Source organism: Talpa occidentalis, unplaced genomic scaffold (genome assembly GCF_014898055.3).
Source record: "Talpa occidentalis isolate TD23 unplaced genomic scaffold, MPIMG_talOcc4v2.1 talOcc4.6, whole genome shotgun sequence".
NCBI lineage: Eukaryota > Metazoa > Chordata > Mammalia > Eulipotyphla > Talpidae > Talpa > Talpa occidentalis.
In genome coordinates, this window is record NW_023604972.1 from 29,883,293 (window position 1) to 29,955,072 (window position 71,780).

General features: G+C 43.4%; 1 protein-coding gene across 4 annotated transcripts; it reads left to right on the forward strand.

The window, feature by feature from the left end:
• Positions 1–1,307: 1,307 nt before the first annotated feature.
• PDGFRA (platelet derived growth factor receptor alpha) lies at positions 1,308–45,646 on the forward strand. Of its 4 annotated transcripts, none has more exons than XM_037530469.2 (23): positions 1,308–1,498; positions 11,708–11,768; positions 13,280–13,597; positions 16,104–16,370; positions 17,438–17,568; positions 19,327–19,498; positions 19,590–19,779; positions 22,464–22,579; positions 23,464–23,590; positions 25,773–25,966; positions 26,825–26,919; positions 27,136–27,268; positions 28,989–29,093; positions 29,481–29,591; positions 29,831–29,984; positions 31,459–31,625; positions 33,407–33,522; positions 33,836–33,958; positions 36,173–36,284; positions 37,737–37,836; positions 37,952–38,057; positions 40,786–41,027; positions 42,529–45,646. In XM_037530469.2, exons 2-23 carry the CDS (start codon positions 11,720–11,722, stop codon positions 42,674–42,676), a joined length of 3,276 nt encoding a protein of 1,091 aa, XP_037386366.1. In that variant the 5' UTR covers positions 1,308–1,498; positions 11,708–11,719; the 3' UTR covers positions 42,677–45,646. The 4 variants fall into 4 exon arrangements, with proteins under 4 accessions (XP_037386366.1, XP_037386369.1, XP_037386367.1 ...); XM_037530472.2 differs by lacking the exon at positions 1,308–1,498 and adding an exon at positions 2,388–2,690; XM_037530470.2 differs by lacking the exon at positions 1,308–1,498 and adding an exon at positions 4,085–4,264.
• Positions 45,647–71,780: the final 26,134 nt, after the last annotated feature.

Sequence of the window (71,780 nt, forward strand, 5' to 3'; positions counted from 1 at the left end):
AGTTTAGCACAGCACCCCCTTGGAGAACTTCTCTGTGACCTTTCCCTGCCCTCTGTCCTGTGTCCACCCTCCTAACGAGAGAGAAGGTGATGGCAGTCCAAAGGGCTAGCGTCGACCTGGCTGCCCTGGCCTTCCGAGTGTGTGTGGGGGTAGGAATTGGGGGTGGGGTTGGTGGGATGAGGGACAAACCCTCCATCTAACAAGAGAATTCAAAATTAAAGAAGGCGGGGAGGTGAACGCGTCTCCCTCCCCAGTCCTCTCTCCAAAGCCCCTCTCCGCCCAGGTCGGTTTCTGGAGCGTCAGCGCCCCCTTCCCCTTACCAGCAAAATTGCTGGCTGCTGCAGCAGCAATCTCCAGCCTGTCGCGCTGGGCACAAGGTTTGGGGTTCTGCTCTCAACCCGAAGGTACTCTTAGGGTCCGAACTCAAGGCGCGGGAGGGGGCGCGAGGGGAGAGAGCTCGGGGAGGGTAAAAATGTATCCCCTACCCCCAACGCGCTGGTGGCAGACTAGCTGTAGTGGATTCCCCAAACACCCAAGCCAGAACCTTTTTGTGTGCGTGATAGAAACCAGGGCAACCTCGCCCAGATAACCCCGAAAACAAAGGCAGGGCAAGATAAAGTGGCTCTAAGGACTAAAGGTCGTTGTGTCGCAGAATGTTCCAAACCTACGCAGACACTTGATTCTTTGTACCCCATTTCAAAAAACAAAACCAAAAACCCATCATCTTAATATTGGACTCAACAGTTTGCCTAATCCTATTAAAGGATTAGCAACTACAAGGCACTTTCCCCAAAAGACCCCTGGCTCACAACGACACAACCTCCTGGAGACTTCTCCCAAAGGCCCATGGCTAGTCGAGCTAGGAGTTTCTATAAGAGGGACATTTCTAAACTCCAGATTTTAAACACTTTTGGGCACTCACTGCAATTTTACACCTTCTTTTTCTTCCATTAGAAGAGAATACAAAACAATATAGCCGCGCAGGCAAATAGGCTCAGAATCAGGGGAAAACTCATTCTGGAAATGATGGGCAGTTTATATTTTCACGAACCTCTTTCCCGGCAGCGCATCAACACCTCCCACTTCCACCACCCCCACCCCATCTGGTCTGCTTCTCCCCGCCCCCCCCCAGTTGTTGTCGAAGTCTGGGGGTTAGGGCTGGACCCCCTGATTGCGTAAGAGCAAAAAAACGAAGGCGCAATCTGGAGGCTGGGAGATTCTGAACGTAGGGAGTCCGAGGGAAACTTTTATTTTGAAGAGGCCAAAGAAGGGGGGGGGGGCTTCATTTCCTGACAGCTATTTACTTAGAGCAAATGATTAGTTTTAGAAGGATGGACTATAACATTGAATCAATTACAAAACGCGGTTTTTGAGCCCATTACAGTGGGAGCTAGAGGGAGAGAAACAGAAGGGAACTACGGGAGAGAACTAGAGGCCGTGGACATTCTTTTTACTTCCTATGTGGGATTTTCATTTCCAGTTGACATAGGAAAAGAAGGTAAGGGAGGAGAAAATATCATTTTTTTTGTTTGTAAGCGAGGTCCCCGATCAGACCCTTTGGGCTAGAAGTGAGTAATTTTACTCAAAGTTTGGGCGATGAAAAAAAAAAAAAACAACACCAAAAAACAAACCGGAGTTGAATTCCAGTTGCGTGTCCAGAGAGTAATTTACTTTGAATAAACTTCACTTGGCGGGGAGATAGCCATAGAGTTCGAAAGTCTAGGGTTTAAAAAACCCCTACATTTTCAGACCTGTTTTTAAAGCAGCGTTTTCCTAACAACTCTATGGCCTCCTAAGGAAATTGTTTAGGCTTACATTTTTGAGGTTTCTTTTGGAGCTGGGGGTTGTGTTCATGGGTCCTGGGACGCGCCCCAAGAAATGCTGAGAGTGGGGACAAAGGTGTTTGCCCTCGTCTTGGCAGTGGGTCCTGGAAGGCGACAGGTTTTTAATGAGTATTTTCATTTCTCGCTCGCGGTTTGGCGGGGCAGCGCTGTGCCGGGTGGTGTGGAAGCTGCCGGGAAGACGCGGGAGGGGCGGAGGGAGGGGTCCCGGGTGCGGCACAGAAGGGGTTTGCGGAGTGAGGAGGCGTGAAGGGCTCGGCTGGAGGAGTCCGGACCTTGGGTGCGGGCCGGGTGCTCGCTGCGCCCACCGAGGGCGCGTTGCTGGACGGCGCTGCGCCGGGTGCAATTCCCGGCCAGACTCAGCACAACCGTGACAGCTGCGAGACCAGCAGAGGGGGCCCAGGCTTGGGCAAGGGTTTGAAGAGCCCCCCAGCGTTTGTGGGATCAGTGAAGTGCTAGGGAGAGGCTGTGCAGTCTGCCGTGCGCTCAGGTTGCGCGCCCTAGCTCTGGAGCGGCCGCGGCGCAGGCGGCGCGGGCAGGAGGTCTGGAGTAATGACAAACACATTTGGCCCCGAGTGAAGAAGTCGTCGTTGCCTCGCATTCCAGTAACTGGGATTTGAGGAATTTCGAACAGCGCTCCAAGGGGCCCTTATTGTGCGCGGTGGTCCCCACCCCCACCCGTCTCTGCGCTTCCCCATTCTCGGAGGAGCTGTAGCTGCACAGCCCCGGGCTCTGCTGCTGCAGCAGGAAAAAAAAAAAAAAAAAAAAAAGAGGAAAAGTCGTCAGAAAAGTGCGGAACTTCTTGTAGGGAAGTTAGGGACGATTCCCAACAGAGGAACTTAATTCCAGGTAAGACTGAAAGGTGGGGAGTCTAACCATCCTCAGCACATCCCTCGGGGATCCCGGGTCTGGACGCCCTCGCGTCTCCGTGCGCAGAAACGTGACACTCGCAGCCTTGCCGTCTCTGCACCGCCTCATCCTCTCCAGTCACCCCCTGGTTCTTCCCTGCGCCGGCCTCCTTTAGAGCCATCTCCTCGCACCCCTCTTTCCTACGCCGACTGTCCCCGTGGAAATCTGCCTTTATCCGTGAGGTTTACCTCTCCCTGCAGCGGCTGGGGAGCGGGCGGCGTCCACTTGGCTCAGAAACAACTGGGATCAGCGGTTCTCTTCGCGAAGGGTCGCGGCCAGCTCAGAACTGGAGTGTGACCCTATTCGAGGAAGGCCGCCCGCGGGGCTAGGAGCCGGGGCTGCCTGGCCAGGTGTGCTGGAGCGGTCAGTGGCCTGGCCTGGCGTTTCAGTCAGTGCCCTCTATCTGCTGTTCCCCCCCAGCCAGAGCGCCGGCCCCGCACTTTGCTCCTCCAGCCCTGCTAAGACTTCGGGACGTGGAGAAAAAGTGCCTGGAAGAACTTGCCACGCACTCCACCTCTGAGGGCGAAGCAAACCCGGGTTGGAGAGGGAGCGTGGACGGCCCTTGCTCAGGTCGGGACTGCCTGGCCCCTGGCTGAGCTGCCTGGAAAAGCCCGGGGCTGGGCGGTGTGGGAAACGGCGTTTTGGCTCCGCAGTCCAATTGCTCAACGTTTTGGATGGACTCGCCTTGCTGCGGTCGCTCCCGACCAGAACCAGGCAGATTTTTAGAGCAGGGAGAGACCTCTGGGGTACCCGGGGCACGGCAGTTAGCCACGCAGCTCACCGGACGAACACCCCAGAGCCCAAAGAGCTGCAGGGCCGGAGGAGTGCAGGAAGGGACCGCCGGGAGCGGACGTGTGCGCCCCCGTCGGATGCTGCGCAGAATTTGGTTTTCACCCCCACCCCCATCTGACCCACCCATCAGCCCGCGGGGGATGCTGTTTGCAACCTTCCCGCCTTCCCGCCTCTCTCGGATGAAGGGGGACCCTTCTCTAACTCCCTAATAGGCGGGGACCCGACCAGCCTTGTCAGCCACTACTTCGGGTTTTGCAAAGTCTTGCTTTTGGTTGGACCCAAGTGTAGCGGGACTCCAGGACTGGCGTCCCGAGACCCCGGGGGAAAGAAAAGGAGGGAGACACTGAGCAGGAGCGGGTAGCTGCCTCTCGGCCCTTGCACCAGCCTCGAGATAGTCTGAGAAGAATCCAAAGCAGAGCCCGGGCTCTCGGCCCCTGGTGCATTTTCCTACTGGGGCGCGGACTGGGGAGGGGTGCAGGGGAGGAGCGTGGGGCCGGGCTTTCAGCCGCTAACGCGTCTGGCGCCGAGGCGGGCCCATTTTGTGCCTCCCGGGGACTGGCCGTGGGCGGCGCGCAGCCTGGGGACGTGGTGACTAGCGCCTTCCTGCAAACCCCAGCGCCTGGGACTCCCTCCTGACTCCGGGAGCGGCGACAAGGTTACGTGTTGCTGATGGAAAAGTAGCAATTCTGGGGAGAGCTAAAAGCCAGCTTGGCAACCGAAAGGTGCGGCTCTCAGCGTGCGTCGCGTCAGACTTCGCGGGGTCCGAGCGCAGCATTCGTTGTCTGGGGTCCAGAGGGGACGGTCTTGGGGCCCGCCGCCCACGCGGGTTGTTGCGTTTGCCCACGCGCGCTAGCCGGGCTCTGCCGGTGCTGGTCTTTTGCTGAAGTGGCTCGGAGGCATTTCCTTTTGTTTTAAAACAAGCAGTGAGCCGAGGATCGGTTGGCAAAGGAGATTGAGGGGGATAAAGAAAACCTCGAACTTGGGGCGCTGCCTTCCCTGCTTCTGCAGCCACTCTCCTCTCCCCACCTTCTCTGCAAAAGGGAGCGAGAGGAACAGGCAGACATGAGTGTGCGCTGGGCAGCCGCGGCACTGGATAGCGTCGGGCAAGGTGGGCACTGGGGAGGGCCCGGTTCTTAAAAGCCAGTTCCTAAAAGCGGAGGGAGCGCAGTCTCAGCTGGCCCCGACCATCTCCGCCAGCAGCCCCCCGCCTTGTCGCGTTCGGGCCCATAGGAGGCGCTGGCGCACGACTGTAACCCTAAACCCCCTGCTCCCTCTCCACCCCACCCGGCCCCTCTCCCTCCACCCCGTCCTGCCCCCTCCCAGGTCTCAGCTGAAAACAATGCAAACGCCCAGCGTCGAGCCTGGGGCGCAGCGGCCGCTGCAGCTCTGAGCCTAGGAGCGCGGCGGGCAGGGGCGCGGAACCCCGCGGCTCGTTGCCACCAACCCTGGTGGGGCTGGGCGGCCGGGAGCGTGGGGGTGGTGGGAGGGGAGCGACCCACGCTGTAGCGGGAAGCAAGAGCGGACGGTGCCAGCGTGGAACCTCCCCGGCGAAAGCGGGCGAGCGGCGGCCGGGGCTGCGCTGCCGGCGACCGCGAGCGGAGCCTCCGCGCACTGGGGAGCTGGCGAGCCTGGTAAGATTCGCGGGCTGCTGCGCCCTCTGGCGGGGCTTGGGAGCGCGGCCCCGCGTACCACCAATCTCGGGCGGCCGGACCTCTAGCTGGAGACCGCCGGACCCCCGAAAGGCTAACCAGTCACCCGCCTACTTCTGGAGGGCTCAGATAGTCACCTCGCAGAGCTGCATGGACCCGGGCGCAGCTGCGGGGGCGCGGGGGGCGGAGATGGTGGGTGTGGGGAGATGGTAAAGTAAGAGAAACTGAGCAGGGAGGATGGAGGGTGCTCCTGGGCATTTGGGGGGAATGGTCGTGGTCCCCCTGGGCGCTTTGGGGGAATGGTCGTGGTTCCCCTGGGCGCTTTGGAGGAGTGGTCGTGGTCCCCCTGGGCGCTTTGGGGGAGGTGGGTGCTCCTAGGCGCTTTGGGGGAATGGTCGTGGTCCCCCTGGGCGCTTTGGGGGAGTTTTCGTGGTCCCCGTGGGCGCTTTGGGGGAGTGGTCGCGGTGCTCCTGTGCGCTTTGGGGGAGCAGTCGCCGACTTTTGTTTTCAAGCCCCGCGTTAAGTCCCCCCGCAGCGCAGGCGGCCTGTTGCTGTTCTGTTTTACAACTCTGCGTTATTGTGCAACGGGAACAGTCGTTTCCAATCAGCCCGCGGTTCCAGGGCGCGGGCCGTCGAGGCCCTCGCCGGGCGGGTTGACGAGGGGTGACAAGGGCGTGCAAACAGGTTGGGGAGCGCGGGCCAGGTAACGGCGTCGTGCCACAGCCCAGTTTGGCCAGGTGTTCGCCCCCCCGGCCCCCACCTGGCCAAACAAAATCCTGGACCACCCTCGCTTCTCTCGAGAGGTTTTTCCTGATGCACGTTCGCGTTCTCCTACCCTCCGAGAACCCGCTGGCCGGCAGAGCCTCTCGCAATGGTGATGGTGTCTGTCCCTCACCGAATTTTCCGGGGGCCCCGCGGAAAGTTAGTCATTTTCAGGGGTGATGTCCCTATTTGTGCTGCCATTCTGCGGGCCTCGAGCTGAGGTCACCGCGAAACCTGAAGGTGCAATCAAAGAAAGGTGGAGATTGGAGGTTAAGATTTGGGATGTTTTACTAATTTCCCCCCACCCCCTCCCGCCACCGCCTCCACCCGTCTCCCTCCTGGATTTGGGATCTTTTAGCTTAGAACCAGCAGCGGCGTCTGGTGTCCTGGAGCATCGCACCCCCGCCCCCACCCCGGGATGCACGTCCCTGGACCAACACTGCCATCTGCTGGTCCTACTTGGGAACGGCAATGACTTGAGGGGATGGGCTTTGCGGATGCCTTTTTTGAGTTCAAGATCCAGTAAAAGATGACAACTGATTTTATTTTCTTTTAAAACTCCAAGAATCACTGGGCGGACAATATTTATTTTGAGGACTTTTCGCAGGTTTTAGCATTAGTTAGTCCTTTGTATTTATGTAATGATCAAATTGCTTGCCTACCACATCTGATTGTCAGAGAGACCTTGAGAGGAAGGTAGGCATGTGCCTTTATGAGTGAAGTCTCTTTCTCTCTGTGTTGTGTGTGTGTGTGTGTGTGTGTGTGTGTGCGCGCAAGGTAGCTTGGTGATCCATCTCACGTTCAAGTGTACTACAAGATACAATGATTGTTGTCCTATTAGGGGTCATACTTATTTGATGACAATCCAAAGGAAGTGTCATTTTAGTCTCCTGTGGTTCAATATCTAGTGCAGGGTGAGCAGAAAGGTTTATGAGCTCAGATCATTCCATAAATGTTCCCATGAAAAATACTCTAGCCCCCACCTATCACTGGAATGTCTAATGGAGCTCAGGGAGACCAAAACAACAAAACTGGCTCTGGTGGAGTGCAGAAATGGTAAACACGCCCTTGGTGAAGTTGCCACCAGTGTAGACCCGCACTTAGATTGCCTGGACAGAATTTATGAGACTGAGTAGGACATTTGTCACGGGGAAAAAGCAGGATATGTAATTTTCACAGTTAGAATTAACTTAGGAGAGCTGAAATTAACTAAACCTCGGAAATCTGAATCTTGAAATCGTCAGTGGCTTGGGGACTGTGAGAGTATCTCCTGTGGCCTTTAATCATGCCAGGGTGGGGTGAAATTCAGTATCCAAAGCTCTGCACACGATGTTTTGTACAGTTGTTGATCAGGAAGCTAGCTCTCTGGCTCTATGAGAATGCAGAGCTCTTCTGGAAATGGGGCTGTGGCATTGCTAGCTTTGTTTACTCTCTAGCTTGGCTGTGGTCTTTGGGTATAAGGTCACGCTTGATGGCTCTTCACATCTGTCTGCAGAGATGGGATGGCAACCTGTTAAAAAGAAAATAGTGACTGCAAATATATGTGACTATATGTATTGATTTAATTTAAAATAATCTTGATAACTATACTACCTGGGCTGAAGGGGAATGCAGATCTGCTTTTCCACCAGGCAGGTGATTCAGGACCAGTCACATGGTTTCTGGGACCTGCTGTTCATGGTCAGGAGAAGTTGAAGTAGCCACATGACATTCCTCTCATCTAAAACTGTGGGTTCCTATGAGCTGGCTACTAGCTGGCCAATCATGGGCAACTGTGACCTATTTGCTATCTACAAATCACAGCAGAGCAGTCCTTGACTACATGGGAGTGTAGCCCGCATCATGAGGCAGGCCCAGGACGCGTTTACCTGATTACATGACTATCTCCGTGGTGGTCTCGGGATAACTTTACCTGTGATAACATCAAATATTCTGCTGACGCAAATGTCTCTTGACGCATGGTCACGATGTCCCCTTCCCTGTCCCTTGTAAAAACTTTGTCCCCTATCCCTATCCCACCCTCCGGGCTTTATTCCTTATACCATTGTCGCATGATCAGCTTTTACTAGCTTGTGTGCTTTCAATAAATGGCACAGGAACTTCTGCTCAAATAGCAGAGTCTTGCCGTGCAAACCTGCTCCACAACAGCTGTGCCCCTCATTGTGTTCCCACCGCAAAGCAGCAACAAAATTCCTGTCACAACATAAAACATCTTAGGAGTCTGCAGAAAGAGAATCAATATGAAAACCAATAGCTGCAGTTTCCAAAGTCCTTTCAATTTAGTGATATTATTTAGTTTTTATAATTATGTAGGAAGCCCAGCCAGCAAGTCAGTTTATTAGTCCCAGTTTCCAGAGGAAGAGATTAGGGTTCAGAGAGATGGATCATGTCAAATATGGAATCAGAGCCAGTCCAATGTGCTTTCCATTCTGAGAGAAGGAAGGAGAAGGACGAAAGAATGGGGGTGGGGTGGAGAGAACCCCAAGTCACTTGCCTGAAAGTGACTTTGACCATTCTCTAATGACGGCAATGCTTTTTTGGAGTTGTGATTTATAAAGAATTGCGACTGAAGTCCCAGAATAGAGTATGAAAGAAATGATTGCTTTTAAAAAAAATTTGATGAAATTCTTTGTTTCTCCTTGCAAAGCGATTTGCTCTTACTGGCTCACAATGTCTATGTTACACACTGTATGTCTATGCATGGGTATTATATAATGTTTAGTTCATATTGCATTACAACATGTAATTGCAATGTCAATTACTTATATTTGCACTTCTGACTTTTGGATGAGCTCCAGGATAGGGGTTACAGATTAAAGATGAGCTTTTACTCTCTGGGTAGAAAAGCACCGGAAATAGTAAGTGGGTCTCCTAGAGATTCTCACTACAGGGCCAGCGCCTAGGGAAGCCTCCCTTCTCTCCTGTGGTTTTCCATTACCTCCCTGTAGGACAAACATTCTGTAATTATTTAGGAGTAAATTGTCTGAGTTACAGATGAGTAATGACATGAAACTTCACAAATACTCCTGGATTTCGAGCCAAGGGGAACCACTCTTATCAGAGAAAGGAGTTGGAAATCTTAAGCAAACACATGTTGATTCTCAGTATTCGCATCATTATCACACATCACCCACTTGGTATGGCAGTCAGCAAGCCTCCCTGGCAGCAGCTCTGCCCTATCTGGACACACAAGAGGAAATCTGGTAGGGCCTGGCCTGGGCAAAACGCTGCTCAGAGCCACCCTGTAAAAGCAGCAAGCCCCTCTCTCAAGCTCGGGAATGCTTTAAAGATGCATCCTTGGCAAGCTCTGCTAGAGAAATACAGGATATAAATGTGATAAAACCCAAGACATCAAGCTGGCTCTGGAGGGCTCCTTTGAAGTGCGCTAAGTGGATTATCAGTGGGAGGTTGATATTTATATGTACAAACACACAGGCCTTTACTGCTAATTGCGGTAAATCAGGCTGGCCAGCCTGGCTCTGGGGCCTGCTGTGCCCGCTCATTGCACTGGAGTGGAAACCCTGCCTCCCCGGGCACATGCCAGGATCCTCGGAGCCCTCAGCCAGCCAACACTGTGCAAATTGCATTTGGGTTCACAGCACAGCAATTATGCTCCTGTCACTCTGGTGAACAGAGAAGGAAAGCAGGGGCAATTTGCATGAGGAAATAGTTGAAGCTTGAGGAGGGGGGTGCACACTAGGCTGATACACTGACCTTCCCTTGAGAGAGACCATATGGTAGATTGGAGAGAGCATAGCTTTTGGATCACACAGACTTTGTGTGAGAAGTGTGGCTTTCCCACCAGCTGTGTGACTTCTGATCATTTGCTAAGCTTCTCTGAGCCTCAAGGGCCACTTCTTAAAAATCAAATGTGTCACAGGGTTATTATCAACAAACACAGCATACACAGAAAAACTTTGACTTAACAACTATGGATTTCTTGCCCTCAAGAAATTGCAGAATTATGTTTTTTCTTTTCAACTTACTGCTCATTACCAGCCTACCAGCCTTCACTCTGTCCTTTTCCCTCCTTCATTGTCTTGGTGGAATTCAGTGAAGTAGAAATCTGAATTCTTGCCACCTTCAAGCAAAAATGCATCATCAGGGCACCACCCAAAACTGCTGTCTGCTGGGTCTTCTCCAGCTTTGCTTTTCCTCCCCTCCAAAGGGCAAACATCTAGGTTTATCCACAAGGACACAGTGACTTTCCCCTTTATTGTTCTGTGTTTTAGACAGTTTACTCAGGACTCATGAGCACATGACCTCAGGTTCCAAAGTCAGGGATGGAACAAGTTAAGTCCATGAGCTCATTCCATTGCATGAGCTGGGGATTTGTGCCACTGAGGGACCCAGTGTGGGTGGGCCCAGGCTTACGTGGGGCTTTATTAGGGGTCCTCTTGGGGCCTGTATCACTGCCTAGATCCTTCAGTGGGGCCTATGCTATTGGAATTCAGTTGCTCAACAGCCTCAACACCTGTAGCCCCTTTGCTGCCCCTTTTCCTGGACTTCAGTGAGTCCCGTCACCAGTGACTACATGCCGGAGGAGTGGAGGGCATGAAACACAGGTGTGGGCCTCATGACAAAAAGGATAAAGAAAAGGCTTTCTAAATTCCTGCTATGAGTGAGACCATCCAGTATTTTTCTTTTTCTTTCTGGCTTATTTCTCTGAGCATGATCCCTTCCAGCTCCATCCATGTTGCTGCAAACTGCATGAGTTTATCTTTTTTGATTGCTGAGTAATATAAGGGACCAGGAAAAAGATTAATTATAATAAAGTAAAAATCAAAATCAACCAGCAACTATAAACCAGAGACACTCTACGGGTGGGTGGGGGGGGAGAGGAATAGGATGAAAACAAGGGGGATGGGAATTATATGGGGACCATAATCATGATGAAAATGCATACATTGCCCCAAAATGAAAAATGATGTAAAAATATATATAAAATAAAAAAAAAAAAAAAGAAAAGAAAAGGCTTTGTAGCCAGTAGGCCAGAAGGGACTCCTCAGTGGTTTACCCTGGGGTGGCAGCGGCCCTTTCTGGTCATCCTCACGGTTCTTTTTCATGCTCTCCCCTCCTTTCGTCTTACCCATTGAGTACCCTGTTTGTGTTTTAGGCACCCTCAGTTTCCATCTGTCTCTCTGCTTCTCTTCTGTTCCCCAGATTTTGTTGTAGGAAATCAAGCAGTTGAGAACTTAAGCAGACAGAACTTGGGAAGGACAAGCAGAAAAAAACAAAATAAATAAAAATCTTAAAAATAAAAACAAAACTGTAAGATGCCTGTCTGCTTATTTATTTTATTTAATTTTTAAAATTTTTTCTTGCCTCTACCAAACCACCTGTGCCCATGTGCCATCTGCCTCCCTCTCCCATCCCCTCCACCTTTCCCTCCATTCTCTCTGGTAAGCTTTATCTTCTTGTTTTTCTGAGTTTAAATTTTTATTTTCTCTATTGTTTGTGTGTAATATTTTTTGGTATTTATATTCCACAGATGATTGAAACCATCCAATATCTATCTTGTGCTTTTTGGCTGATTTCACTCAACATAGGTGCCAAATGCCACTACTTCATTTTTCTTCACAGCTGTGTAATATTCCATAGGCATTTTACTGTTTTAATCGTGAATTTAATCTGAGACATTTTTGACTGAAATGATGCTACTAACATTTTCCACACTGCAAAGCATAAGAAGTACCAACCTCATAGGTTGTCATGTTGACTAACACAGTTTCTGTTTGATTTTTGTCTTTTCAGTTTTCCACAACTATGGGGACTTCCCATTGGGCATTCCTGGTCCTAGGCTGTCTCCTCGCAGGTATGGATCCTGGGTGTCTCTGCGCTCATTGTCCTAGGGGGAAGCCTGGTTGTCTAAGTTCTTTGCTTAAGGCACACACAGTCCAAAAGAGTGAATCGAAGTAGAAAACTGTGTTGTCCAGAATGATCACAAGCCCTTCTGTTCCCTTTGCTGGATGACACTAATTCCAATTCAAAAAGAATGCCTCCCCCTTTTAGTGTGTAGGTTTAATCCTAGCATTGAAATGTGAGGAATAAGAGTGTAAATGTGTCCACCATTCTCTTCCTTCTCCTGCAATATGTATTTCTAACAGAGGTGGATCAGAGAAATTAAGACTGTTCAAAGAAGATACATAATGGAAAATTTGCCCAGCAAATTATATCTGCCTTCAGTCATACCCATCTTAAGTAGAAGATATTTAAATTGCTGGAAAGTCTCAGAGCCACCGTCTCCCTTAGAATTGAATTGATCTATTATTTGACTCTTGGGGAATCTTACTAATTCCTTTCTACCAGGAGGATGCCATTGGGGCCATTTGTTGAACTATTTATTGGACTTTCTTAGTTTTCATCCAGATACTCAATGCATTGTTGATGTTCACCAGGAAGCCATTGTTTTGCTAGTCTGAGGAGTTAAGTAGTCTGAGAGTGTCTTAGGTCTTGTTCCACCTGGATAAAGTAGAAGTAAGTGAGGGCAGTGATTTAGTAGTTCTAAATGTGTCAGGATGCACCCATCCACAGGGCAATGGTGACCCAGATGTACTTATATCTCCCATCTTAAGAAGCTGCAGGACTCATGGTGGGTGCATATTGAAGTTGGTTGGGGTTCCCACATTGGGATCCAAGGGAGATTAGAGACCATTCATTGATAATTAGAGATATAATACACAATGTCTCTTCTATCAGGGCTTTAGACAGGGAAGCTAGACTGAAATTTTAGGTTCTAAGATGAACTTAAAGTTTTCACTCCCAGGACTTACTTGTTATTTATTTTTTAATTAAACCCCACCTCCCCCCCGGCTTCAGCTTCTGGAAACCATTAGAAGGAAGGCATGCCAGATTGTATGAGAAATGGGAGATGCACAATTCTTGAGCATAAATCTGCTTTGTGCTTTGTTCTGCCAGCCTCCCTGCCTCTGTTTTCTTCCCGTTTCTTACTGAAGGAAGCCTCTGCGGGGAATGTGCACCCATGTGAACGCATATGTGCCTGAGCCTATGCCTCTTGCGATATTTTATGGTCACAGATAAGAGTCTAAAATATGGAATTGAAATCAGACGCCCTCTCTCCATTGGAGTGTTTGGGAGGGTGGATCTAGGGGGGCTGGGGGCTTTTGAGGTCTTTGGAGCATTTGCTGCTCTCAGCAGATGCGGCGGCTATTACAATGGAGGGCCTTTCATGGGCATCCAGGCTAACGGATTTTTGCGTAGAAATGGTCATTGTTGATCTGAGCTGCTACTGTCGCTTCTCTCAGTTCTCTGGGTGAGACAGTCCTTTCTGGCTGCCTCCTATTCAGAGCGTGTTTCCTTTTACAGGACCGAGCCTAATCCTCTGCCAGCTTTCATTCCCCTCTATCCTTCCAAACGAAAATGAAAAGGTTGTGCAGCTGAATTCATCCTTTTCTCTGAGATGCTTTGGGGAGAGTGAAGTGAGCTGGCAGTACCCCATGTCTGAAGAAGAGAACCCCAATGTGGAAATCAGAAATGAAGAAAACAACAGTGGCCTTTTTGTGACAGTGTTGGAGGTGGTCGGCGCCTCGGCGGCCCACACGGGACTGTACACTTGCTATTACAACCACACGCAGGCAGAGGAAAGCGAGATTGAAGGCAGAAGCATCTATATCTACGTGCCAGGTGAGCCACAGGCCCCCCGGGCTGGCCTCGCGTCGTCCTGTCCTTCTCGGATGAACGTTTGGTTTTCATTCTCGGGGCTTATGTGTTCTTATATTTGAATGAAAATAACCTGTTCACTGTTAACGCATGAAAGTGTTTTTTTTTTTATTGTAAAATAATAAATATTTATTGGAGAAAAGTTTTACACATACAGGAAAACGCACAAGGTTAAATAAAGATCAGTTGTAATGTCATCAAGAAATCACTGCTAAGGTGTTGAATCTTGTTACATTTTGAAAACCATTTTTATTATGGTAGATCCTTTATGGGCATTGTGCAAACCATTGGAAGTAAACTCAATTCTATTCAGTTCACTCAAGTTCAACAGATACTTATTGTGTGTGGGGGGACTGTACTGAGTGTCAGGGGTCACAAACATCAATAAGGTGGGCCTGATCTTGGCGTTGCTGATAGTGCATGATAATAGCTTCCAAGTGACCATACTGTGCTTCAGATTCAATAATGCATATATTTACTCTTGATGACGTGCAAGGAATGGTTCTTTCCTTTTAATTAAAATTTAGGGGCAATTTCCATACTAATGATGTTGTCTCTTGTCCTTGGAGAAGGTAGATGTCAATTAAGAGTAAGATGAGCTTAGCATGAAAGGGTGATATGAGGGGAGAGCCTATGAGGGCAGGTGGAGAGGGATCCTGTAGAGCCCTTACTCTCATGGTAAGTGACAGAGAGTAACAGAGGGGGAAGGAAGGCGCTGTAGATGAGTCCTAGACCTCTGTATAAGGAAGGTCCAGGAGTGCTCCATTTGCACATTGTTATCTGTTGGAAGCTTCCCTGAAGGATGAGGCCTTGGGTTGTGATGGACTTCAGAGCCCAGCCTTGGACATTTATGCCCCCTATAGCCAGGGGAGTGCATGGGGCTTTCTTTCAGCAACCATCCTTATTGAGCCATGAGCTTGAGATGCATTTGGTCTACTACCCGCCTAGCATTCCCTGTGCGCTCCTTGGCGATTATCTTTATCACTTACATCATCTGTGTCTAGATCTGTGCTATGTCAGTGTCAGCTCTCCCGATGTGTATATTTACACCTGTGTATCTGTACCTAGATCTGTATCTATAGCTGTATCTGTACCTACACCTATATCTGTCTTTGTAGCTATATCATTGTACCTATGTGTCTATCTGTCCATGCATATATCTGTATAACTCTTCCTATACCTACCTATGTTATATCTGTATATATTATTGAATTCTACCGAAGACAGTTGTTAAGAAGACCATGACATTATTTAAACTCTGCATACTTATAAGTAAGACTTACATCATAAAGGAGGTCCTAGCTCATGTGGATACCAAACTGAAATTAATTTGCAGCTTTATTGGAATCTTTGCTAAAAGACTTCAAGAATTTGGAATTCTAAACACAAATTCAAGTGTTGGCATGTAGGTGGAGGAATTGAAAGGGGCTATGGCTCGAGTACAAATAAACAAACACATTTAAACCATTTACAACTCTTGCTATACTTATTACTTAGGCAGAAGTAAAGCCAAGGAGGTTTCTGAGGTATATCTTCCTACCTTTTTTGCTTTTTTATGTTCTTAAAATTGGCATCTCTTCCTGATCTGTAATCATGGGCATCCGAGTGGATCTAAACCCTTTTTACTTCTTTCACTATGTTTAATCTATGGGAACTTTCCTTCCTCATAATAAGAAAAATTGTTGCAAAAAGCGGTAGTATTTAGTCTGTCACTTCCCACTTCATTCACACATAAATGCTACACTTATATTCCTCTAAATTTGGAGGTAACCTCTGACCTGCCACGAATGGATGGTACATAAGTCCTGGAGTTTTGATTCCCTTAAAATTATCTAAAAGTTCTTCTCATTCCTCTTTCCCCCAGCACAAATATCACTGTGGTCAGACAGTTTGGGATCTTTTTATTTGCAGTTACAGAGATAAAAGGGCTCTTTCTGAAACTGATTCTCGAATCACTATAGTACTTCTTGCCATCATGGCTTAAGTAGCTTGTCTTTTAAAAAGGAAAGTCTCAAATTTTTAAATTAATAAATTTCTTTTATTATTCAAGAGACTTTTTTAATAGGTAAGTTACCTATTGGTTATAGGTAATAGAAATTCTAAAAAGCAACTCATGATTTTAAAAATTAGGACTTTTCTCTTGTTTTGAGCAGTTTATTATCCATTTTTTTTTGTTTTGTTTTAGGTAGTTGTTTACATTTTGTTTACATTTACAATTCCTGGCTAATGTTCTTATTTAACATCAGTATTTTTTATTAAGCTATAGGCAGTTTGGCCTGGTTCATACTTTAAAATCACCTTCTCTCTGTTAAGATGACTAATGTCTATGGGGTGAAGCTTCAGGGTACATGTGTGAAGGTAAAATTCACACTTAATATAAAGATTAATGCTGGTGGGGTAATTTTTCTGCAGAGAGTCATAAAAGAGGAATTAATATGAAATTTGGTTTTCTTTCTTTTTTAAATGACAGACCCAGATATAGCCTTCGTCCCTCTAGGAATGACAGATTATTTAGTCATCGTGGAGGACGATGACTCTGCCATCATACCTTGTCGCACGACTGACCCCGAGACTCCGGTCACCTTGCTCAACAGCGACGGAGAGGTGCAGGCCTCCGCCTCCTACGACAGCAGACAGGGCTTTAATGGCACATTTACCGTTGGGTCCTATACCTGTGAGGCCACTGTCAAAGGGAGGAAGTTCAAGACCATCGCGTTCAATGTTTACGCTTTAAAAGGTATTGGTACCCTCTTGGTCCTTCTTAGAGTCGGAGTTACAGACAAAATAATCAGATGCATGTAGAATTAAAGAAACAATTATACATATTCTCTGATGATGGAGATCTTGAATTCTGATTTGGGGATGTAAGAGGCCACTTTCACCATACAGTGTTTGTTAGACTGGCCCCTGTGGCTGTGATAATGTTCAACTTCATATAACTAGAGGCAAAATCTTTCTTATTCCTGTAAGATTTCATGTTTCATTAGTTGAATTTAAAATACTGTAAGGAATTCTTTTCTTGCATAAGCTTCTTACAGTTTTTCTCACATTCCTGACCACAGGAGCCTTCAAACAAACACATTCCTGTAGGGGGTTGGATGCCCAAATTAATTTTTGCAACTTAAGAAAAGTTATTTTGATTTTGAGAAAAGTTGGTGGTTGTAGACTTCATCCCTTTGATGTGAGTGGTTTAGGTGCCTGGGAAACCTTGGGGTCAATGTTATTGAGCACTTGCACATGGGTCTGGCAGCAGGTGAACATGCCCCTGGGTCCTTAGGAAGGTTATTTTAGGTCAGGCACTGTACTTGGTTCTAGAAAAGTACTGAGAATAACTGGGGAGCAGAGTGAGTCAAGAAAAACTGGGGGAAGAAGAGGGGTAAAAATGGTAAGTGATGGGATGGCAGCAAAGTGTCCACAGGAGAGCTGGTCAAGAAAGGTTGTCTGATTAAATGAAAATACCCATCAGAGATCACAGAAGAGCACCACCATGATTAACCTGGATGCTCAGGAATGTGGTGTTCTCATTTAATTGCAATTTATTCTTACCATTATTATTTAATGTGTATAGCATATGTATTTGTGTACACCCACGCACAAATATGTTATTTTGGGTTATTAACTATAAGCCAAATTATGTATGCCAACCCAGTATCAAGGCTTCTGAGATTTTCAGATGTTTGTCTTGATCAAAGTGCTTTGCAAATTATTTTTCAGAATTTCCTTAAAAAAAATCCAAACCATATGAAGATCCTAACTATACTATGGATATTTAAGCCCCTGTGTTTGTTCTTTTCTTCTTAATAGCAACATCAAACCTTGATCTGAAAATGGAAGCTCTTAAAACTGTCTATAAGTCAGGGGAAACAGTTGAGGTCACCTGTGCAGTCTTTAACAATGAGGTGGTGGACCTTCAGTGGACTTACCCTGGAGAAGTGGTAGGTATCCTCAAGGCTCCTGGTGGCAGAGTGGGGCACAGCTGGACTTCAAAGACCTATCCTTGATAAAGACCTGCTCCTGATGGAGCTCGTCATTGAGCATCTCATCTCTGAAATGGGCAATTAGCAGGTTTTAAGACCCATTTGTTTTGATAGATGACTCTATGGTTCTTTGAGAGGTAGGGGAGTTTGAGTTGACAAAAGCTGGACCAAGATTTCAGATTGCACAAAGGCTGTACACTGTACCTTCTCTTTCACAGGGTGTTTCTTTTCTTTCAGAAATATGAAGGCTCTATGGCTATAACAAACAATATTAGAAAAGAACAAAATAGGATTTTCAAGTTTGCTAGTTGCTGAGATAGTCATACATTCTCATTTCCTTGACTGCCATACCTTTGGGTTTGGAAGTGTTTGATAATGTGGATTGCCTGTTCCCCTTGCATTTCTACTTCGTTGCTACTCAGGGCACAAGTTTCTGCCTCCTATCTGCTCCATATTTGTTTGCATGGCTCGCCTTCAGTGAACAGGCATAGCTTTAATTATTCAGGAAGATTTGCTAAATCCAACCACTCTGGTAGAAGCTGGTCCATGCAAAGAAGAAGGGGGCAAGAGAGGAGTGTAGAGAGAATAGAGAAAGAGGTGCCTGTGCCATCTCTTGCCATTGGGGATATATACGCATTGTCTCATCCATCCTAATGCTCATGGTAAATGTGTAAGAGGAGTGAGTGTAAAGGGCTATGACAGCCCACTGCAGAAATGACTAGCCATGCTGAGTACGGCGGCTTCATGGAGCACAAAAATCCCATATAAATATATATTTGTCCCTTCACTCCTGACTTGCAAATTTCTGCTCCCTGCTTTGGCATCTGGGCATTTCCTCTCCTGTTCCATGCTCTTGCTGCCACTCTCCCTTTCCCTTCAGGGCATCAAATTGCAAGTTGGGCATGTCCACATATTGCCTTGTAAGCCTCGCTTACAGTCCAATATGAATACATGTTGCCTGAAATATGAAACTACTTTATTTTTATGTTCATACTTGCTTGACCTTTATCTTCAAAATAGAAATATTTTCATTTATTAGGGATAGACATTTTTTCCCAAACCAAGGTATGTGCTATTTGACCCCAAAATGCATATTAGTAGTGAAAATACTGTTTTATAAAACAAATTTTTTTATCTGATGAGAAAAGTAATGCAGGTTTTGTTGTTGAAACTTTATAAATTATAGTTGAAAAGGAAAAGCCCTTCCCAGGGTATCACCATTAGTATCCTAGGGAAATAAGTCTTGTTTATACATAGATAAATGTTTCGTAATTAATAGGTATTATAGCTTAATTTTTTTGTTTTTTTTTAATTTATTTTGATATTTGGGCATTATACTTTAAATAATACTCTGTTATATTATTTTTCTGTAGTATAACACCAATACCTTATTGTGCCATTAAGTACCCTTTTCAAACATGATTTTGTAAGGAGGTTAGCTTAAAATATTTTTTTAAACTAGACTAAATTTTTTAGAGTAGTTTTAAGTTCACAGCGAATTTGCGTGGAATGTATGTTGATTTTCCATATGCCCCCTGTCGCCACACAAGCACAACCTTCCACATTATCAACTTTCCACATTACCCCAGAGCGCTACATTTGAAAGAATCTTTGAACCTACTTGTGCGCGCATCGGTCACAGTCCACAGTTTACACGAGGGTTCACTCTTAGGAGCTGACTTTTTAAAAGTGGGTTTTCCTCCCATTCTGCTGTAGAAAGGCAAAGGCATCACAAAGCTGGAGGAAATCAAAGTCCCGTCCATCACATTGGTGTATACTCTGAAGGTCCCCGATGCCACGGTGAAAGATAGTGGAGATTATGAATGTGCTGCCCGCCAGGCCACCAAGGAGGTGAAAGAGATGAAGAAGGTCACCATTTCTGTCCATGGTACATTCTGCTTTCTAAAATGTCCATCACCCATGCTACTCGGGAGCTTCTTGCACTGATCACTATTTAATGGAAACTCTCCCCTGTACAGAGAAAGGGTTCATTGAAATCGAACCTAACTTCAGTCAGTTGGAAACTGTCAACCTGCATGAAGTCAAGCACTTTGTGGTAGATGTGCAGGCCTACCCTCCTCCCCGGATATCCTGGTTGAAGGACAATCTGACTCTGATCGAGAACCTCACCGAGATCACCACTGACGTAGAAAAGATTCAGGAAATAAGGTAAAGCAGCACCCTGCCCAAGTATCCCTTTCCTTTGATGTGTGATAGTCGGAGGTGCTGTGTCACACAACTCAAATCTAGAGTCGATTTAGAAAAATGCAGCGATCTGAATTAGGATTACCTTTAATGATAATATTGCAATGTGGAGATGGTAGACTGGTAAGTAATTAATAATAAGAGAAGAAAGAACTGAGGAGCTCTATGCGCCAATGAAAGACAGGTACCTACATCTCACACGGGGTGGAGGGAAGACCATAAAGTTGGACCCATTTGGATTGAATATATTCTTTGATGTCCATTATGCATACTGCAAGTAGACAGTTATGGTTATTCCTGTTGCAAGGCAATCATCACATAAATTTACATGAAATAAAACATCATCAACTTAATTTGAAACACATTTGCCCTAGTCACAGCCTACACAGGAAATAAGAGAGCCTGGATAACTTTGGTTAGTAGGAAGCGTACAGTGAGTGGTTTGGATGACTGCTCTCTGAAGAGAACAGAAGACTACACTCGCCTCTTAACTAGTGGTAGGGTTTTGGGTCACCTGTCAGCCTGTTTCCTCATCAAAATCCAGGGTTAATAATATCTTGTGTCCTTCCAGGCAAGGAATTGGGTCAGATGATATTTTGAAGTCTGTTGCATATTTTTAAGCTCTAAACTGGAATCCAAGAGCAGAAGGCACATCTCAAAGGCCCCAGCTAATCCAGTCCTGTACCAAGGGACAAAATTCAGTGGTGTATTTCCAGCTTTCTGGGCAGAGGAGAATAGAACCTCTCTCATCAGATTACTTAGCCCCAGGATTTGCTTTCTTCTTTTCCTATTACATCCCATATGTAATTGAGAAGCAGTGTTTGAGACAGTGAGATTGTGCAACCTCTGCTGTAGAACAGTGATGGAAAAAGAAGGGGACACTGAATCTGGAAGGCATTCAGATGATGTAAAATGAAGATATGTGAAGAGGTGGTCATGGTGAGCCATCCACTAGGCTGTGAGGTTGGAGAGGAGCGGGGTAGCCTGGCACAGCCAACACTTGCACGGGCAATCTGCAAAGGCTTCTGAGGCACCATCAATAGAGCTGACAGGAATAAACTCACCAACTGAGTGGCTCAGGGAAGCTGCCTGACTCAAGAGTTCCTCCAGCACATACTCTTCCTGCCATTATGGATGGGCTGGAGAACAGAAGGATGAACATGACAGATGGGGCATCTGGCTTCCTGGAACGTAGAACTCCATTGGCTTTCTTGGCTGAACGTGTGTACAAAATGAAGGACAGAAGATCATTTGGCTATCAGCAGCCTGGCGAGCCTGAGGGGACTCTAAGGAAATGTGGTCCTGAAGCCTGTCCAGGAGGGGGCAGCAAAGGAAAAACCAGCCAAGCATGCTCCCCAAAATACCAGAAAACTTGACATTTGCAAAGTACTTTTAAGCCTTCAAAATACTTGCACACATTTCATCGATCCAATTCATTTCATTGAACTAATTCTTGAAATGACTTTATGCTATGCATACAATTATCCCATGTTACACGTGAGGAAACTGAGGCACAGGCAATTTCAATAATGTCCAAGGTCTGCTCACTCCATGGCCAGTGATCCTGTGCTTCAGTTGCTTTTCCACTTTGTGATGTCCCGTAAAGAAAGACAGTCAGATGGATACCTACTTTATTGATGGACACAAGTGTGCCTGGCTGTCAAATGGGTTTTTGTTGTTTTGACAAGAGAAAACAAAACAATTTAATAAAACATTGATTCAAAGAAGAGACCCAGCAAACTTCAAATAAATCCCAGTCAAATGTTACTGATGTCATATATAAGAAAACTTTTAGGAGAAATTCCTTTTAATAAAGTATGAGGAGAGCATGGTAGAGTGTGGGCTGGAGGACAGTGGGCTCTTTTGTGGTGGGAAAACTATGGTGACTGCATCTGAGGGGAGACATCTTATACTGTGAAAAAATAAACAAGGGTGTTTTTAAAAAAGTATGAAGAAATACAGCAATTAAAAAAAATAAAGTAGAAAATATAGTTTCTACAAATATAACTATTCAGGTTATGGAATCTGGAACTTTAAAAACATTTAAACATAAAGATGGTGCATTGTAAGATGCCTCACTCCATTCTGGTCCCCATCTGCCCAGTCCTCTTCTTTCATCCATGGGGAAATACTTTTGTTAGTTTCATTAAGTTCTTACAAAACCTTCTAGAGCCTTTTTAAGCAAATACAAGCAAGTTATATCCCAGCAATCTCTCCATATCAGCACATACAGAGCATGCTCGTTCTTTTTCCCAGTGGTTTCCGTTGTTGAACCATCTAAATAATGGCTATTTAGGGGAAGCAGGTATTTTTTTTTAAAAAAGATACAAATCAATAGCTTATAAAAGGGAAAGTTAGTGGGGTGTGTCTATTCCCGCTCAGAAGTCAGGCTTTACCAGATGGTTGCAGTTGGAACCACACAAGTGGTTGCTCATCTCAGAATGTTTAAACGGCTTTCTGTTTGAGAATTAAGTGCCTACAACCCAGACCTTCAACATGTGGAAAGTGTATCTAGAATCCCTGAAAAGTGACAACATAAAAAGATGTTTTTGGTTTTCACAAAAACAAAATTTAAATTGCAGATGGTAATTGCTGAGACGATTAGAATTTGACTACTACTTGCTATACCAAAGTCTTTTTCTTTCAAGGTATCGAAGCAAATTAAAGCTGATCCGAGCTAAGGAGGAAGACAGTGGCCATTATACTATTGTAGTTCAAAATGAAGATGATGTGAAAAGCTATACTTTTGAACTCTTAACTCAAGGTATGTAAGGGCAGGAAAAAGATAATGCTACTCAGTGAACACTTGTTTCCCAAGGAGAGCCTGGCACTTTACTTCCAGGTCTTGGAAGGTAAAGCAGCACTTTAGGGTGAAGCAGGGACTGGAGATGTCACTTACAGAGATAGCTTTGTTAGATTTATGAATTCACATAATTCTGGGAGTTTCTAGGCTCTTCTGGAACAGTCTGGGAATTCCCAGGCTCCAACAGCTTCCTTAGCACCTGCTTCTCAATCTGGCACCTTCTAATTCTGTGAAGAGTGAAGTAATGCTTTTTAGTCCAGAGGGCCATGGATTGTTCCAGAGAGTTTTGGTATTTTTGCTTAGCTTCTCCTGTAGGTATTGCACAGTGGCCCTTATCCGAATGGAGTGTCCCAGCCTATATCCATTCATCACCTATTCATTGAGTTCCTACCATGTGCCATGTGCTGTCTTAGGTGAGCTCATTTGACCCTCACAGTAAATCTGTGAGAAGAATGAGCATATCTCTTACTCGATCCCAGATTAAAAACTAATAATATCCCACAGGTGCACTTTGATAAGTGTTGCTTTAGACTTTGCTTTAGCTAAATCCCTTAGTTGGATCCCAAGCTATAATATAATTTCAAGAGCCACCTTGCCTTTCAAGTCAAATAACCACAGGGTCTTTACACTCCCCTCGTTCCACAGGGCAGAGATCCTAAAATGCTAACACTGTGGAATTGCTCTTCACCAGGTGGGTCTGTCCACACTGGGGTGTCACTAAATAAACAACCAGGTTCAGAGTCACAGGTCACCAGGACAAACTCAGAACTTATATTCCATGTGGTCATTCCCAGAAGTTGTGGGACTTGAATCATTCACTTCCCATTTCCTTCCATCTCTTGCAGTTCCCTCATCTATTCTGGACTTGGTCGATGACCACCATGGCTCTACCGGGGGACAGACGGTGAGGTGCACAGCCGAAGGGACACCCCTTCCTGAGATCGAGTGGATGATCTGCAAGGATATTAAGAAGTATGGAAACCAGACCATCCTTTCTTTTTTTGTGGTTAGAATATTTCTCCCTTGACACAAAGGATCTCCAATGAAATTTATTTATTTATTTATTAAAAAGATTATTTATTTATTTATACAAGCACTGGGTACAGTCAGAAGTGTGGGAGGGTGAGAGAATTCACCAGAGCCAGAGCGGGCAGCAGAGCAGGCAGAAGGACCGAAGTACACTGCTGAGGGAGCAGCAGGCGGCATGAGAGGTCTGCGCACCATGTGGGACCCTCCTCCAGTGGCCGGGGAGAAGCTGGGGATCGAACCGGCGCTGCAGAGGCTGTGGGCAGCTTGGCAGCCCAGCGCTCAACCGCTGCGCCACCAGGGGAGGCCTTGAAATTTATTTCTTTTCTTTTTTTTTTTTAATGTCTTTTAGGAAATTCTTTTTTAAAAAGATTTATTTATGTGTACAAGAGCTGGGGTACAGGCCAGAGGTGTGGGGGGTAAGAGGATTCACCAGAGACAGAGTGGGGAACAGAACAGGTGGATTGACTGAAATACACTGCTGAGGGGAGCAGCAGGTGAGTCAGGAGAGGTCTGCTGTGCCATGTGGGTTGCTCCCTGGCGGGCCAGGGATCGAACTTGTGCTGCAGTAGCTGCAGATAGTTTCATAGGTTGCTTCTTAACCCCTTGCGCCACCAGGGAGGCCCCCGAATTTTACTTCTTTTGATGGCTCTTCATCTTTTTGATTCTAGTTTGACCTAAGTTTGGTGAACTACAAGTTAGGTTCTGAAGGGATACTCCATGTGTGTGTGCTGTGTGTGCGTGTACTTGTATATTCATGGATAACTGTATGAAGGCCCATGACTTTCATCAGATTCTCTAAGGTTCTCTAATCCAAAAAGAGGGGAATTTCCCCCCCAATTATGTTTATTGAGGTAACGGTGGTTTACACTGTATTGGTTTTAGGGTTTAGAGTTTCAGTTCTCTACAAATGCATATTTTAATACTGTGCCCACTACCGTGGGGCTGCCTCTCTTTCCCGCACCCACATGGCCATCCGCCCTTTCTAGTTGCCTCAGTTGGAAAAGGAAATTACAAGAACTACTGCTTTGAGGATTTTTACTCCTCTGGCCCACATTTTTACTCTTGTTCTCATTTCTTATGTGGCAAAATGCTATTTGGCGCCTAGATTTTTGTGAGTATGAATGAAATACCACCATGAGGCTGCTCACTGCCTTGTGTCCCTGCTGTTGGGTGGAGTCAAGTCATTAGCCCCCCCTTCCATCCCTACATTCCTCAACCTTTTCAAAGCAAAGTCAGCTCTGTGCTCACTCTTTCACCCTTGGTGACCCAGGAAGAAGCCTGGGTTGCTTCTTCCGAGGCTGAGATGCCTAGACCCACCCTTTTCTAGGGCCAAGGGGCAGGACTTGAATCTTTACTGGGCTAGAATCTAGGTCTCATCACTCATTAGAGGGTCACTCCTACTCAAGTGACACCCTCGGGACTCTTCACAGAGTGGGCAGAGAGAAGGCTGGGGGGCTATGTCTTTTTGAAGTGGGAAATTGGGGTCAACATTCATGAAGTCCAACTGTTTAGTTTGCTCGTAGACTCAAAACTTAGGATTGGTAGTTATGTTCTGAACAAGTTTATCACTACCTTGCCTCCTAAACAGTTAACTTTTAATTATCTACATGTAGATTATTCTTTGTTGGGCATGTGCAAACAAATGTAATGTTAATGTGCATTTAAAATAAGAAAATAGGGCCTCCCCGGTGGCGCAGCGGTTGAGCGCTGGGTTGCGAAGCTGCCCGAAGCCTCTGCAGCGCTGGTTCGATCCCTGGCTGCTCCCCGGCCACCAGAGGAGGGTCCCACATGGCGCGCAGACCTCTCCTGCCGCCCGCTGCTCCCCTCAGCAGTGTGCTTCGGTCCTTCTGCCTGCTCTGCAATCCGGTCTGGCTCTGGTGAATTCTCTCACCCTCCCGCGCTTCTGACTGTACCCAGTGCTTGTATAAATCAATCAGTCAATATTGAATAAATAAATAATTAAATCTTTAAAAAAATAGTAATAAATAAAATAAGAAAATAAACATGTAACACCTGAAATACAGACAAGGTCAGAAGTGCCCGCCATCTTAGATAATTCCCACTGCTCCACTTTCCTCCACTGCTCCCAGTCATTGGCTCTCTATTTGTATCTTTTCCTGTCCAGATGTAATAATGAAACTTCATGGACGATTTTGGCCAACAACATCTCAAACATCATCACGGAGTTCCACCCCCGAGACAGGAGTACCGTGGAAGGCCAAGTGACGTTCGCCAAGGTGGAGGAGACCATCGCAGTGCGATGCTTGGCTAAGAATCTCCTGGGGGCTGAGAACCGAGAACTGAAGCTGGTGGCGCCCAGTGAGTTGCTTGTCAGTTGGGACAACTCCAGGTCGTCAGCGTAATCCCTTTCCCCCTCGGGGAGCCCAGATGGGTTCATACAGGAATGAAGTTCACAGGGCAGAAATTCAGTGCTGAATGCTCTTAAAGGCCCTTCTGGGGCATCTGTGAGGGAGCCCTGTCTTTCAGAAGTGTATCCCCAACTGCATCTTGCAGAGGCCTCTGGGCATTTTTTGTCTGACAGGACAGTACCCCAATCTCTTTAGTCTGAGAGTGGGGATAGAGGCTGGGCAAGGAGGGTCTTCTGCCTGCTTGCTTCTTACAACAGTTGAAACAGGATAAAATTTTTTAAATGAAAAAATTAATAATACCAAAAGCAATATAAACAAAATGCAACCTTTCAAAATAAACAACTTACATGACTTGTAGTAGCTCTCAAGTTCACTACGGGAGACTTGGTGGTGGGTGCACTATGGTGGAGATACCTGAGGGGGGATCCTATACTTCCAAAATACCAACAATATTGTAATCCATTGTAATCTCAATTAAAAAAATATAATAAAAAATAAAGCAAATGTTATCAAGAAATCCCCCCCAAATATTCCAATTTTCATTTTGCCCAGAGCTTAATGTTGGAGCATTTTTGGAGAAAATACTTCATTTCTCGAATTAAATTTGTCCCTTTTTCTTCTAAGGGAAGAGTAGGAGTAGCTGCATGTGGGTAGATGATGGAGAGGTGATACTGCCCATCCTAAAATGAGCCAGACAGCCTCAGACTTCCCTACCAGCAGTGAGGCAGTTCTGGTCTAGACTCAACTACACAGGCTACCCCCTTCCTGCATGTTCCTGCAAATTCTCCATCTTGCCTCTCTCCGCCAGCTCTGCGTTCTGAACTCACGGTGGCGGCTGCTGTCCTGGTGTTGTTGGTGATTGTGATCATCTCACTTATTGTCCTGGTTGTCATTTGGAAACAGGTAGATATTGTATCAAAGAACTGAAAATCTTTGAAGCCTTAAAGAGTAAGAACAGCAAGCTAACCCAGTGCTGGGCACAGAGGAGGGGTTCAGTAACCACATGCTGAATGAATGCTGTGGAATCCTGCTTGTGTTCAGTCCCTTTGCTGCAGCGGTTAAGCTGTAATATACTTGGACATCAGTAATTCACCACATATCTGCCCTGGTCATTTCTAGAAACCAAGGTATGAAATTCGTTGGAGGGTCATTGAATCAATCAGCCCTGATGGACATGAATATATTTATGTGGACCCGATGCAGTTGCCTTATGACTCAAGATGGGAGTTTCCAAGAGATGGACTAGTGCTTGGTAAGCTCCTCCGGGGCGCTCTCCTGAGACTCCTATTTTTATTTGGATGCAATTTCACCCTGTATAGGCCTGTGGGGGAATAAGGGAACTGCACTTGTGTTTACTGAGAGCTAGGCATTCAAAACTGGAGGTCAGAAATGTTTTTCTGTCACAAGAAGGAGTTAATTGGATCACTGCAGCGATTTTTTAAAAATCTTGTTCCATAGCAAATTATGGTTAAAGCAATTTTTACAAAAAGAGAATATGAGGAAGACTGCCAAAGATACCCATCAAAAGGCTTTGCTTTGGAAATGACACAACTTGAAAATGAGATGAATTTCTGTAGCTAAAAAGGATCAGATGAGAAATGAGTGAGGAAGACCACAACATTTATTTTGATCCATTCTGCATTCTGAGGATGTATGAAATATATATAGAATAAATATATTTAGCATATAGGATATAAAAATATATAGTTTGAAGCCAAACATGTAAAAATCATCAAACTAATATATCACCAACTTTTCAAATATTTCAGTCTTGGGTTGAAACCAAGTACATGAAGCTTTAGTCCAAGAGTTTTCTTTTTTTTTTTTTAAACTACATTCTGAATGAGTGAAAAGAAGACAAAAACAAATGAAGGTTAGAGCTAAAGGATGAGTCATAGGAATATTTTAACTGTATGTGCTTTGAAGGATACCAAAGGCAGTTTTTAATTATCTACCTAACTCATTCCCAAATGTAGTAATTTTAGGTTTTCATAGAGAGTTCCTTAAGCTGAAATATAAAGACACTCTAGTTGCTCCCAATTTCAAATACTTGCTCCTGGGAACCAGTCTTTCTTTATTATATTTTCTCCCATTTTATAAAAAGGGATACAGAGCTTAGAAAAGATAAAAAGTAATATAATGTGGGGGGAAGAGCAATATCCCTAATATGCCCAGAGGCAATTCTGTGTCTCCACTCCTTGTATTTCCTAGTTGCTGGGGAGGCAGTATCTTCCATGTCTAATTTCCAGCAATTCAGACATGCAGTCAGAGGTGCTGCTGGCTGCTGGCACCTTCAGGAGCTGAGTCTGTCTCTGGGGACTCCCCGTGATAAGACGGACCATTCTGGGAAATATCCCTTGGTGACGGTGAGCTCTTTAAGAGCAGGGACAACAGTCTCCTCTTCTTGTGTCTCCCAACATGTAGCACAGTGCTGTGCTCCCAGGGCGTGGTCAGCCTTTGCTGTTCCTGTTCCTCCTGACAGTCAGCAATGAGATCAGCTCAGAGCTGACTTCTCCACTCCTGGGAATCAGTGATATCGTGCGCACTGAAGTATTTCTGGTGGATAAGGATTTATTGAACCAAAAGATGCCCTTATTTGCATGTGGAAAACAGAAGGACAGGGAGCCAGGGGGGTTGGGTGAGAGCCACAGAAAACAAATGCCAGAGGGCCCTGTCTCGCTTAGCACTTGAGCTGGTAGACGAGCACTCACACCAGGGAGACCTGCACCCTCCTTTCTCTCGACTGGGTTTTCCAATCTCTTGCCAATGTTTTTTTGACAAAAGCAATTATACTAATTTCCTTCCCTGAGGGCTCAAGCCTGGTTTTGACATGACATCTTGGAGGCATCATTATGCTTTTACTCCAGACAGGAAAAACCCCATCCTCTGTGTGCTCATGGGCACTGCCATGGTAAATAAAGCTGTGGGGGCGCCTGGCGTCTGCCTGCCTTAACGGTTCTGGGTGCCCACAGGTCGTATCCTGGGATCCGGTGCATTTGGAAAAGTGGTTGAAGGAACTGCCTATGGATTAAGCCGCTCCCAGCCCGTCATGAAAGTAGCAGTGAAGATGCTAAAACGTAAGCATCCCTTCCTGCGATTTTTCCCTTTTTCCATATGCAGCTATTAAGTGAATTGTTTAAAATCACATAGAGAGTAAATGCTGAATTTAGGACAGGACTTTTAGGACAGGTTCTTTCCACTCTAGGTTTTATGTGCACCTAGACTGTTCATTAGGTTTAGATGGTTCTTATTGCCTGTATGTTGGGAAATTAAGTTATTTTCAGTGACATCATTCTACCCTAAAGAGGAGGGATTAGTTATCAGAGTCTGAACCAAGTCACTATTTTTCTTTTAGACTCTTGGTAAATAAAATGATGTCCAATTACAGGATTCTTCATACTGTCGGCTTTCTCTGGGAAGTAAGTGGCTCACTTGAACTGATGTGTGATTTATTTTTTCAACAGCCACAGCCAGATCCAGTGAAAAGCAAGCTCTCATGTCTGAACTGAAGATAATGACTCACCTGGGGCCGCATTTAAACATTGTAAACTTGCTGGGAGCCTGTACCAAGTCAGGTAGGCTGCTGACCTGGGAGTGAGGGTTTAACGGACTCCTGTGGCCGTGAAGACTGTGCAGGCTTTTATCCCCCAACATGCCAGCAAATATCAGTTCCTTTAATGGAGTTGTCTGGATTCCATTGAATCGATGGAAGCTCTTGGCTTTTGAGCTGCATCTCCTGCCAGTGCACACATAGCAATTCGTGGTTTTCTGTTCATTTTCACGCCCACCTTCTAACTGGCTTTTGTCCCTACAGGTCCCATTTACATTATCACTGAGTACTGCTTCTATGGGGATTTGGTCAATTATTTGCATAAGAATAGGGACAGTTTCCTGAGCCACCACCCAGAGAAGCCAAAGAAAGACCTGGACATCTTTGGGTTGAACCCCACAGATGAAAGCACACGGAGGTGGGTACAAGCAAAGACATTGCTTTGAATCACTGTCTTATGAACCTCAACAGTGAAAAGAACCTATGATTCTGATGGATTTTGTGTCTACAGACTCACAGTGAGGAGGTAGCAAGGCTAACTGCTCTGACCCAACATCCCATGTCATGTTCCAGACAGATACTTAAGAATATTTTAGACTAGGCTGTCATGAAGGAAGGCCTGGCTGATAGGTTTGAATGAGAATTAGAGTTGGAATGATTCTGGGAACTTCTTTACTATTTAGATGTGGCTCACTTAGGATCTTGAAAACGCAGTTCAGTGCTTGTATCTTGTGAGAAACTGTCTGAGAATCTCCAAACTTGAGATACTAGTCCTTGCTGAACCTGGGCCTACTAGTCAAGTCCATGACAGTGATTCTCATGGCAGAAACCTATAACTTGCAGACCTCCCTGGTGGTGCAAGGGGTTAAGACGCAACCTGTGAAGCTGTCTGCAGCCTCTGCAGCATAAGTTCGATCCCTGGCCCACCAGGGAGCAACCCACAGGGCGCAGCAGACCTCTCCTGACTCACCCACTGCTCCCCTCAGCAGTGTACTTCTGTCAATCTGCCTGTTCTGTTCCCCACTCTGTCTGGTGAATCCTCTCACCCTCCACACCTCTGGCCTGAGCCCAGTTCTTGTATGCAAAAATAGATAAATCTTTAAAAAAGAAAAGTAACCTATAGGTTGCTATAACTATTGCTGTAGATAGGAAGTTCCACAAGGTCAAAAAGTACAATGAGTTCACTTCATATTTAATTTCTCAAGAGATACCAAATTGGTGCTACATTTCTTGAGTAGCAGGAATTGTTTGCCCAGGCTACATGGTTATGTGGCCCAGATACATGGCCTATGAATTGAACAACAGAAAAACCAAGACAGACTTAATGTAATGCATTTTTCAAACATTAGAGGTAATAGACTCAGAATTTTATAAGCCTATGGGAGCCCCAGTGTCTTAGATGTGGCTTTTAAAGATGTCTGTGCTCCTGCTGGAGATATGCAGAGCACTGGCACTGCCAACAAATGGGTGAATCAATGAACAGTAATAATCATGGTCACTGCCATTTGTGGAGCTCTTTCTAAGTGCCGAGTACCTTGCCAGATACCCCCCTCCTTGCCCCAGTACTTCCCAAGTTTATTAATGGGATTCAATGTACATCCTCAGGAAAGTGGACTCAGTACCAGCTTGAGTCATTGTCCTCGTAGGCTGTCAAAATCTTCCTTCCCAGGAGTTGAAATGATTGGTGTATTTCTGTGATTATTGATGAATGCTCATCTCCCCAACTACACTGCCCCCTTGAAGGGCGTGGATTGGTTTGCTCCACTCACCATACCACTTCCACGACCAACACACCATCTTGCACAGATAGGCCCCTGCTCACCATTAAGTGAATGTCGAATGACCACTCCAGAGGGACACCCTGGCTAAGGTTTCTTTTTCTGTTTTTACAGCTATGTTATTTTATCTTTTGAAAACAACGGTGACTACATGGACATGAAGCAAGCTGATACCACACAGTATGTGCCCATGCTGGAAAGGAAAGAGGTTTCTAAATACTCAGACATCCAGAGATCCCTGTATGATCGCCCAGCCTCATACAAGAAGAAGTCGATGTTAGGTAAATGTGTCTGCACTCACTCTGTGGTTACTGTGGCTTTGCTTGGGTTTAATGGGATGCTGGAAATACAGAAGGTGAGAGACCGTGGTAAACAGACCTGGCAGGCCACGTCTTGTTGAGAAGCCAGTCGGCACAGCAGGGTCTGTGATATGTTTTCACAGGTTTGTGGCCTAGGAATTGAGAAGAAGAAAGTTAACATAATGAATTTTTCAAACTTTAAATGTAATCATTTTCAAGAACTGTTGATTCTGATGTAATGATCTTCCTTTGGTGTTAGTGTATTTTTTTTAACGAAAGTTTGGAGATCACTGACGTATTTTCTCAATGCTCTTACTGGGGCAAAAGGAAAAGTTAACAATCTTATATTAGTTCCTAATACTTTTTTTTTTTTTAAATGAATCAAGCCTCTGATATTTGTGAGTTAAAACCTTCTGCTTTTGGCTTTGCCAGTGTTCAATTTGTGACAGAAACTGGAAAGTAGACAACTTGAGATTTTATTTTCTGACTACAGTGTTTTGGGTGTTTCTATTGAATGCTGTTTGAAGGAGGACTGGTCTGTTTTCAAAGCAGATGAGCATGTGGCAGGGTTGAGTTGATTTAGAAACTCCAGGGAGCCTAACTGATGCCCAGAGCAGATGGACCACCCGCCTCTGCTTGAGGGTGGTCGCTCCAGGATTCTAGTCTAATCACAGGGTGGGGGTGGGCAGGGGCTGCTGGATGGGTCTATTGTCCACTTGTGCCACCATCCTGTATTATTGGGTCTGAACCCTCCCATTGGTCAATGCAAAAAAAAGTGTTGAGTTGTTGTGGAGATCATTTTGAAAATCACTGATGTGCTCTGAATGGTTTCAGAGTTCTTAAATGAAAGGTAGAATCCACTTAGGAAAGAATGTGGTTGTTTTGCAAAGCTCAATACACAATAATATTTTCCATTGCTGTAGCTCCAAGTTCCATTCACTTCTCATTGCCAAATGGGTAAAATTCCAAGCCCTTTTTAAAGATTTACCAATGAGAGTTTTCGGAACCAGTGCTTCCTCTCCCTTCCTGAATTGTTAAAAATAGTTTACATTGCTTCCCAGGCTGGACCTGGCTCCAGATGTCAGGGGAACCTGATTCATGCTCAGCCCAAGCCCTGTTGGCAGGCAGACTGCTGCTTTCTGGCCTTCCCCTCGCTGGCTGGAAAAATGTGAATGGCTGCAGCTAGTCTCTACTTCCCTGAAATTTTTCAAAAAAACAGAACTGCTGGCCTAGATTGCCTCCTTCCTCGAAAACTCTGGGACCCTTCCAGATGGGCCGAACTGAGGAAAGTGGACAAGTTACACACAAAGGAACTAAATGCAAAGTCGTTGGTACAAAGCTTTAGGGTTTCTACCTTGAATCTGATTGGGGGTTGGTTTTATTTACAAAATAAGTCCGGTACTATGAAGGTGGCTTTAAAAAGAAAGAAAAGCAATCCCAGAAGTTACCTATTCAAAGAGGCTTCATATTTATGCATCATGAATGATGATGATGTGTGTGTATGTGAGATATATGTACATTTAAGCCAGGTATGTTTCTGCAGATATATTTCTTTTTAAGATAGAACTTTTACATGGTTTATATATACCCACCTGCCACCTGTGAGGTCTAGAAAGCCTGCAAGAAAGTAATTTCAGATAAGCTTCTGCAACCTGACACTCAGCACGGCCCTGCGGGGGGTATCTCAGCGGTGAGGTTTCACGCTGTTCACCAGCACTGCCACCCATAATTCCGTAACTCCTGTAATTCCTTTTTCTCTGCAGAATCAGAAGTCAAAAACCTTCTTTCTGATGATAACTCAGAAGGCCTTACCTTGTTGGATTTGTTGAGCTTTACTTACCAAGTTGCCCGTGGAATGGAGTTTTTGGCTTCAAAAAATGTAAGTGTATTCAGGGAACAGACCTCTTCACACCCAGGCCACAGATGGCTGAGGAAGGAAAGCGTGGAAGATAGATCTTAGCAACAGCTGCTTCTCTCCTCTCCCTGCAGAGCAGGGAATCTGATCATCACCAGGTGTCTGCGCTGCTCCAGAACTTTCTTCCTTTGGGAGTGGCTTGGGATGAGCGCCTGGGGAAGTGAGCTCTTTATGCCAGGACGGCCTCCCTGTCTCCATGCAGGGGGCGTGTTGTGGGGTGGAGGCTGTCCAGTGGCAGATGGATGCATGTGACTTTGTTTCTTTCCTCCCCTCACAGTGTGTCCACCGGGACCTGGCTGCTCGCAACGTCCTCCTGGCGCAAGGGAAAATAGTGAAAATCTGTGACTTTGGCCTTGCAAGAGACATCATGCACGATTCGAACTACGTGTCCAAAGGCAGCGTACGTGTGCTCTCCTCTCACTTGCCTTGTTCCCCCTCCCTCATTTGAATCTCAGAAATTGGGTGTTGCTGCCAATCATTCTGTGCCCTCGTTTTTTAACAGGGCGCTCCAGGGAGGTCAGTCTAAAGTGCAGAGGCTATGGCCACACCGCCTGGGTGTGAGCGCCAGTTCCAGTGCTTATGAGTGTGGGAACTGGGGCAAGTTACTGGACACTGTACCAGGGTCCCCTGTCTGTATGTCTGTAGCAGGGAAGTGATAATAGTGCTTCTCTTCTGTGCTGCATGGGGGAGTGAATCTGTGCATTCATGTAAAATGCATAGGGTGCTACAAGCACCGAATAAGGGTGAGCTCTTAGTATGCATATCATGCACGCATGTGCATGGAGAGTCTCCAACTTTCATCAAATTTTCAAAAGGCATCTTGACCCCTAAAATATTAAGACCATTTGAATTAGTATATTTTAGAGGTACAGTTCCTTAAAAATAGTCATTCTCTCTTATACTTTTTGTCCACCCTTTCCAACTCTAAGCAGATAAAGAGACTTAGGGTACATCTGCCACCTACAGGAACAATTCTAAACCCCTCCACTGTGTTTGTGAGACAGCTTATGGGGTGCTGCACCCAAAAGAGGCCCTGGCCTTGTGCTTCACATGCAGCGTGGCCTTGACCTGCAGCTTTAGGCACCTTGAACAAATCCTTGGACTATGGTGAAGTCAGTTTCTCACCTGTTTAAAAAGGTGATGGTTGGTTATCTCCCCAGTCATTGGAGAGGGCTGGAGGAGGCTAATGTGGCACCTTGATGTGCCTGCCTCAGTTTAGTATTTCCATTAAAGGGGGGTCCACCTCATAAGTCAGCAAAATGATCAGGATGTCTGTCTCTGTAGTGGAGGAAATAACTTTTTTTTTTTAAAGTGTTATTTATTTATTTATTTATTTATTTATTTTTAAATAATAAATTTTATTTTTATATTCCCCCATACAACTGCACATGCCCCATTCTGACCCCAATCCCTCCCCTCCCGGCCCCCACCCCCCAAAAAGTGTCTCTGGTTCATAGTTTTTTGTTGATTTTGATTTTCACTTTCTTATGGTTATTCATTTTCCTGATCCCTTATTTAAGTTTTCTAGATTCCTGCTATGAGTGAGACCATCCGGTATTTTTCCTTTTCTTCTTGGCTTATTTCGCTGAGCATGATCCCTTCCAGCGCCATCCATGTTGCTGCAAATTGCATGTGTTTATCTTTTTTGAATGCTGAGTAATATTCCATGGTATATATGTACCACATCTTCTTGATCCAGTCATCTATTTTTGGGCATTTGGGTTGTTTCCAAAGCTTAGCTATTGTAAATAGTGCTGCTGTAAACATAGGGGTGCAGGTGTTCTTTGGAATTGATGTTTCTGTGTCCTTTGGGTAAATACCTAGGAGTGGAATTGCTGGATCATATGGAAGCTCTATGTTTAGTAGGTCCAGAAATCTCCACACAGCTCTCCATAGTGGTTGGACCAGTTTGCATTCCCACCAACAGTGCAGGAGAGTTCCTTTTTCTCCACACCCTCGCCAACATTTGTTGTTGCTAGTTTTTTAATATGTGCCATTCTCACTGGTGTGAGATGGTATCTCATGGTAGTTTTGATTTGCATTTCCCTGATTACAAGTGATGTTGAACATTTTTTCGTATGTCTGTTGGCCATTTGCAGAGGAAATACCTTTTTTAAAAGTTCAAATATGTTATTGGCTCTTAGATCACTGGAATGGTTCTTAATTTTGTTGTTAGGAACACCTGAAAATAGGGGCAGGGCAGTTCTGGGCTCACATTTAGGGGGTCCATACTCAGGATTAAGCACTTTTAGATGTTATTCCATGGGAGGATGTAAGTGACAACACTGACCCTTTATCACTCACCCAGTATTTACTGATACCCACTACGAGCCGGGCAGGCTACTGAGAGCACAATAGTGGGCAAAAGACACAAAAGAAACATGCGTGTGGGGCAGGTTCCCAGTGCAGACTTTGTTAGCCCAAAGAAAACCCCTTTCTTGTTTCTGCTGCAGTAGAGCAGAAGACGCTGCGGGCCTGTCCATGAGTTTAATTTCTTCCCTCCTTAAATGAAAATGCATACACTGTGCAAAAATAAAAAATGATGTAAGAACTACATAAAATAAAATATTAAAAAAATAATAAAAAAAATAATTTCTTCCTTCCTTCCCTGCAGACATTTCTCCCTGTGAAGTGGATGGCTCCTGAGAGCATCTTCGACAACCTCTATACCACACTGAGCGACGTCTGGTCTTATGGCATTCTGCTCTGGGAGATCTTTTCCCTTGGTACGGCTGCTTATTTAGATTGTTCTCGCAACCACTGCAAAGGAAACACTGTTTTCCAAGCTCCAGGGTGAAACAACAATTTATATCACATGGGCCCCACCCATGTCTGGTGTGTGCCTGGAGGTGTTGGGGAGGTGTTGGGCTGCACCTCACCCCTGGCCCTAACCCCTCCTCTTTAGGGCCACGCCTCAGTGGCTCTCACTGGAAGTGCTTCTGATAATGGTTCTTCCTGGCTGCTTTTTTTTCTGGCCTTCCAACTAAGGGGCTCACCAGAGGAGTTTCCTCTTTCTCTCTTCATGGGCTGGGTGCTCAGGGCGAAAGTAGTGTGGTGAAGAATGGGCGTAGCTTCTGTTCCAGGTCATCTGTCTGGAGACCTCTTAGCCACTGGGTCAGTGCCACATCCTGAACAACACGGTGCCCATGCTGCCCAGTGAGGGACCCAAGGGAGCGGTGAGGCACCAGCCTGACCTTGGCCAGTTCCCCCACGGCGCTAGGACTTGAATACTTAGTGAGAAACTGTGGTACTGATTGAAAATTGTAATGGCAGTTTAGAGAAAGGGGTTCTGGGGTCGATTTAAAACTAAACTTGGGCCTCCCTGGTAGTGCAAGGGGTTGAGACTCAACCTATAAAGCTATCCGCAGCCACTGCAGCATGAGTTTGATCCCCAGGCAGGGAGGTGATCCACAGGGAGGAGCAGACCGCTTCTGTCTCGCCCACTGCTCCCCTCAGCAGTGTTTTCAGTCAATCTGTCTGTTCTGCTCCCCACTCTGTCACTGGTGAATCTTCTCACTCCCCACACCTCTGGCCTGTACCTCAGTTCTTGTATGTATAAATAAATAAATCTTTAAAAAAAAATGAAACTAAACTTGAGCAGGCCTTGGTTATAAAAATGTGAAATGTTTCACGAATTTACTGTTACCTGATGTGACAGTAAAGAGCATCTTCCCTGACTGGTCTCCTCCCTCTCTCTTTCCTCTGTCATTGGTTTATAACCATTGTATTTTTAGAGATATGAGATTTTCTATCCTAGTTCCTTCTCCATGGAAGTCACTGTGGATCATCCCCTATTCCACTAACAGCATAGAATTAGCTAGAAGTTTCAAACCTCAGCTTTGACTTTTGCTTTAATCACTTGAATTTCTGGTGAAAATAACCCTGGGCCTCAGTGATTCAGAATTTCTCTCTTTTTTTAAATTTTGTTTTGTATCTGGAGACCCAGTAGTCAGAAACACTGAAAAATACCTTAATGTTTTTTCTAAAGATGGAAAATGTTTGCTTAGCACATGTAGATGTGTCCAACTTAGAAATCCTGGTTAAATTTCAGTTTTTGAAGTCAAGGAGATAACATTTAGTTTCCTTGAAAAAACTAGTACTTCGAGGTGGGGTTCCCCACTAGTCCCCCCAGGTGGTCCAGCAATGTTCCACAAACTTATTAGTCCTTTGGCTTTCAGGTGGCACCCCCTACCCTGGAATGATGGTGGATTCTACTTTCTATAATAAGATCAAGAGTGGGTACCGGATGGCCAAGCCTGACCATGCCACCAGTGAAGTGTGAGTGTTCCCCGCTTCCCGTGGGTCTCTGTCATGCCCAGTGGTCTGTGGGTGCAAAGTGGTGGGATCCCTGACACTCCTCCTGGTGCTCATTGTGATTTTTGTGCTTCTCCAGCTACGAGATCATGGTGAAATGCTGGAATAGTGAGCCAGAGAAGAGACCCTCCTTTTACCACCTGAGTGAGATTGTGGAGAATCTGCTGCCTGGACAATATAAAAAGGTTGGTCTGGGCCTTTTAAGAGGGTAGCAGGTATGAGCAAAGGGAGAGGACAAATATCTGGTAGGTATGCCAGGGAGCAGCACTGTTCAACACTGTTTCAAAGCCCACTTTTCAAAGGAGGAAAGAGATTGTGGGATCCAGTGGCTGGGGCTTCTGGGATTGCTTCCCTGGCCCCTGGTAGCCATGATGAATGAAAACTCTCCCCTTCCCACATGCTCCTCTTTTATCTTAAGTGTGCAACACCTGTAAGCACTTTATTCTCCAGATGTTTGAGTATCTGAAGCTACTGTGCAGTTAGAAGTCTCAGGGCAGCCTCAGTCATTAAATAGCTAATTTGAATGCACTTAAATCCATGTGAAATTGGCTTTTACCAGCTGACTGGAAGGAAAAACTTCAGCTGTTATCTGTGGCTCCAGCTGGTTTTATGTGGAATAGGAAGCATTGTTCAAAGGAACAAATGTAATTTCATGGAACCAAGCAGGATATGTTAATGAATGAACCAACTTTCTGCTGAGATGCTGAGGAGATGAGGAAACCCCCACACACTTGTATAATGAACTCAATTTCTTAGATTCAGATTACTTGCTAGATTTTTTTTTTCATGCTTATGGCTTCTCTTTCTTCTACTCAAGAAGGAGCAGTGTTAGGAGGCCCCATGCTGGACTGGAAGTTGAACACTTTTGTCTATTGATTTATCCCACTGCCTATTACACTAATACTGTAGTGAGGCAGCTGAAGGAAATTAACTTTAGGTCACTCAGAGATGCTCTGTTTGGTGAAGATTTGTTGGTAGGAAATGATTGAAACTTGTTGAAAAGGGGGTTATTTTATTTATTTATTTTTTAATATTTTATTTTATATAATTCTTACATCATTTTTCACTTTTACACAATGTATGCATTTTCACTTTGGCTATATTCCCTATACAATTGCACCCCCCTTATTTTGACCCTAATCCTTCCTCTCCCCGCACCTCCTCTCCCGTAGTGTGTCTCTGGTTTAAAGTTGCTTGTTGATTTTGATTTTTTTCTTTATTATAGTTTTTTTCCTGGTCCCTTATTTAGGTTTTCTAAATTCCTGCTATGAGTGAGACCTTATGGTATTTTTCTTTTTCTTTCTGGCTTATTTCGCTGAGCATGATCCCTTCCAGCTCCATCCATGTTGCTACAAGCATGAGCTTATATTTTTTGATTGCTGAGTAATATTCCATATTGTGTATATGTACCACATCTTCTTGATCCAGTCATCTATTTTTGGGCATTTGGGTTATTTCCATAGCTTAGCTGTTGTAAATAGTGCTGCTATAAACATAGGGGTGCAGGTGCCCTTTTGAATTAATGTTTGTGTCCTTTGGGTAAATAGTTAGGAGTGGAATTGCTGGATCTTTTTTTTTTTTTTTTAATTTTTTTTTTAAAAGATTTATTTATTTATTTATACAAGCATTGGGTACAGTCAGAAGCGCGGGAGGGTGAGAGAATTCACCAGAGCCAGAGCGGGGAGCAGAGCAGGCAGAAGGACAGAAGTACACTGCTGAGGGGAGCAGCGGGCGGCAGGAGAGGTCTGCGCGCCATGTGGGACCCTCCTCTGGTGGCCGGGGAGCAGCTGGGAATCGAACCGGCGCTGCAGAGGCTGCAGGCAGCTTCGCAACCCAGCGCTCAACCGCTGCGCCACCGGGGAGGCCCAGGAATTGCTGGATCTTATGGAAACTCTATCTTTAGTAGGTTGAAGAATCTCCACACAGCTCTCCATAGTGTTTGGACCAGTTTGCACTCCCACCGGCAGTGCAGGAGAGTTCAAAAGGGGGTTATTTTAGACCAAACCTTCCCAAGTTTTGAATCAGATTTCTCCAGTGTCTAGAGATGAGGAAGGCTTTGGGTATGGTGCTCACAGTAGAAATCCTCACCAATTATGACTGGGACTCACCCAAGCCCAGGGGAGACAATATGATAGGTCCAGTTAGTCCCAGAGGAGGGACTGTGTGTAGGGATGGGGGTACAGTCATAGATATCAACCGGCAGAAGAGGCTCTTGGTATCTTGAGACCTACCAGCAGTGGATCTCTGCCATTGGTGGCTGTAGTACCAGCCAGGCACAGAGCAAGTTCTCTATGATCCAAGCATATGGGTAAAGGAGAGTCCTGGAGCCCTTGGCGGCTTTTCAGTCTTTTTTTGAGCACTTTTTACATCATATGTAGTGCGGCAAGCAGGTATACGGCAGGTAGGGGGCCAGGGCGCCAGGAGGCTGGCAGGCCTCCTAGCCCCCGCAAGTCTTCACTCTTTCTGGGCTCTCTGGTGTTCTCTCATGGTCTCTGCTTTGCTTTTCTCATTCTGCTGCTCTTCCTCTCTTTCTGCTGCTCCCTTCTCTCTGGCATTCCTGTGACGCCGCTCTTATAAGCCCAGTCCCTCAGCCCAGGTGCGCCTACCTGTGCATGCCCACGCCCTACTCCAGGAGCCCGCCATCAGGCATGCATGTAGGACCGCAGGGAGCCATGACTAATGCTAATGGCAGGAGGGCGGAAAATCCTGATAATTTTTCACTTCCCCTACAGTGGCCCTTTCTTCATGTCCTATCTCTCTCTGGACAGTTGACAGCTGACTCTCCAGTTGTCTGAACCCCACATCTGTGAGGTAGTTGGGAAACACAGTTAAATAACAGTAAGTTCTGAGCAGCTGATTCCCTTTAGTTTCCGCCAATAATGCTTATTTAACTGGTGAAATGAATGTTTGCAGAGTTATGAAAAGATTCACCTGGACTTCCTGAAGAGCGACCATCCGGCTGTGGCACGCATGCGCGTGGACCCCGACAATGCCTACATTGGTGTCACCTACAAAAACGAGGAAGACAAGCTGAAGGATTGGGAGGGTGGCCTGGATGAGCAGAGGCTGAGCGCGGACAGTGGCTACATCATCCCTCTGCCTGACATCGATCCTGTGCCCGAGGAGGAAGACCTGGGCAAGAGGAACCGACACAGGTGGATGTGGGCGGGGCCTCAGCCTCTTCCTTCCCCTCCACTCAGCTGAAGGAGGTGCCAGCGCCAAAGCCCTGAATGATGAGGCGCTTTCTGTGGGTGGTGGATGTGTTGCAGGGGAGCGTGTGGCCAGTCTGCACGCATGGCCATTCTGCTCCCCTCGGGGTTAGGCTGAATCAGATCTTAGACTTCATGTCGTTTCAGCCAGTGTGTATCTCTAGAAGACAAATCTCGATCTTAAAAAGTATCTACAGTTATTAAAAATACTACAACAGGGCCTCCCTGGTGGTGCAAGGGGTTAAGTCTCAGCATTATGAAGCTCTCGGTAGCCACTGCAGCAGGATTTCAATCCCCTGGCCAGGGAGCTGACCCACATGGTGCAGCAGACCTCTCCTGTCTTGCCTGCTGCCCCTCTCCCCAGTGTATTTCAGTAGATCTGCCTGTTCTGTCCCCCTTTGTCTCTGGTGAATGCTCTCACTCCCCACACCTCTCCCTGCACCCCAGCTCTTGTAAATATGAATAAATAAAAATAAATCATTAAAAAAGTTGTTAAAAAAGAGTACAATACCATTATCTCACTTCCCAAAACTGACAACAAGCTGGGCATTGTGGCTTGGGAGCCTAAAGTCAGCTCAGCTGTTAACTTTTGGACACACTGTGAAGCCTGACAGGCAGCAGGTGTGATCTGGTGCCAAGATTGGGTGGAAGTTAACTTCTGCAGACATGCCCCTGCCTTCTCTCTGTGGTTTGGATTGGCAGAGAGAGAACTATGCCAGGTGGGGTGGAGGACAAGTTCTGAGAGGACTGGCCCCGGAGGAGGGGTCCAGCTATCCAAATCACAGTGTCCAGGCAAGTGTCATAAATGTGGGTCCTAGCCGGGTTGGGCACAATATCCAAGGGTTGACACAGGCCTCCAGTGAGTGGCCGGGACCCTAGGGACAGGGATGACCTCTCAGAGAGTCACCCTTGTTCCTATCCGAACTAGCCAGTTTCAAGATTAACCAAGTGGACTCTGGTTCATAATGAGGCTCCAGACAAGGGTGTAGGTGGGGCTGGATGGACAAATACTCCATGGTTGCCCTGGTGCAGTGTGCAGCAGATTTCACCCCTTTCCTTGTCTGTCCCTGTGCGCGTGCATGGGCAACATTGTTTGCGTTCTCTTCCGTCAAGATTGAGTACCGAAGGTAGAAGTTGTCTCAGATCATTAGAAACTTTGATGATTTTAAAAGATTTGTTAGAAGAGGAGGGAAAATTAGGTGTGATGATGACCTGTGGATCTTGGAATTCCATGTGGCCCACGAGGTGGATGTGTGGTGGATGATGCGGTGTGGTGGATGATGAGTAGCTGAGCTGTCTGCTTGGTGGCAGAATCTTGCCAGAATGGGCAGCCTGAATTTGAATTACCAGGGTTCCTTCTAGGAAGAGCTCCTTTGCCTTTGGGGGCTGCCCTAGAAAAACCACTGCAGCCTGGTTGGTGACTTATCTTCTCTTCTCCCTCCTCCAGCTCGCAGACCTCTGAAGAGAGTGCCATTGAGACAGGTTCTAGCAGCTCAACTTTCATTAAGAGAGAGGATGAGACCATTGAGGACATCGACATGATGGATGACATTGGCATAGACTCCTCAGACCTGGTGGAGGACAGCTTCCTGTAACTGGTGGACTCAGGAGCTACCTTTCCACTCCTGAAGCCACTTGGGGTCCCTTTAAGAAAACCACTTTATTGCAATGCAAAATTTGAGAGGAGGACTTGGATGATATATCAAGAGAAGTTCCTGGCCAAGGGCCTTGGGGAGCTTTCTAAATATGAGCGAGTGGATTATTTTGAAATGAACTTTTTCAGCATTGCCTCTTGCAATGCTTTCGGTAGCATCTCAGTGGTGTGTGAAGATTGGATGTAGATGGACAAGGAAATGATAGGCCACGGAAGATGAACTTTGTGTTTCAAGGGCATTGGTGAGATTCGAACATACACAATTTTTACTGCGACAGAACTCCAGCATTGTAATTATGTAAATAACTCTAACCAAGGATGTGTTTAGATTTGTATTAACTATCTTCTCTGGACTTCTGGAGAGACCACTCAACCCAACCATGTACTTCCTGCTTGAAACCTGGTATCAGCTGCTGTTGAACTTTTTATGAAGTACATGCAAAACCACTTTTGAACCTTAAAAGGTACTGGTACTATAGAATTTCACTTTTTTTTTTTTTAGTGTTAAAGAGATAAAGGATAATAATTAACCAACCTTGTTTAATAGATTTGGGTCACTTAGAAACCCAACAATTCATTTTCCTATTGTAATCTACATTTATAATCATACTACTGTTATCAGTAATGCTAAATGTGTAATATCTAACACATTTTCCCTACAGAGAAAGCACAATTTTAAAAAACCCTTACTAAGTAGGTAACAAGTTTGACAATTTTTGACATTTATATTAAATAACATGTTTCTCTATTAAATATGGTAATAGCTTTAGTGGATTAAATTTAGTTGTGAACAAGAAGACAAAGTAAAAGTAGCGTCTTCCAGGAAATCGACATTTTTAACTGTACTGAATAGGTTCCCTAATCTATTGTACTGAAAACAATTAACTGCCCTCTGAAGTAATGGGATTCAAAATGAACAAACAAAGCCCCCAAATCCTCAACATTCTCACTACAGAGGAATAAGCTTATGCCTAACATGGCTTCCCATATTATTACCCCATGGAAAATACAATTATCAGCAAAAAGATAGAATTTGCAGAGGCTTTTTTCCTGCCTGGTGATAAATTTGGCAGCCCCAAACATATCTATATTTTTAACTCTACAAACTCTGAAAGTCAGAAGGATGTGCTGAACATCAGCCCCAGGCCTTTCATCATCTCTTACTGTGAAGAGAAATAGCTTGAAATGCTGAGATCCTAAAAGGCATTGTTTAAGGAAGGCTATGTGTGCCTTAGCCTGGATCCTGGGTTCCCAAATGTAACTTGGCAACCAGATCTCGGTACCCACACCAACGATTCTGACCTATTGTTTGGGGGAGCAGGAATCTGCTTTTATAAACTATCTGGACTGATCAGGTTTGGGAAACACTGGCTTAGGTTGGACTGATCAGGTTTGGCTTACGTTACAGGAAGTCGCCCTGGGAAAAAAGTAATTTGAAATTTGGAACTGGGCTAAAAGTCAACCATGCAGGAAGCCTACTAGTTAAATCTTTGGCTTCAGATCAGTGACATTTAATGCCATATTTCTAACAATTACTACTCTTAATTTAACTTTTCAGTCTTAGCTGAGGCTGAATAAGCTAAATCTTGGTTTGGCAGTTCTTCTAAAAGTAAAGACACTGCTTCCCACTTCAGGGAGGAAGGACTGAGCTTGCCTACCCCAGCCCTGCCAGCACTCGTGAAAAGACATGTACAAAAATGATGCAATTCATTGTGCCCAGACTCTGTAAAACAAGGTCAATATTTTGGTGAAAGTAATTTTAAAGTTTTACTGAAATTTTGGGGTTAGATAGAAGGACAAATTGTCACTTCCACCCAAAACTGTCAGAATGATTGGTGTGGATTCATTGGCATTCTTTGCGATACCATTTAATTGCTGACACCATATGAATGAAACATGGGCTGTGATTACGGCAATCACCGTGTGTGCTTTTGGCAGGTGATGCTTTGGAAGATGTAGCAGCAATAACGAGGTACTTGACTACCTACTGGTGTAATCTCAATGCAAGCCTTGACTTTCTTATCCACCTTTTTCATAGTAAGTGTGAAGACTGAGCCAGATTGGCCAATTAAAAGAGAAAACCTGACTTGGTTCTGTCGGGCCAATTAGACTTGAAATACATTTGTGTTTCTAGAATCACAGCTCAAGCATTCTGTTTATCACTCACTCTCCCTTGCACAATCTTCATTTGTTGGTGCTTTGCATTTTGATGTTACTGTGATGTTTTGCATGACGTCATGAAACTGGATGAAAATTCTCAGACCAGCAGGGTCCAGTCCTATCAAATGCCCTCATCTAAATTTGTGATTGTATATTTTTTTAACAGTGTTTTCAATGTATCAAAGATTTATTTCCTTTTTGGCCTCGTGCAGAGTCCCCAGATGAAAATTTCCAGTCCTTCCTCGCTTTCAATTTTTATGAAGACAATCAAAGCTGACCTGAGAAACACAATTTGTGACTTTCTAAATGATCAGTAATGTCCTTAAAATGTGGTCTGCCAATCTGTACAAAATGGTCCTATTTTTGTGAAGAGGGACGTAAGATAAAATGATGTTATACATCAATATGTATATATGTATTTCTATATAGACTTGGAGAATACTGCCAAAACATTTATGACAAGCTGTATCACTGCCTTTGTTTATATTTTTTTAACTGTGAGTTTCCCCACAGGCACATTAACTGTTGCACTTTTGAATGTCCAAAATTTATATTTTAGAAATAATAAAAAGAAAAATACATAAGTGTTCCCAAAACAGTGGTGTGGTGAATGTGTGAGAAGAGCTAACTGGATAAGAAGGGTCTACCAATACAAAATGTATTACACATGCCCCTGTTCATGTTTTTGTTTTAAAATGTGTAAATGAAGATCTTTATATTTCAATAAATGATATATATAATATAAAGTTATTTTAAGGTTTCAGTAATTTTGTTTTAAGCTTCATCCTACTAATTGAAGCAATCCTGCTTAATTTACTCTTACCTTTCAGTGGGATATTGAATTATGGTTTTGATTATTGCCAACAGAAAATTTAAGATTTAAACATTATTTGCTGGGCCTCGGGTTTAAGTCTCAGTGCTATCACTACTACCTGAGTTCTATCCCCAGCCACGGAGATACACACATGGCACAGCAGACCTCTTCTGTCTCGCCTGCTGCTCCCATCAGCAGTATATTTCAGTCAATATGCTGGTTATGCTCCCGACTCTGTCTCTGGTGAATCCTCTCACCCCTGTACCTTTGGCCTACACTCCACCCCAGTTCTTCTATGCAAAAACAAAACAAAAACAAACAAACAAACAAACAAACAAACATTATTTGAGCTAGTTAGTAGTTTTCAGACACAGCATTTAACTTAAAGATGATTCACACTTGGATCATCTTTTGCCTTATCTTTTATTTGTTGCAATAGCATTTTATTGTGCTATTTCTTTCTCCCTACAAAAGGAGTACAGGATTACATTTCTCCTGAGAGTATTCAACCATTGTCAGGGTGCAAAAGTAAAATATTAGTTTTTTTTTTTTACTGTTCACTGTTTCGTTTATTCCACTTATGTATTTTTTTAATATAATTCATTTATTTATATATATTTTACATCACTGTTCATTTTTGTGTAATGTTTGCTTTCTCCTCTCAGGTGAAGTCCCTATAGAATTCCCACCACCAGTTCACCTGTGCACCATCACCATAATCCCTTGTGCTCTTCCTTCCCCTGTTTTGATCCCTCTCCCTCCCCCTCCCCTGAAGAATGTCTGTTTTATATACCTTTCTTCTTCTCTGCCCCTGCCCCATCCCTACAGGCAGAACTGCATCACTGCGTGTGTGTTAAACCTGTTCAGCCCCTTTCTGTGTATCTGCTTATATGCTCATCTCTATTTCTTGCTTCATAAATTACCAGGATGGGATTGCATTTTATGTAATAACTTAAAATTTATTTATTTCCTTTCCTTTTTTAAAATTAGACTTTATTTTTTTCTTTTATTAATTTTTAATTTTTTTATATTGTTGTTCATATTTTTATAATGTTTTATTTCTCCCCCAGTTGTATTCCCTGTAAATCTCCCACCACCACCACACCTATGAACATCACCATGGTCCCTTGTGCCCTTCCCTCCCCTGTTTTGATTCCTTTTCTTCTCCCTCCTAGGCTTTAAGCCTCATATGTATGGTTGTCTACAAGTTTTGAAAATTGACTTTATTTTTAAGGGCAGGTTTAGGTCCATAGCAAAATTGAGTGCTAAGGTACAGAGACATCCAAGATACCACCTGCTCCCACACATGCAGAGCCTCCCCCATTATCAGCAGCCCCCACTGGAGAGGTGCATTTGTGACAGCTGATGAACCCACATTGACACATCATTATCACTGAACATCCACAGTGTTTTCTGCTTTTAATATTATGTTTTAGAGAGCTCAGAGAGAAGTAACAAGGTAGATATTCCTCATTTTTTATCAGCTTCATAGTATCCCATTCTGTAAATGTGCCATAATTTATCATATTCTATCAATTTATAATTTCTAATTCTTTTCTACTAAATGGCTTCATGAACATCCTTGCACACCATCTTTTTGCACATCTAGTAGTGTTTTGTTAGGATAGATTCCTAGAAATAAAATGAACAGCCCAAAGGATGTGCAGGAATATTGTTGAGCCCAAGGTTGCAGATAGGATTTTTACAATGAATTTTTGAATGCCTGTACATGCATACCTCCTTTTCAGATTATCTGCAATTTTCCAGGGTTTCTGCCTCATATTGCTTATATGATATGTGTGGGAGGAGATAGGTTTTTGTGTTTTGAAGCAGGCTGAATCAAATGACTTTTAGAATTAAAAAAAGGGATGTGATTAATTTTGTTTTCACCTCTTGGATAATGGAAATCAGCTATGGTGTTAATAATTGGAATATAGCACCCAATTCCAACATAGCACCTTATTAATCAAATTCAAGTAGTCTGCAGATCAAAGCAAGTGCAGCTCCTCGGAGTTAAAGCTGGAAGGAGCTTGGCTGCAGGTTGGTATTGGTTCTGCCTCTGTTCAAGCTCCAGGAAGGAGACAAATTAACTGGGTACAATGATCCTGCTGATTAAACAATAGCTGCCTAATCTAGGATCAACACAGTGCTCTGGGACTGCAGAGATCTTTTTGTTCTCCTTTTCAGTGTGTAATTCTGCCTCTTAATATAACACAGACAATTCTGCCTACTTTATCTAGTTATGATAATAAAAAATGGCTCTTAATATTGGAGGGTTTTCAAACTTTTTCAAAGATCCTTTTCACATTTAATTCTTTGATTCTTACAATAGCAGTTGCAGGCAGGGGAAGACAATTTCTAGATAAGGAGACCAGCGACTTCTAAAATTCATACAACTGAGTCACGAGAGCACTGGGTGGGAAATCCCAAAGATCCTAATTCGAGCATTGTTTACACGACAACAAACCATGGGAAAGCAGGAGATACTGGGAAATGTCAGTGATCAGAAGTATGTTGCTTTGCTTCTTGAGATATTTCAAATGACAAATGATTGACTAGTTGGCCCATAGAACTATTTTATGCATTTGTAATAACAACAATTTCTTTTCTGGCTACAACAATTCTAATAATGGATATTACGACTTTAATAGCTATGTGCTTCATAACATGCAGTTCAGGAAAACGGCTTTGAATATGTGAATCCATCATAAATGAGGCAATTTTCCTGGGGATAACAGGAGGATAGAAATGCTTCATTATCTCTGACTCCAAGTACACATAAAGATTAAATCCAAACACATTGTTACCTCAAAATTAATATACTGTGTTTATAACAGGCACTTTTTTTTCACCCACACAAAATATATGTGAAAATACTTGTGTGTGTGTATATATACACACATAAACATATATGTGTGCGCGTGTGTGTATGGCCTTAATTAGCATATTATAACATTTTATTCTACCTCGTTACATAAATAGCATGTCTGTGCTAAAGAATAATGAACATGTCCTCCAAATACACTCACACATGGGCACTGTCTCTTTCCATCACCCACATTGTAGTCTACATATAAAGCAATGGAGACATCAAGGACACATGGCCTCACATGGCAGGGGAGCATATTTGTTCCCTGTTTCTGGTTTATAGGCTAATTGGAATTTTAAAAAGATTTGCCACATTATCTTGGCAGATGGTATTTTGCTTTATCATTATTCATGGGTATTAATGACTTCCCTCTGGAGCATGTGTATCCTGTCTATTTTGAATTTCATTACATTTCATGCTGACTGCTCCAAACAGAATCAGATCCATTCTTTTTTATGTGGTGTGTAAGCGGCAGGTCATAGGCTTGGTCAATGTTTTAGACTTGATTAGGAATTCGTTGACTCTTTGAAATGAAGATAACTTTCTTCTTCTCTGTCCCAGGTATTCCGTTCCATTTCTCAGTTTGTTCAGCTTGCTATCTCACGGGGTGGTGTGTAATATCTGGTGTATACAAAGACAATTCCAGAATGGATGTAGCTTTCATTAGCCCAAGATTATTAAACTTTTTTTCTTTCTCCCTGCAAAGGTTGGTGTTTTCTACCTAAATGGATGAGAATGTGATCCAATGAAATGACCACACAAAATCATTTTTTAATGAATGCTTTCAACAAATATTTATTAGAAAACTGCCTCTTCTTTGTTTAGTTGATCTCTTGAATGTTTAATCCTAAGTGAAGCAGCTGGCATAGTTAATTCCAACCAGCTAATCACCTGAGGGGAACATTACATCACTGAGCAGAGCAGCATAGAGCAGAAAATTGAGATGGGTGGAGGCCATTGTCCCGACTTGGGAATAACAAAATGCCAAAGGAGTAAGATACAAAGCATAGCTTACTGGAGCCCTCTGATAATACAAACATTTCTGCAACCGAGGACACATTGTTTTGTTAATGGTTAATGGTTAAGAGTTGTGAAGGATGGGAAATCAGCTTCCAGCAGTCCCTGCTCTTGTTTGATTCCAAGAGCTTCTGTGACTACCTTCACATCTATCCTGCCAAATATTTATTCTTCTATTCTTCAGTATTTTTTTTAATGATTTATTTATTTATTTATACAAGCACCTGGGTACAGTCAGAAGCGCGGGAGGGTGAGAGAATTCACCAGAGCCAGAGCAGGGAGCAGAGCAGGCAGAAGGACCGAAGTACACTGCTGAGGGGAGCAGCTGGCGGCAGGAGAGGTCTGTCGCGCCATGTGGGACCCTCACCCAGCGTTTGGGGATCAAACCGGTGCTGCAGAGGCTGCGGGCAGCTTCGCAACCCAGCGCTCAACCGCTGTGCCATCGGGGAGGCCCTTCAGTATTTTTGAAGCAACATTGTTTTAGTCCCTGGCATTAAAAAATGAATACAACAGACAACACCTCCATATCAGGGAACATAGACACAGTCTCCATAGCAGAGGGCACATTTGTTTGATGGCCACTCTAGCAAGGCAATGTGTCATTCTGGGACAAGGTGGAGCAGCTTTGCTTTCACCCTTTACAAATGACTCATGTTTCCTATGTTTTGAGGGGTCTTCAGTTGTGACATAGACCCCTACATCTGTAGCATCCACTTCAGGCCATTTTGCAGAAACCCCAGAAGGTTGGAGGCACAGCGAAAACTGATGCAAATATAAAGCTCATGCTGCTAACTGCCCATGTGTAGTAACATCTTTTGCTTCTGCTTCAGGAAACTCATGTCTTCTGGCAGTATCCGTGACACTGGGCCAGGCTAACTTGTTGCCTTAAAAAGAGGTTAACCTCCTGGACTTTCACAGTTCCTGACACTAACTCGACATAGTATTTAGTCAGGTAGCATTTCTCTTATCTCCTTCTTCCCAAATGATACCCCCCTCAACCTTGGAGAGACCAGAGGTAACAAGTAAGTAGGGAAGGAATTAAAAAGCTCTAGTTGGGGAAAATAGAGGTGAAATCAACGATAGTCATCTCTTCACTACTGCAGCCTTTCTTTCTTCAACAGGTACAAAGCGGGGAAATAGAAATTAAAACTTTACAAATATTGGAAATACTTTGTGGCCGGGCAACACTTGGGCATCTTCATGAAGAGCATGAAGCCATCAGCTCCAAAAATTATAGACTTTACCATGTTTATTTTAGTATTATTTACGATAACTGAGGCCTGGAGACAAGGTAAGTGCCCACTGATAGAGGATTGGATCAGGAAGATGTAGTATGTGGAATACACTTCAGCCATAAGAAATGCAAAAACGTTGCCATTTACAACAAAGTGAAAGAAGTTCCAGGGAATTAGGTGGAGTAGAGCAAGTCAGAATAACAGAGACAAATAGTGGATGTTTACACAGTGGATGATTTGAAAAGCCAAATACTTATAAAAATTAGAGAATACTAATAAGCGAAGTGAAATTTCTGAGGACAAGAGAAAGGGAGAGAGAGAGACAAAGGGTCATCAGGGCATAAGTGATGGTGGTGGGGGAAAAAACCTTCATAAATATTTAATAATTGTGTTGTGCACCTGAAACCAATGTACTGTTATATGACAATTATATCTCAATAAAAAAATAACAAATATTCCCTAGGGAAGAAGACTGTCTCCAGTGTCAGGTCTCCAAAAGCAGTGAGCTAGAAGCCAGGTGTCTCAGGTCTCCAGCCTGGTCTTGGAGAAGTGCAATGTGGTAGGATAACTCTTGTAAGTGATGGTTTTTGTGGAAAGTGGCTAAGCTCAATCCTAATAGAGGAAGAGTTTTCCTTATTGCCACTAATAGGATAAATATGTGAATGACCTTCCTGAAGAAAGAGGACTTTTTGCTTCCTTTGGGGGAAACTGAGACCCTCAATGGAGGGAAATAAGGAGTGAAATTAAAATATATTAAAACTTTACATGAAGTTCAGAATTAATGACTGCTGTACTGGAGGAAGTAGAGAACATTTTTATTTAAACATGACAAGAAACATCATTGGGTTTATTCTAAATTTCATCCAAAGGGGCAGAAAGAATGAGCTCGACAGAACAGGTAGGTAGGGGAAGTTAAAGGGCAATAATAAAAGTGATTTCTATTGTTCAATCCATGTACATGTTCAATCCAACCATTATAGCTCAACTTGATAGAGAACAGAAAGAAACCTCTAGCAAGAATGATGTATTTTTGGTGCAGCCATCTAGCTCCCATCATAACTCCTTTTGCTCCCAGCGTGAGACTGTAGTGATGGTCGTCTCAGCAATGTGGATGGTGAGTAATATCATCAACATAGAGTAAGTTTGTGACACTGTACTTACGATTTTAGAAACAAGAATCTTTCCAGGTGGAAACATAAATGATATTTCATCATGCTTTTCTAAAAAAGACATTTAGTCATCACTGAACAACCATTTTCTATTATGTTAAATTACTACTTTCAGTGAACATTGGGGTAAACCAAATTATAAATTCAGAACCATGTCCCTCCCCCCACACACACCTTCATAGGAGAAATTGATATTTTCACCTTGCTGAGGTTGCACCTGGCCATGTGGCTCTCTTTGACTAGCAGGATGTTAACAGATATGATACAGTAGATACTTGAACTTTGCTTGTTTTTAAGAACTTCCATTCTTGACATTTTAAAAATATGCATCTTCCAATCTACAAACATAATATAGCTCTTCATTAACTTAGGTCTTTATTTTATCTCAATAAGTTTTATATTTTTAGTGCATTGTACTTGCATACATTTTGTTAGTTCATTTTTAAAAATATGACATTTTTGATGCATTTTTAAATTTCTATTCATTGCTAATATATAGAAATGCAATTGATCTTATATTCTGCAACCCTGTAGTTTCCTGAGATTTTTTTTTTTAACATGGACAATAATATTATCTGTAAGTGAAGACAATTTTACTTCTCTCTTCCAACTGTGGTTGCCTTTTATTTCTTTATTTACCTTGTTACACTGATCAGGAGTCCTAGTACAAGGTGAATGGAAATGGTGACAGCCCCACTGGGCTTTGTTCCTGGTATCAGTGGAGTATTCAGTCTGTTACTGTCAGCTATAGGTTTATACCCCTTTTCAGGCTAAGGAAGTTTTCCTCTGCTCCCAGTTTGGTGAGTGTTTTTATCCGGAATGAATGATGGATTTTCTAAAAGCTTTCTTCTAGATCTGTTGAGATTACCATATGTTTTTCTTTTTTCATTTGTTAGTATAGGGCATTAGATTGATTAATTTCCAAAAGTTAAACAGTCTTGTATTACTGGGTTAAAATTCTCTTAGCTATGATTTATTACCGCTTTTGCATGTTGCTAGGTTCAACTTGCTAATGTTTTGTTAAAGATTTTAAAATCTATGTTCACTGTGGATATTGACCTGTAATTTTCTGTTTTTGCTATGTCTTTGCTTTAGTTTAATATCAAGTTAATAGGAGTCTTATAGATGAATTAGGATGTGTTTCTTCATCTTTCATTTTCTGAAAGAGTTTGTGTAGAATTGGCATTATTTCTTTCTTAAGTGTTTGATATAATTCACTACTGAAATCACCAAAGACTGGAAAATTTCTTTGTTGGAAAGTTATAAATTATAAATTCAATAAATAGTAGTCCCAGTTATCTATTTATTCTTGAGTAAGTTGGGCAATTTGTGCTTTTGAAGGAATTTATTCACATCAAGTAAATTCAGTTACGAATTTATTAGCATAAAATCATTGATTTTTACATTTTAAGATCTGTGGTGTTCTTTCCTTATTCATACTTAATGTTGATAATTTGTGTGTTCTCTCTCTTTTTCATTGATTTTGCTTAGAGGACTATCAATTATAGTGATAGTTTCAAAGAAACATTTTTTGGTTTCATTATCTAGCTGTTTCTCTATTGCTCGCCCCATTCCCATCAATGATTTCTACTTTTACCTTTATTACCTCTGTCTCTCTGCTTACTTTAGGTTTAATTTGTTCTTTTTATATTTAAGTTTCTTAAGGTAGGAGCTAAGATAATTTATTTGAGAGCTTAGTATTTTCTCAATAATATAACGATCTTGTACTATAAGTTTCCCTATTAGTATTATTTAGCTGCATCCTACACATTTTTAAAAAGATTTATTTATTTATGCATACAAGAACTGGGGCACAGGCCAGAGATGTGGGGGGTGAGAGAATTCACCAGAGACAGAGTGGGGAACAGAACAGGGAGACTGACTGAAATACACTGCTGAGGGGAGCAGCGGGCAGGACAGGAGAGGTCTGCTGTGCCATGTGGGTTGCTCCCTGGCCGACTGGGGATCGAACTTGTGCTGCAGAGGGTGTGGATTGCTTCATAGTGCAGTGCTTAATCCCTTGCACCATCAGGGAGGCCTCTGCTTCCTACACATTTTGATAAAATGCAGTATGACAAGTAATTCAAAGTTTCAGAGTACAGAGAAACGAGACTTTAATAAGGCTGGGCTTGGTGAAGAAAAGCATTTGATCTGGGCCTTGAAAGTTTATTTTTATCAGACAGAGGAGATGGTAGTAACATTCTACGTCAAAGACAATAAGCCAGGATGCACGAGTTGATCTTTACTTTATAGAATGCTCATGAATATTCAGTACTATAGTTCACAGACAGGACAAGTCTTTGAAAGGCAGGGATAGAGTCTGTCTTTCCCATAAACTACAAGTAATGGTGGGGTTGCATGTTTGTTTCATTCTTGGAGTCATCCTTTGCTTGATGCCATTTCAAATGAGAATGGTGTTGGTACAATAGAGTAAACAACAGGACTGTAGTGTGTGAAATTCCTCTGTATTAATCAGAATAAAGGAAAAATGAGGACAAATAGAAACAATATGGCAGCAAGCTGGCTTCAACTCTTAGATATAAATACAAAGTCATTAAGATACATTTATTTATCAGAGAGCTATTATCTCTGAAATTCCAACTTCTCATCTACTTTTGTCATCATGAATCTTCATCTCTATATAATTTCTTGTCCTCTACAGTAGATATTATAGATGAACACACTCAGCTTCTTTTCTCAATTTTTTTTAAATTTTTTTCTAATGCATAAGTCCGTTGCAAGCTGAGTTAAACCAAATTGTTCTTTTTTCCCCTTTGTTCATTCCTTTTGACATTATTGCTCTTTCTAGAACACAACAAAGACATCATATTTATGGCCTTTGAGCTGACAGTTCCCTGGCCCCTTATGTGTTTCCTTAGCTGTGTTTAGGTCATTCCTCTCGCTTCCTTCACATGTCGGCTCAGTTCACCTTTTCCACCAGGCTGAGCCTGACAGCCCTTTCTAGTATTGATATTGGCCCATTTATCACCCATCCCGCATTACCTCCTGTCCCCAGCACTTCCTATCCCACTTGCCCTGTTCTGCTTACTCTTTTCCACTCCCACTCACCTAATTTCAATTTACTGTCTCTATGTGTTTATCAGTGTGCTCATAGTGATCTTCTGCCTGCCCTGCTAGAGTGTAAACTACATGGTGATAGAATTCATGTGTTTTCTTCATGGATATTTCCTTGATGCCTTGAACAGTGCTTTTCCTGGAGTAAGTGCTTGGTAAATATTTGTTGAAGGATTAAATGAATCAACTATTCAGAGGGGCAAGTTATGGGGGCTTCTAATTGAGAAAGGAACTCATAATCTCTAGAGGTAAAACAATGTTGACCCCAAGCTCCTGCCCACTACATCACTGTGTGCTCTCTCTTTTTCAATTTCTAAAGAATATTTATTTTATTTATTTATGCATACAAGAACTGGGGTGTAGGCCAAAGGTGCGGAGGTGAGAAGAGTCAACAGAGACAGAGAGGGGAGCAGAACAGGCGGAAATACGCTGCTGAGGGGAGCAGTGGGTAAGCGAGGAGAGGTCTACTGCACCATGTGGGTTAGCTCCCTGGCTGGGGATCAAACTCATGCTGCAGTGGCTACTTATACCTTCGTAGTGCTGGGTGAGACTTAAGACCTTGTGCCACCAGGGAGGCCTACTGTATGCTCTCTTTAGTGCAAAGGGGAACAGAAAACATGATAGTGAATGTATGGGAGTTATTTTTTTTCATTTTTAGTAGGGATACATCTGCAAAATGCTGAAGAGTGTTTAAATAAACTTCTCTTAAATTCAGAAAAATCAAACACTCTATTGAATGCACTGATTTGCCATCATAACATCCCTTTCAGATTTATGGCAAAAATGACATTCCTTATTTTTAATAAAATCCAGAGTTTAGCTGGCAGCTCTGCTGTTGAAGTCTGGAGTGAGGCAAAAGAAGAAGAGCTAGAAGCACAGGAATTTCTGATCCTGAGCACTACTGGAATTAAGTACATGGGTGGTCTTGGGTGGTGGCTGTTTTTGTCAGAAATACACATGTGTGTCTGTAGAACTTGAGGCAAATTTCTCACAAAAACTGACTTTTACCTCACTAAGATTGAGAATTTGTTCCACTTCTGGTATGAATAAGCAAACATTGTTTCGTCTCAATTCCTCTTCAATTTCGGGATTCTAGTTGGTTTTGATGGGGCCTGCTTGGCAAAGAACCCAGTTCATCCATAGAGGCGTGCTTCAGCATGGAGTACAGTACACAATAGCCTGCATTATGATTATGCTTCAGCTGAGGGCTAGCCACTTGATAGAGCTCCTCCATGTCAATGATGCCAGAATGGAAATTCTTTATCCTCGTATCTGTACTGTAGGGTAGGGACTGGGGGGCACTTTTAGAGTCTGGAATCCCAAATGCCTCCGTAAATATTGCATCAAATTCACCTCACTTCCCCCTGGTCATGCTCCTGCTATAATTTGCTTTCATTCTGAAAAGGGGAGCCAGTTAAATGCTCCAGGAAATCTAGAATTTCCTCATGCTAAATTCTTTGAAATAAGAGTCACCATCTTGATTTTGATACTCTAACTGGTCTTGGGCAAGTCTTTCCTTGTCAGCATCTTGAAGTTATGGAAGGTTTTATATTGAAATTATTATGTCTTGGAAGAATAATAATAATAATTAATAATAATAATAATATCATTTTGCTGCTAGAAAAGGCCGATTTCCTTCTATTTCTCTCCTTTGCAGACTGTCTTCCTTCTCTTTCCACCAAAATCATGTATTCCATTTTTGTTGCCAAATCATTGTTTTGGAACAACAATAGTTAAAAATCTGGTAAGAAGTTTTTAATAGGGCCTCCCTGGTGGCGCAGGCAGTTGAGCCCCGCACTGTGAAGCTGTCCGCAGCCTCTGCAGCGCGGGTTTGATCCAGGTCGGCTGTCGAGAATCCCACATGGCAAGGCAGACCTCTCCTGTCTCACCTGCTGCTCCCCTCAGCAGTGTGTTTCCTCAGTCTGCCTGTTCTGTTCCCTGCTCTCTCTCTGGTGAATCCTCTCACCCCTGCATCTCTGGCCTGTACCCCAGCACTTGCATAAATAAAATAAATCTTAAAAACAAAAGTTTTTAATAGTTAATAACTTGATTTAAGCAAAGACTTAATGGTCAAGTTCTATTGAGTTGGAATCATGAAAAGTTTTAACTAGAATGATCATTCTCTAGTCATTTTTAAAATAAATATGGAAATCTTTTTTACTTTTTTAAAAGCAGAGTTTTGTATATGACATTTCCTCAAGTAAAATCAACCAATCTAGCTCATTGTAGCTCTACATCTATTGCTTTAGTCACACCACATGAATTTACATGGCTTATGATTAGAAACCCTACACCCAGAATGAATATGATTCATTGAGTGTATTATATGAAAAAAATCAGAAGCTGTTTTTGTGAGGAAAAAGCACTAGCAAAGCAGATTCATTAAAAATTTTTTAAATTTTAAATTTTTAAAAAACACAATTGTGTTGATTTACCACAGATCAGGTTCCTGAGGACTAATGATAATAATAGCATGCTTATCATGTGCAAAGATTTATGACATATCTTAAATAAGCCTCATGACAATCACATGAAGTAACTCATTATTATTATTATATTTTAGCTGAGGCAAAGAAATTCAAAAGTAGTTATGTCTAGAATTTTTAAGGAAGATGTGTAATTTGTGCTCAGGTGTAAACTTATAGTGGAGACTAGACAATGATTCACAGCCCAATACTATTGAAAGAAGATTTTTATTACTTACATTTTTGAGAGGAAGGGCACATAATACAGTGTAGGGCCACATTTGGAAGCACCAGAATCAGTGTGGGGTCAGAAGGAAAAGAGGAATGTATATCGGCCTTATTGGGGTTTCTACCAGAAAGCAAGACAGGGCAGAGTAAACAAGTTAGGCCCAACTAATTTGAATAATCTCAGCAGGCTTTGGGTCTTAGGGGTTGTCCCTAGTCATCCAGTATCTGGCTCTGGATTGATTTAGAGCAGGGGAAAAAATGACTTGATGTGTGAGGTGGTTTAGCCTTGGACTTGAGATTGGTTGGAGAGTTTGTGACATAATTTTTGTGCACCTACAAAAGCTGGATTGCAAGTGAAAGGTAAACAACTTTGGCTGTTCGGCCCTGTGATTAATGGATGCCAAATAGGTAAATACAGAATCCAAGGAAGTACAGAACAAAGTGGCATCAGTACAGGCCCAAATCTTGGTGGCAACACTCATTCCCTGGGACCATTTAAATGCCTTAACAAATTCTTCTTCTTGTCTCCACATGATGTTCCATCCTACTCCAAACCTCCTAAGTGGGCACCATCAGTGTATTGAAAATACCAGTTAATTGGTTGCTGATTCATCTGCTGAGTTTCCAGTTCTATTCCCAAATATCTCCTCAATTCATCCTCATCTTTCTTTAAGCCTACCACCCTCACCGTGGTCACACTGTCTTGACTTCCTAGTCTCCTAATCCATCATTCTCCCCTATACTCATACCCCACTCAGTTTCACCCTGTTTCCAGAACGATGTTTTGTGAAGTACAGATTTGAGTACATCTCAACCTTGCTTAGTGAGGCTACATGCCTTCCTAGCTCCTCAGATTTCTTGGCAGAATATGAAAGGCTTTCCAGGGTCTGGTCCCTGCCCATCACCAATGGTGTCTTATAAAGTCAGGACATTGTACCTATTTTTGCATGTGAGCCAGAGTCATAGGGCAGATCTTATTAAATGTTTGCAGAATGGAAAAAAAATAGAGATGGAACTGCAGGGGTTGGGGGGAAAAGAGAGAGAGAGAGACAGACAGAAAGAGAGAGAGAAAGAGAGTTAACTGGATTGGTTTTCTTAAATATTGAGCTTCCTCATTGCTGGTTTTAGTTTACTGTTAACTATTTCTTGAAGGAGTTTTAAGATTCTTATGTTCAGGACAGGGTAATGCATTCAAAATATCAGTCACTTGTAGTTCAAACCTCTTGTAGCTAGGAGCAGCGCCTGGAATAGAGGCACTGGATTGCAGATTGTTTCAAGCACCACAAGGGGTTGCTACAGAGCAACAGAAGCTCTGAAGATATTAATAAAATTTCCCCTTTCGACCACATCCTCATTTCCTTAGTTTTGGTAGGAAGTGAGATGTTTTTCCTTTCATTTGGGGTTATATTTACTTGGCATGTATGACTCTGCTGTGGATTACCCAAATTTGTCTGCTTGGATTAATTTTTTTATACCAATCCCTCAAAGAGCTTCTTCTCTTTCCTACTGTTTGGAGAGACTCCTATCCCTCAACTTCTTGAATGCAATCTAAATCAAGGGGGATAAGGTGGGCCATGCAGCCATCAAGCTAGTACATCAAGCATCTTTATGTCAATTGCTAAAGAATCTTTTATGGGTGAAGGATCACAAAAAGTGCCACTGCTTCCAGGCTCACCTGTTTGATTCCTGGGAAGTCTTTGGGAGCTAATCACAGGCTGGATTTCAGCCCTTACTCCCTATCTAAGTCAGTCATCCTTCAAATTATTCTAGAAGAATTAGTAGATTAACGGGAGCAGAGAATAACACGAAATTTATATGTGTACACATACACATACATATAATACATAATATAAAAATACATATGTATTTTATATATGTATTCTTTTTTGGAAATTTGGTGAGAGACTTTGTGCACGATGGGTGTGCACCCCACGCAGCTGAGACACTTACATTTTCTAAAGTCTCTGAAATATTCTTAACTTTGCAATTATTCAATTATAGTTGTTAGAGCTTAATCACAAGGAGCACTATTTTTGTATTTCTTTTCAGTAAGTGGAATTACCATTCCCTTGAGTTTCAAAGGCGCTCAATTGCTAATAGACTCCCAAGGGAAGGTATTTGAGATGATTTACTTCCGTTGTTGCACTGCCAGTTCAAGACATTGAAAGAAATGTGGAAATTTTCCCTGATGATATATGAAAGCACTATTTTTTCCTTCATGCACCAGCCTAACCTGCTTTATTCTTTCCTGGGAATTCCTATGTGGTCTCTTTTTTGAATTCATTGTCTAGTCTGATTATCACATGAATGATCTATCAATTAGATTGCATTTAACTGCATAAATGACAAAATCCAAATATCAGCATTTCATACAATTTAGAGCTTTATTTCACATCAAGGAAGCCTGCAAGTCACCTGAGCTGGTATTGTAGTTTCACAGTCATCAGAGAGCCAGGAATTATCTTCCCATACATTTTCTTACTCTTTGTAGGTGGCTTCTATAATATCTTCAGGAGTTACTCATGATTTAAGATGGCCACCAAAACCCCAGACATTAGACTCAAGTTTCTGGGAGAAAATAAAAGAAGGAAAAGAAAGTAGAAGATCAAATGAGTACATGATTCCTTGTTGAGTCTGACCACTTAGGATGGCTTTTTCAGCAGTCTTATTCAACAACATCATTTGTACGCCATTAGCTATTCCTTCTTGCAAAGGATGCTGGGAAATGCAGTTTTCTAGTGGGACACACTGAGACCCTTGCCACTACACCAGTCTGTTACAAAGGCTGAAGGGAGAATGGATGTGGGTGGGCAACTAGCAGCCTCTACTGCGTATGAGAATTCAACTCTTGATGTCCAGGAGACTACAGAGATTAGAAAACAAAATGCAAGAGTTTTCACACAGAGAGTTGCTGCTTTGTCTTCCTACTGTCACTGAACGCCTGTCTATTCAATGGCGGTTATGTGGAGTCCCAATGCTTCTCTTACTGAATTCACTTAGCTTCATTTACCATCAACATGTTTTTTTTTTTATTATTATTATTTCTATGCTTTCCTCTTTACTATGTGAATTCCAGACCCATATTGCAAATGACTGGTTTGATAGTTCCTCGTGGAGGACATATAGCACCCTTGCATTCAAGAGGTCTCCAAATGAGCTGGGAGACTTGCTCTTCTTCTAATGGCCATGATTCAGTTGCTCAGTTTTCAGGATGGAAAAATCATCCCTTACACCTTACTTTGTTCTTATGCTTTCTAAGTCCTACTTACTAAGTCACCCCTGAATCCTTCCTCTTCTCTCCATTTCCATGGCTAACTCCAAGGTCAAGCCCACATCCCCTTTCATATGGACAACCCCACAGCCCTCTGGTCTACCTTTGTTCACCATTCCCTCCTTCCAATCCATGTCCACACAGCAGCCAGAGAAATTAATTAAAGAAAAAAACAACTGTAAATCTGATCATGTCACTCCACAGTGTCACACTAATTGATGACTTTTTTATTGTCTTTAGGAAAAAGTTCAACTCAAGAGCAAGACCCTGTGTGATCTGGTTGTCCCACATTACTCTGTACCATCCTCCCCTTTCCTCTGGCCCAGCTGTGCTCTCTGCAATAAGTTAAGTTCTTTCTTGTCTTGGGCTCTGACACCTAGTTCTCTCTGCATTGAATGCTCTGTCCTTAGATCTCCACCTGTTCATTTAGTGAGTTGTCATTGTTCTTTAAGGAATAAGATCTGTGTGCCCCTAAATATTAGATGGCCCTTGGCTCCCATACCTCATCATTCTTGCCTTTTGAAGACTTCTTCAGCTTCTGAATTATTTGCCCAATTGTGAGTTCCTTGAAGGCAGGTCCCCTAACTTGTTCCTTTCTGTGTCTATCATAGCTGACAGAGCACTTGGCACATATTCATTTGATGACACAGTGCTTCATTTATTTGCTCATTAACATTTGTTGACATCCCTGTCCTAAATTATGGTTCAATGGTAGAAAAAAACCTAGTAAAATAAGTACCTAAATAATTATTTCACAGAATTCTCATCAGGGATGCAACTAGAAAAAGTATTATGAATATAGGTGAAAGCAGGCCTCCCTGTTGGAGCAAGGGGTTAAGCACTACACTATGAAGCAATTCGTAGCCTCTGCAGCACGAATTCAATCCCCAGCCGGCCAGGGAGCAACCCACAGGGCGCAGCAGACCTCTCTTGTCTCGCCCGCTGCTCTCCTCAGCAGTGCATTTCAGTCAGTCTGCCTGTTCTGTTCCCTGCTCTGTCTCTGGTGAATCCCTCACCACCACCACCCCCCAATCTCTGGCCTATACCCCAGCTCTTGTATGCATAAATAAATCTTTAAAAAAAATGCTGAACATTTTAAAAATATATATATAGGTGAACGTGGAATCTGACCTATGAATATAGGTGACAGTGGAATCTGAACTGACAAGAGGGATGGAAGGTAAGTTTTTTTATTTAGGACACCAATAGGAATGTATTTGCCTTCTCAATTCTGACCCTCATCTCCACTCAGTCTTACACTGGACCAACAGGGTAAGTTCAGTCAAAACAATTTTTAACATCCATTAGTTACCACAGCGCTGTGTCTTTGGGGCTTCTGATTTTAAAAAGAAAAAAATTCAAGAATTTGCTGCTGACTCTTCTATTTTTCCCTCCACCATTTTTCTACCTCTGCCATCTTAGGCTGGTTCTGCCCTTGTAGAGTAGGCTAAGTATTAAACATGGCCCCTATTCATTATCCTGCAGGCTCCCGAACTAGGTCAGCATGGATGAGTGAGGTTGTGGTCCTTATGAGTGTGCAGCCTGCGATGGCATCAGGATAATAAACAATGAGGACTTAGAAGTGGCAAGGCAGCTGGAAGGGGATCCTAGGGGACCAATCTTCAAGCTCTCTTTGTTTACCAAGATAAATAAAAATAGCAGCTTTCTAGAAAAGCTTTTATTCAAATTATATAAAATTGAAGGAATATATAGGTTTCCCCTATTCGAAAGTAGAGTGTTCCTATGAAACTTTTCATAACCTGAAATGATTTCATAAAGTGAAGAAACTATTACCATTCATCTACATGAAAATTTTTTTGAGTGTTCCCAGGCCCAGAAAATAACCTACCAAATCATACCAAATAATACATAAAACCTAAAATAACTCTGACAGTAAAAGCAGGAATGACACGATAAATACTCACCCCGTATAAAGTAGTGCCAGGGAAGGCGCTTAGCAGTGCCTCTGGCTGCTCAGTCTCTGGTATGGCTGCTGCAAAACAGTAGCTGAGTGCTAGTGTCGCTTTTTGACTTTCGTTGCATAAGCTTGAAAAAACGGAAATCCTCTCAACTTTCTTTGGGTTACTAAAAACAGGTACCAATGTAGGTCTTTTTTTTTTTTTTAAAGATTTATTTTATTTTTTAAGATTTATTTATTTATTTATACAAGCACTGGGTACAGTCAGAAGCGCGGGAGGGTGAGAGAATTCACCAGAGCCAGAGCGGGGAACAGAGCAGGCAGAAGGACCAAAGTACACTGCTGAGGGGAGCAGCGGGGGGCAGGAGGGGTCTGCGCGCCATGTGGGACCACGATCTAATCGGCGCTGCAGAGGCTGTGGGCAGCTTCTCAACCCAGCGCTCAACTGCTGCGCCACCGGGGAGGCCCCCAATGTAGGTCTTTTGTAAAAGCAAAAGAGGCTAATGCGCAAGGTAGAATAAATAAAAAGTAGGGGAAACTCGTATACATAAGGGAGGAGAAGAACACCAAGGACAGTTTCAGGGCAGCTCTGATGAAGATTATGGGGTGGTTAGCCATCAGCTAAGTCTCTCCCCAGCTTTCCTTTGATATCAGCCATTGCCACAATCTACAGAAATCCTCAAGGTGCAGAGAGCCGTTGCCGACATCATGAGCAGGGATAAGGTTCCTGGCTGGAATTTGAAGGTCAGAGACTGCATTTTGTGGATACTCAGCTTTTTTTGCAGCCAAACCTCCATCTCCCTTACTTGCAAGGTAAGGATTTCGTGTGAAATCTTTGAGCAGAGGTTCAGGGAAAACATATCCATACCCAGGTCCAGACTTCTTATCCACGTATAGATTGGTAATCCCCAAGCAAGTCTTTTCAGTTCCTTACTTCCTGTCCAATCAGCAAGTTGGCCACAAGAGGGAAGCATCGCATAGAGCTAGTGCTCTGGCTGGACCTGCTCTTTGTTCTGGCTTTCTATTGTCATCCGCAAAGGGAGGCAGGTGAGGCCCATGCAGGCAGATGCCATTCAGCTGTGACCAGGTCTGCCTGTGGTCTTGAACACACTGTGCAGTCAGTGGACACATAATGAATAGTAACTGACATTGATGAATATACAGGGTTTAATTTATTAACGAAGTTAAGCAAACTACAAAAAAAGATTAGTCTAGGTGGCAAACGCTTAGATTCTGAAAAATAGGAATCAGAAAATCTGGTTCCCAGGCTGGCACTGCAAAGCTCTCGCTAGTCATGTTCTTTGAGGCAAGTCTCTTAGTTTCATCTTTCATATGGTCCCCATAATCCCTGTCTATATTGTGAGGATGAGGCAAACGCTTAGAAAGTAGATGAAAGTGTTTAGAAAAATAGTCAGGTAGGGTTGGAAATTTACTAGCACTACAATTTAGGTGAACAAAGAAATGTAGCTTATTAGCTTATTATTCTCTCTATTGATGTGATCTTTTTGGAGGTTGTGTGTGTGTGTGTGTGTGTGTGTGTGTGTGTGAGTGCATGACTCAATTTGGTGGTATTTCATTGTTTAAACCATATATCTAGGATAAAGTGTTTATTAGGAATTTTCCAGTTTTAAAACTCAAATTCCTGTGCCCAGAATCCCTTGTAATCTCTTTGGAGTCCTTGCTCAGACTTTCCAATCCCAGCTGCTCCTGTTTCTTCTCCAAGAAAATGGGGGGGAAGTGTGGTTCGGCTGATTCACAACAGAGAAAAGGAGCTGGATCTTTGGATCTCTGTGGAATTCTCTGGATCCTGTCTGCTTCACTTGAGCTTAGCAGGACTGGGCAGGTGGGGAGGCCACTTGAGCTCCCACCCTGGGGTCCACAGAGTGGAGTCTCTGGTTTTGGCTTGGGGCTTTTGATGTCAAACTTTCCACATGCTCCCTTTACTTTGCCCTCAGGGCCGGTCCCCACGCCTCTGCAGGTATACTCCCCAGGCCCGGGTGCTTCTGAGTCATCTGCTCACCATAGGGAGGTTTGAGAAGCCCAAAGTGCTGCTGAAGTCTCATCTGATTATCCATCTTGACCACGTCTGTTCTGCTCGTATTAGAAGTGGCAGTATCAGGCGTGGGCTTCTCCCAGACACTCTGCACCTCCCCCCAAGAATGCCAGGGGAAGCAGGCAGTAGGCCAGCTGTTTTCAGCCTTTCCCATCCATACCTGGGTGTTTCTGACTGCCTGTGGAAGGCAGAACTCTAAGATGACCCCAAAATTCCCAGCCCTTGATGTACTCGCAACTTTTCCATTCATTACTTAGTTAAAGGCTAATTAGGTGCCTCTGTGGAGGGACTTTGCACATCAGAAGAGGGAGATTACACCTCTCTTGGGCCAGGCCTTATCCACATGAGTCCTTTCACTGGGCTTGGGGAGAAATCAGATTGGAAGTGTAAGACCATCTATGGGGAGACACATGGCAAGGAGCTCAGGGCAACCTTTAAGAGCTGAGAGCCTTCCCTGGGTGACAAGATAATGGGGACCCTCCAGCAATGCCAAGGAGAGGAATTCTGCTAGCAATTCTTTGTATAGGTCCTTTACCTCTTTTGTTAGGCTTTTCCCAAGTATTTGATTTTTTTGTTTCAATAATAAAAGGGATTTTTAAAAATTTCTTCTTCAGATTTATTGTTTGTGTATAGGAAGGCTACTGATGTTTGCATGTTGATTTTGTATCCTGCCACTTTACTAAACTGATTTATTAGTTTTTCTGTGGAGTTTTTGGGGTTCTCTATGTATATTATCATAACATCTGCGAATAGTGATAGTTTAACTTCTTCCTTCCCTATTTGAATTCCTTGTCTGTCTTTCTCTTGTCTTATTGCTCTGGCTAGGACTTCCAGTATTATATTGAAAAGCAGTGGTGAGAGTGGATGTCCTTGTCTTGTTCCAGATCTTAATGGAAATGCTTTCAGCTTTTTGCCATTGAGAATGATACTGGCTATGGGCAAGCAATGTGATATGAGTCAAGCAATGTGATAAATGATGAATATGAATGACTTCTCCCTCCCCATTCCCAAACATAATCTAGAACAAATAAGATATTTCAGTAAGGTATCTCTTGTGAAATAAATACATAGAATTTAGGGCCTCCCCGGTGGTGCAGTGGGTTGAACTCAGCGCTGTGAAGCTGTCTGAAGCCTCTGCAGCGCTGGTTTGATTCCTGGCTGGCCAGAGAGGTTCCCACCTGGCACAGCAGACCTCTCCTGTCTCGCCCGCTGCCACCCTTAGCAGTGTATTTCGGTTGTCTGTCTGTTCTGCTCCCTGCCCTGTCTCTGGTGAATCCTTTCACCCTCCCACGCCTCTGGCCTGTACCCCTGCTCTTGTATAAAAATAAATAAATCTTTAAAAAAAAATACATAGAATTTAAAGAATTTTCTGTATACCAAGACTAGGATTTATAATGGAAGCAACAAGCTAAATACATTTGCTATGTGGTTTAAAACTTTTTAGTAAAATTTAAAAGAAACTGATCAGTTTTGGAAGAGATTGGAGTCTATGCATGACTCTTCAAGACAAAAACAAATGATCACAGGGCCTCCCCGGTGGCGCAGCGGTTGAGCGCTGGGTTGCGAAGCTGCCCATGGCCTCTGCGGCGCCAGTTCGATCCCCGGCTGCTCCCGGCCACCGGAGGAGGGTCCCACATGGCGTGCAGACCTCTCCTGCCGCCCGCTGCTCCCCTCAGCAGTGTACCTCGGTCCTTCTGCCTGCTCTGCTCCCTGCTCTGGTTCTGGTGAATTCTCTCACCCTCCCGCGTTTCTGACTGTACCCAGTGCATGTATAAACAAAGAAACAAACAAACAAATAAATAAATAAAAACATGCCTCTATAAAAAAAAAAAAAAAAAAAAAAAACAAATGATCACAAAGAATGTATTGCTTTGTTTAGGCTGTGATGCAGAACACAGGGACCACGTGGCCTTTCTCTTCTCTCATTGGCAACACATTGGGAGAGGGTTTTAGAGGATGACCACGCAAACATTTGGGAAAGATGGAAAGAGGAGGTGGGGATGAGTAAGAAGTGCCACCTAGGGATCATAGGAAGATTGAAGGGAGCACAGAAGACTCAGGGCTAGTTGGGACAAAATCATAAAATCATAGAAAGTTTGAGTAGAAATCTTATCTATCAGCAAGTTTTTAAATGTGTAAATGGTACTGTGCTTGTGTGTGTGTGTTTCATTATCTCCAAATATGCAACCAGAGACAAATCCCCTCAGGATCAGGATTAGAATGTGGAGAGAAAAAAGAAGTCAAACTTGAGGTTTTGACCTCAAAATAGACACTTAATAGCCATTTGAACAATAAAAGTTAGGGAAGCCACTCATTGAATTGCCAGAAACAGGCGTTTGAGAATTTTTTTCCCCCAAATTCCAAAGCTTTCTTTAAATATTCAGTACTAGATCCTGGAAGACCAAGCAATATTTTTTTCCTACTTAGAAAAATGTACAGAATGTAAATCCAAATTCCTGCCACATAGGAAGACAATTTTAAGCTTTCTGAATTAGGACGAGTTTCGAGAGGAGAGAAGAGAAGAAACAAGTAAAGGTCTTTGGGAGACAGTGGCCAATGGACACTCTGTATGTGGATTTATGGATGAGAGAGGACAGAGGAAATTTCTATACAATATTATATGTGGAGGGAGTTAGCCAATCCCCCTGTACCAATGCAATGATAGTACTAAATCAAAGCTTTAAATTCTGTGAGATCTTCTAGGTATGAAAATCTGTGATTCCAAATCTTTCTATGTAATTTAGGTGAAGTTTTTAAAAATCAAGATTATCATCTTTTTGGAATTTCTGATTGTGAAATGTTTGTCATATTGGGGTTATAGGAACTACAGCAAGGTGGAGGTAGCGATCAGGATTCCTTTGTTCATAACTCCATTATAAATTGTGAATTGAGGTGTGGATCGTCAGCCTCAGAAGATGACCTCTGTGGACCCCAATGACAAGTCTAAATCTTGTGCATCAGAGAATAATTACAGGAAGCAAAACATAACTAATGGGAAAAAAATTCTGATGAAAAGACCCAGAGGAAATGTTGATTTGTTCATCAAATACCTCACCTTTTAAAAAGAGCTTTATTGAAATATAACTTACATACCACTCCAGCCATTTAATGTGTGCCATTCAATGGTTGTTGGTATGTTCACAGAAAAGTATAACTATCCCCAGTTATAGAAATTTTTAATGCCCTCAAAAGAAGTACTATAACTATCTCTTAAGTACTATAAGTATTTCTAAACTATCAGCCTCCTTCCTCCAAAAATCCTCCTTCTTCAGCCCTGGCAATCATTGATCTGCTTTCTATATTTAAAGATTTCCCTGCTTTGGACATTTAGTATTTATGGAAACATACTTGTGGTCTTTTGCAACTGGCTTCTTTAGCTTATCATAACATTTTCAAGGTTCGTCCATGTTGTAGCATATATCAGTACTTCATTCTTTTTTATGACCAAATAATATTCCATAGCATGAATATACCATATTTTCTTTATCCATTTGTCTGAAGAAAGACATTTGGATAGTTTCCACCTATAGCTTCATTTTATGTGTTCTATAGGATTCTGTAACTATGTACCTAACAATGAGATCTACTTCTTTTTTTCCTGAAGGCACAGGCAGACTAAGAAAAACTGGTCTATTTGGTATTTATACAAACCAAGGTCTATATGTATTGAGATGATACCAAAGACAGAAGCCAATGGCTTGGAAAGGACCTTATAGTGGTGTGATAAGAAGTCATCTAGGACAGGACTTCAGAGAAGACCAAGGTCTCAAGTTCCCTCTGAGGTGATCAGTTCCAGAGACTGCACTAACATTTACCCAACTTACTTGAAACCTTAACCCAAGTCACCAAATTGCCTATAAGCCAGGAAATTAATTTATGAATTTGCAATGTTGCTAAAATAAAGCTGGAATCATGATTTATACATGGTCTCCCTATAGGAGAGTCTATGTAGGAAGTTAGATACTGTCAGAAGGTTGCCTTATGAGTACCAGTCAGAAATAGGGTACTGGACAACTTTAAGGAATTGATGTTTGAGCCATAATGGTTGGACACACTTTGATATGTCTCTGATAAGCATTCTTCTAGTCAGGACACCCTGTTTCTCAATAGTGCTTTATAGACCCTGACCAAACCTTCCTACTTTCACTATTTCCTTCTCATTTCAAGTCAATCACTGGCTTTCTATGTACTCTGAGATTTTGTAATATAATTACTTAGAACAGTAATATCTAAACTTTTTTTTTAAATTGAACATCCCTATGGTTAAAATATAGACTAAAATCTTGCAGGGAAGCTAATGTTCTTCATTTGTGCTTCTCTGATAAGAAAAGTGCTCTGGAGTGGGGAGGTCACTCCTAGTAGTGATGTAAGTTAAGGCACCAAGATGATGAAATTAGGGTTAGCAACAGAACTTGGAAATTGACAAAACTCATTGAAAGCCAAAGATCATCTGTGATTAGCCTCTTGGAAGCAAGTTCATGCTCTGCCTGCCTAATTCCACACCCAAATGTTTGGATTGGGTGTGAAACTACTCAGAGGAATTGAATTAAAGCTGTATTCCCATGATGGTTCTAAAAAATTCTTTGGTTGTAAAGAGAGTCATCAGTCAATTAGGGTTGGTTACCCTTGAGAGAAGACATTTGGCTCAAGATAAAGGATGACTTGGGTTCCAGATGGAGAGGAACCTGCTTCCTGAGAGACCAGACTTGCCAAAAGAGAAAATTCTGTCCTTGGACTTTGTTGCAAACTGGAGTCATTTGAGGAACTGTCAAAATTACTGATGCCTGATTCACCCCCAGAGATGCTGATTTTATTTTTCTGGGATGAGGTTTGGCCACTGGGTTTATTTTTATAAACTTCAGATGAATTTGATGTGCAGCCAAGCTTGGGAATCACTGATAGAGGGTGGAAGGGTGGAGTGACCTAAGGAATATACAGGAGAAATATTAGAGGGAAAGCAAAACAATCTAAGAAAGCTTTGAAGGTTGAAGTATAGGGCTTTTTTTTAACCTAATTCACCAGGCTCCCATAGATACTGCATAAAAGGGATTCAGAAAGAGAAGGAATGGGAAAAGACTGGGAATTCTGTAACGCCTTAGGTTTTAGTAGCCATGGAGCTGGATTGTAGAACCTTCTCCTTGGGGGCTGCGGTTGATTTGGGTTACAACAGAGGCCATTGTAGTTGTTTTTAACAACAGACTACACATATGACAGTGCTTATGTGTGTGTGTGTGTATATATATATATATATACACACACACATACACAATATATATATACAACTACAATATATATATATACAACTACTATATATATATACCCCAGGTGAATAGTGACTATACCACCCAGGTTTGTATAAGTTATACTCTATGATGTTTGCACAACGACGAAATCACCACCGTTAAGCAACACGTGAGGTGCTCAGCAACTCTCTTGCGAGCATAGTGCAGAAAGCACAGAAGATGCTCTGCCAGTGACATCTCTTGTCTGTCAGAAGTCAGTGACTTCTCCTTTTCACACCAGTCTAACATCTACAGCCTTCAATTCTTCCTTTTTCCAAGCATGGGGAGGTACGCAAGGGAAAGGATTCCTTAGACTAAGAAATATCTGAGAGAGTCTTGTCTATGGTCTGCAGGGAGGCTTAAGAATGAATATTCCAGAGACACTTTTTGGGGGATGGGGGCGGGAGGGGAGGGATTGGGGTCAGAATGGGGGGGCTGCACTTGTATGGGGAATATAAAAATAAAATTCATTATTTAAAAAAAAAAAGAAAGAAAATTAAAAAAAAAAAAAAGAATGAATATTCCAGTGTGTTTCTCGGATGCTGGTTCCTTGAGACACTCCTTCTGTGACCCACGAGCTTGGGCAGTGTGGTGAGCACCAGAGCCTGGGTGAGATCCACGCTGCCCCTGAGTAGGGAAAGTGCTCTGAGATCTCCAGTGAAAAGAAACCAGTTTGTTTTTCTTTAATCTTCATATCCCCACTCATCTGGCTATGGAATTTTTTTTCTGCTGAGCACATAACATCTCGCCTTGTTCTCATGACACACTTTTGGGAAACTGCCCCAGAACCTCTGATCAGTGGCTCCATTCACAAAGGACAAAGAAGGCAACTGCCTCCTGCACACACGAAGAGGGGTGAGACCCCAGTTGGGCCCTGGCCTCTCACTGTAATTTTGCCCTTTTCCCTCCTCCCCTGCAGCCCTCCTTCCTGTTACCATGGCAATGCCCCCGGAGAATTAGGACCACGGCTGTCTCTTTCCTAAACCCCTCCTCCTCACCCCTACTTTGTGTCTAGAAGAGCGCCAAACAGGCAGGAGGTGATGTTTGGGAACACTGATTGATTGAGAGTTTGGGGGCTTTCATTTTGTCCATCTGCAGGTGGGCTGGGTAGGAGCCCTGGCATCCCACGGTTTGCTTGTATGTATTTGGGTAGAAGTGTCGGGCAAGAGGGTGGGAGAGTGCAGGCCTGGGAGCTCACACAGCCTTGGCATTGCCTTTTTTTTTATGCTATGATCACAAATATTTCACAAATTAAGAATGGCGAAGGGCATGTTGAAAAAAGGAAATATTTTGTTTTCTTGGTGTTTGGTTCAGGGGTGAATTTTTCTTTCAGTAAAATTTCTGGTCATGTTGACTGCTTTCATGTTGTTTTTGTCATAAATAATTTTCTTTGAAGTTTGAGAAGAAAAGGATGTCCTACTTTCTCCTCTGTCTCTAACGGGTGACCTTAACGTCAAAGGCCCAGTCTGGACACATAGCCTGACACAGG

Bases quoted from the DNA above. Each gene is read 5' to 3' on its own strand.
- PDGFRA (XM_037530469.2), top strand. From the start codon at position 11,720: ATGGGGACTTCCCATTGGGCATTCCTGGTCCTAGGCTGTCTCCTCGCA. The intron at 29,592-29,830 runs GTAGGCTGCTGA...TTGTCCCTACAG, and splicing joins GGGAGCCTGTACCAAGTCAG to GTCCCATTTACATTATCACT. The intron at 36,285-37,736 runs GTACGGCTGCTT...TTTGGCTTTCAG, and splicing joins CTGGGAGATCTTTTCCCTTG to GTGGCACCCCCTACCCTGGA.